Source organism: Adiantum capillus-veneris, chromosome 22 (assembly GCF_014529385.1).
Source record: "Adiantum capillus-veneris isolate H3 chromosome 22, ASM1452938v2, whole genome shotgun sequence".
In the NCBI taxonomy this organism is placed as follows: Eukaryota; Viridiplantae; Streptophyta; class Polypodiopsida; order Polypodiales; family Pteridaceae; genus Adiantum; species Adiantum capillus-veneris.
This window is the reverse complement of record NC_140952.1, coordinates 112538520-112610608: the sequence shown is the minus strand read 5'-3', so window position 1 is coordinate 112610608 and position 72089 is coordinate 112538520. Positions and strand designations below refer to the sequence as shown.

At 42.2% G+C, this 72089-nt stretch overlaps 1 long non-coding RNA gene across 1 annotated transcript; it reads right to left on the bottom strand.

Moving 5' to 3' along the window:
• Positions 1-12445: 12445 nt before the first annotated feature.
• LOC147430033 (uncharacterized) lies at positions 12446-35175 on the bottom strand. Its single transcript, XR_015185919.1, has 2 exons — positions 34914-35175; positions 12446-12639 (listed from the first exon to the last, which is right to left on the bottom strand). It is a non-coding gene; the product is annotated as an uncharacterized LOC147430033 (long non-coding RNA).
• Between the last annotated feature and the right edge of the window lie 36914 nt (positions 35176-72089).

Here is a 72089-nt window from a genome sequence, read left to right as displayed (position 1 = left end):
GAATCAAGTGAAAAGAGGAAATCTTGATCTTTTTCCATAAAATAAGATATTTGAAGGATAAAAGACATAAGCATGTGAATGTGACACCTCAAAGATGCCTTGAAAGACAAGACACACAAGTTGGGACCCCCTGCTGGAGCCACATTGAAGATGCCTAGGTGGGGCCCATATACATCATGCACCCACATGGAACCTCAACGACCAAAAATGCTGAATTTCATGATATTTTGAGTCCTAATATAGCTCATTTTAAGAAATACCCAAAGAACATTTGATTTGGGCTAACTCTTTAGCCTAATCAAGTGGTTATGTAAAACATGGCTCCCTCACCTATAAAAAGGGCAACCTTCTCTTCATTGGGGCAAGTTATGAGTGAGTGATAATAGCTCAATTTCATAGTGACACACTCATCTTAGTGGCACACTTTCTCTTGAAGAAAGGCTGAAGTCTTGCCTCATCTTCTCTCTCCATTAAGGTGGTGGCAATTGCTCTCATGTAAGATATATGTTGCTAGTTTTACTTTCATTTGCATATCTAGTCCAATACTTGTCTCTAACTCTATCTCTATCTCTCATTATCTATCTTTAATACCACCACCACACTTAGATCTATCTCTAATTCTATCTTACTTCCCCTTTGATCTCTCTTGTTGTGTCCTAATTGTTTCATTGGAAGGTATGCAAGCAGCAACCTTGTCAATGTAATGAGTACAACCTTCTTGCGGGAAACAATTATGAGCACAAGGTTAGTAACCATATCTTCATCTTCCACAAGCATCTCTCTCTCTTAAGGTTCTCATTCTCTTCCACAAACTCTAGAATCTCCTTGCTACAGGTACTTCTCTCCCCGCAGTATCCTTATTGCCTAAGGGCAACAATAGGGCTTGGGAGAGAAACTCTCTTCTTCTTCTCCTTTCACTTCTTTCACACCTTTATCTTTGAACATACTAGGTATATCATTGATGAATAACCATAATCCACATAGAGGTAATTTCTTTCAATCCCATTCAGTGCAATCTATTAGGGTCAACATTTGGATTAGTCGAAAGATTCACTTTCAGCAACGCATAGTGTTTCTATTTGGTCCTGAAAGGATCAACGAAATACTTCTCTCACCAGATCCCATCATACTACCTATTATTGACTATGACTTCTCTTTTGATGTGAATGTGGTTATTTTATTATGAATCAAGAGGATTTGTACTCACAACTAATCCAAATCACTAGACAAAACATATACATTATAGTAAGCACAAAGCTACAGTTCCAAAGAGAAATCCGCAGCTTATTTGGACAACAAAGATTAAATATCATTAACTCATCCATTAACCCTTTTATCCTACCCATGATACGATATGATCGTAATCTCGATGTTTTCATTTTTGTTTTGTTCTGACTATCTTTCATGAGTTCTCTCCATCACGTGTGTGTTTGTAAGGAAAAGTGAGCGGCTTCTTTGGCTACATTTCTTCTTTAGCTCTAGAAGCTATGTTATCTACATCTTAGCTCTTTCTCATAACCCTTGAGCTTCCTCACAAACTCTCACAGCAAGAGGCCCGGTGCCTTCCTGGCAAGACCGCCTACTTTTTGACAACGGGTGAACATAATTGAAGATAACAACATAGACATAGCAATTAGTTAACTTGGCATGAACAATACTTTTTCAAGAGAGAGAATTTAGAGAACATGACAACAGCTGAGAACCAGATTTATGTGGAGCCAGTCCCCCTCCAATAGACATTTGTATTATAATTTCTCCCATTGAAGAAAGCTTTAACTATCCCAAGCCTCAGTCCCAAGACCTCAAACACCTTAGAAGGTGGAGAGAGCTAGCAGGGAATGAGGGTAGGGAAGAGGAAGAAGAAACATTTCATAGGAGAAAGAATTAGTTCCTCACTTATCATAACTCTTCTTTCTAGCATACATAATAGCATAGTAATGAAGATGGAGAAGATGGCAAGCTTAAGCATTGAAGCATGGCTCTTGGTTGGATTTGCACTCCATAGCCAAGAGAGTAGGTGTAGGCTCTCAACTTCTCAAGGAGCTTGGAGAAGGAGATGGAGCTCTCGCACTTTGCATAGCACACAATGAGAGTGTATGTGAGTGTGTGTGGGTGAGTATACCCTCCATGCAAGGCCCCTTCTTGCTTTGTTCAACCCCCTCTTCTAGCTCATGCCAAGCCTAGCCAATCACAAGCTTGGGCCATTTCTAGCAATAGGGGTAGTCTTGGGACAAGTGTCCCCCTTTCCCCTTTGAGAGAGGGGACTTGATAAATGCAAAAACAATTAGATAATTCAAGTAATTCATCATTCGACCCCTTTTAAGCATGGCCAATAGGATTCAAACACCTCATGAAGGTAGCATGGGTAGGAGCTTGACATGTGTCCTTGCTGCCTCTTAAGGCTTGGGGTTACCTTGAGTGTGTGTGTGTGTGTGTGTGTGTGTGTGTGTGTGTGTGTGTGTGTGTGTGTTCTCTCACTATCCCCTACAATATGGGCTCGCCCCTATTATGTAGAGATCACTTTGATTTTTGGTGCTCAAGCATCTTACTCATCAAGCTTGACAAAGTACTTCTTGCTTGGGGGTGTTCCCACAAGCATCTCAAGCAAGCACAACAAAGCACCTTAAGCACCTTATTCATCTAGCAAGACAAGCACCTCAAGCACCTTAATCATCCAGCAGGACAAGCACCTCAAGCACCTTAATCAAGCACGACATGTACCTCAAGCACCTCAAGCAGGACAAGCACCTCAAGCTTGGGTTGGGTTCCCACCTCAAGCTCAGCCCTAGCTTACCTAAGGTCAAAGGACTTTTACATTCATTATTGGAGGTCTTAAATGAATCTTACCCTAAGATCTTATGCTCCATTGGTTAGCCTTTCTCTTTGATAGACCATCTCTCATTTGGGCCCCTTTTCCATTGGCCCTGTGTAGCACATGTCTATATCTTAACCCTTGTTCTCGTTTATTCTCCCACATTAAATGATCAGTTTAATATGAGAAAATCATTTGGGTTGGTTAGGTATTAGATTTTATGAAATTAACTCTATCTTGAAATCATAGTCATCCTTGACTATGAGCTAGAGGAGATAAAGCCTTAGTCATCAGTCAATGTTACTTAGTGGGTAGAGGATCCCTTTTTACCCTACGACATCTTTCCAAGATGGATGACTATCCATTTGGTGCTTGGGAGACATAGCTGCCGCAAGCATGTCTGCTCTTTTTAGTCCATTTCATTCTCACAAAGTAGAGTGACAAATTCTACTTGGTGTTTGAGAGACGTCGTCATCACAAACATGACTTGAAGCATGCATACTATTTAAATTTGTGCACAATTAAAAGAGAGCTAGTCTTATAAGACAAAAACATGGGTCATTTAAAACAAATTTGTACATTTTCTTACTCTAATGTAGCATTGTAAGCATTGACATGGTTCATACTATCCTTAAGTTGTATTCCTTGCATCCATCTAGCATCTTCAAAAGGATAATCATTGAACTTACTAAGATAATGTCGGATAATCTTACCATGTCGTAGTACCTTGTCTTCATGCCAAAGGATAGCTTCGGGTTGTAGCACCTCTTCTTGGTCTTCAACTTTGGGAGGGTCTTTAATAATTGGTTCACTTGGTGGCTCTCCTTTGTAGGGCTTAAGTAGGGTCACATGAAATGCATTGTGTATGAGCCAATGGTTGGGCAACTTGAGTTGGTATGCCATCTCATTGATGGGCTTCAAGATTTGGAAAGGGCCATAGTATCTTTTTGCTAGCTTAGCATAATACTTTTGATAGCCCGTAGGATTTTTACCCATTGTTTACCTTAATCGATCCTTAGGAAATTTAAGTAAGACCCAATCATTTTCTTTGGACGTTAAGGCCCTTCTATGCTTGACAACATTAGCTTTTTTCCTTTGTTGAGAGATAGATATAGCCTCCTTAATCTTTTGAAAAGATTCTTGTAGGTCACGGCTATACTCATCACAGCGAAGATCTTCCGATGTACTTTGAGTAGCAAGGGACTTTTAGGTCTTTCCTCAATAATTTGAAAAGGTGCTTTTCCCGTAGAAGTATGTACATTATTATTGTAGGCATACTCTACAAATGGTAAGTACGTTTCCCATTGTGAGCGTTGATCTACTTTGAGTAGCAAGGGACTTTTAGGTCTTTCCTCAATAATTTGAAAAGGTGTTTTTCCCGTAGAAGTATATACAGTATTATTGTAGGCATACTCTACAAGTGGTAAGTACTTTTCCCATTGTGAGCGTTGATCTACTTTGGTAACATAAGTCTTGAGTAGATCGAGTATCGTAAGATTGGCTATCTCACTTTGGCCATTTGTTCGTGGGTGATAGGCCGAAGAGAAATTCAATCTTGTTCTTAGATTTTCAAAGAGACCTTTCCAAAAATTACTAGTCATTCTAGGATCTCTATCTGAGAAGATGGATGTTGGTAATCCATGGTGTTTGAAAATCTGCGATATGAAGAAGTTTCCATTTGGTGTGCCTTAATAGTCGTTTTGAAAGGAATAAAGTGTGCTAGCTTGCTAAACTTGTGGACTATTATCCATATTCCCGTATTCCCATGGATAGACTTGGGTAATCCAAAGATGAAATCCATGGATATACTCTCCCATGGTGAATTTGGGATAGGCAATGGCTGGAGTAATCCAGGTTGCTTCCCTCTATCATATTTGGTCTTTTGGCAAACTACACATTTTGAAACATACTCTTGTATGTCCACTTTCATGGTAGGCCAATAGAAATACGTCTCTACTCCTCAAAGAGTAGGTTGAATACGTCTATGCACCACATAGGGAGGAGCATGGGATTCACACATAACTTTCTAACAAACAAAATGGGTAACACATAGCCTAATGTCGGGGAGAAGATAACCATCCTGCAAGGTGAATGGTTCCTCTTTCTTCCCCAACGCAAGGGCTGACATTATGTCTCTAAAGTCAGGGTCAGTAGCATACTCATCTATCATAGAGGATACATCATTCTCACTAGCTATAGACACCACATTAACTTTTGGTCGTCATGAAAGTGCACCAGCCACTTGCTTGTGCTTACCAGCAATGTGAGCAATATGAAAATTAAATTGGCAAAAGAAAAGTTGCCCACCTCATTTGTTTCTCGAAAATCTTGGTTTGCGTCATGAAATACTTGAGACTTTGGTGGTCAGTGCATAGAATGAATGGAGTCCCCAATAGGTAGAGCTTCCATGTGTCTAGGGCATGTAGAATAGCTAAAAGCTCTTTCTCATAAATGCCCAAGACTTATTCATCCGTATTGAGCCTTCGGCTCTCATATGCTATGGCATGCCCTTCTTGAAGCAAAACTGTTCCAAGGCAATCACCACAAGCATCACATTAGATCTCAAATGGCTTTGAGAGATCCGAAAGCATGAGGACTGATTGGGAGATAAGATTCTCTTTGAGCTTATCAAAAGCATTTTGCTCCTAAGCAGTCCATACATACTTAACGTTCTTCTTAGTTAAGTCATGTAGTGGTCTTGCTACTTGAGAGAATTTTGCTATGAAGCGTCTATAGTATGTGCACATACTAATAAAGCTTCTTATCTCATGTAGAATCCTTGGGTTAGGCCATGCTTTTGTTATCTCTAACTTTGATGGATCCATACGGATACCATCTTGAGAGATAATATGACCTAGGTATTGAATCTCTCGAAGAAAAAATTCTCTTTTGTTTTGGTTAAGAAAAAGCTTGTTCTCCCTCAATGCTTGAAAAATCACTTGGAGATGTTGTTTATGTTCCTCCAAAGACTTGGAGTAGATGACGATATCTTCAAAGAACACTCTAGTGAATTTACGGTAAGGTCTAAAAAATTTCTCCATTAGATTATTGAACGTAGCTGGTACATTACTCAAGCCAAAAGGCATGACTAAATATTCATAAAGACCAAACCTTGTGCGAAACACGGTCTTTATGATATCTTCATCCACTATCCTTATTTGATGATAGCCACTTTTAAGGTCAATCCTATTGAAGTAGGTAGAGCCTTGTAGCTTATCAAACATGTCTTCTACCCGAGGCACGGGAAATTTGTTTTTGATAGTGATATGGTTTAGTGCTCAATAGTCCACACACATACAGTATGTACCATCTTTCTTTTGCACTAAAAGGATTAGAGAACAAAAGAGAGAGGAACTAGGCCTCACCATTCCTTTGTCTACCAATTCCTATACTTGGCCCATGATCTCCTGTTGTTGAGCTTGAGAGACTTGATAAGGAGGCTTGTTAGGCGGTGTTTCTTGGAAGGAGCTCAATATTGGTCATCATCCCTTGTTTTGGAGGTAAGTCCATAGGGATATCATCGATGAACACATCTTGGAATCCTTTTAGAAAATTAGACAAGTCTAACTCTTCTTGATTCCTACCATTTACATTTGATGAAACATTAGGATCTTTTAGAGACTCTTTGACAAAAATCATGTACGCAAAAAATGAGCTCTTCATTGACTTCTTAAAAGCAGGAGGATTTACAAGTGAAATAGTGCGACCACACTCACTAGCATCTATATACATGTTCTTTCCCCTGTACGTGAAGTAGATTCTCCTTTCAGGGAACTTCATATTGACAACCATGTTAGCAAAATTTGTGTACGTACTTAGTGTATGCTTTGGCAATTTAAAACCTGAGTTGCCACTCCTGTTAGCCTTTGAAAATTGGCTCTTAAGTATCTACACCCACGGATCAAAGTGGTTAATTATAGAGAATAGTGGAGTAGGTCTAACATAGCAGAGTTGCCAAGGGCTAGCTCCTTTCGGACTTCTTATGGCTCAATAATGGTAAAGCCGTAGGCAAGTCTAAAAAGACTCCACTATTAAGTCCAAAGCTCCCGAGGTGTGCACCATATCCCATATAGTGGGCTCAACAAAACCAATAATAGATCCCAGTTCCACTTACCCTAATATAATCAACAACATCAACCATTTATAGGTTACTTAACGACCTCTCCTCTTAAGCAAGAAAATACAAATCAAATGCTCTGATACCAATGCAATGGAATTGGCCTATTTAACTTGAGAGTAGCGGAAATTATTGTGAGCATAGCGGGTGAACATAATTGAAGATAACAACATAGACATAGCAATTAGTTAACTTAACATGAGCAATACTTTTTCAAGAGAGATAATTTAGAGAACATGACAACAATTGAGGACCGGATTTATGTGGAGCCGGTTCCCCCTCCAATAGACATTTGTATTATGATTTCTCCCATTGAGAAAGACTTGTTACAATACAATCTTTGTGTTCCTTGTGACCTCGGTGATGCAATGAAGATGGAAAGCTTCATGCATCACAAGCATAACATAAAATTTGAAGAAAGCTTTAACTATCCCAAGCCTCAGTCCCAAGACCTCAAACACCGTAGAAGGTGGAGAGAGCTAGAAGGGAATGAGGGTAGGGAAGAGGAAGAAGAAACATTTCATAGGAGAAAGAATTAGTTCCTCACTTATCATAACTCTTCTTGCTAGCATACATAATAGCATAGTAATGAAGATGGAGAAGATGGCAAGCTTAAGTATTGAAGCGTGGCTCTTGGTTGGATTTGTACTCCATAGCCAAGAGTGTAGGTGTAGGCTCTCAACTTCTCAAGGAGCTTGAGAAGGAGATGGAGCTCTTGCACTTTGCATATCACACAATGAGAGTGTATGTGAGTGTGTGTGGGTGAGTATACTCTGCAAGCAAGGCCCCTTATTTCTTTGGTCTACCCCCTCTTCTAGCTCATGATTGAAGCTCATTGACTCATGCCAATGAGCTTGGGCCATTTCTAGCAATAGGGGTAGTCTTGGGACAAGTGGATCCCTTTCCCCTTTGAGAGAGGGGACTTGATAAATGCAAAAACAATTAGATAATTCAAGTAATTTATCATTGGACCCCTTTTAAGAGTGGCCAATAGGATTCAAGCACCTCATGAAGGTAGCATGGGTAGGAGCTTGACATGTGTCCTTGCTCCCTCTTAAGGCTTGGGGTTACCTTGAGTGTGTCTGTATGTGTGTGTTTGTTCTCTCACTAGCCCCTACAATATGGGCTCGCCCCCTATTATATAGGGATCCCTATTATGTAGGGATCACTTTGACTTTTGGTGCTCAATCACCTTACTCATCAAGCATGACAAAGCACTTCTTGCTTGGGGGTGTTCCTACAAGCATCTCAAGCAAGCACAACAAAGCACCTAAAGCACCTTAGTCATCCAGCAAGACAAGCACCTCAAGCACCTTAATCATCCAGCAGGACAAGCACCTCAAGCACCTTAATCAAGCACGACAAGTACGTCAAGCACCTCAAGCTCCTCAAGCACCTCAAGCTTGGGGACAAGCTCCTCAAGCACCTCAAGCACCTTAATCAAGCACGACAAGTACGACAAGCACCTCAAGCTTGGGTCGGGTTTCCACCTCAAGCTCATCCCTAGCTTACCTAAGGTCAAAGGACTTTTACACTCATTATTGGAGGTCTTCAATGAAGCTAACCCTAAGGTCTTATGCTCCATTGGTTAACCTTTCTCTTTGATAGAACATCTCTCATTTGGGCCCCTTTACCATTGGCCCCATGTTGAGATAGATCTATAAGCACATGTTTAACCCTTGTTCCTCTTTATTCTCCCACATTAAATGATCAGTTTAATATGAGAAAATCGTTTGGGTTGGTTAGGTATTAGATTTTATGACATGTACTTCATAAAGTGGGTCAGTACTCATGTTAAGTATATTATAAATGTGACTTGTATTTTATGGAGAGCTTCAATATGGTACAAGCCCACACGTTTTAGCTGCAAAGTGTCTTTGCATTTTTCCAATTGTTTATATCATACTACCTTAGGAGATCTCTACTTATAAATGATGAGACTAATATTTTTTAGAGCATCCATGACATTTAAAGAAGAGGAATTTACGATATAAGCATTTATGTGGATTAGTTACTCATAATTATTGCTTTTTCATTGTGCTTTTTGACATGGTGTCATTGTTATGTATGTTTGTGAAAAAGATGATTCAATGCTATCGTATGATCAATATGGCCTAAAGATGTTTTGACAGTTGTTTACTTTTTGTACTTGCCAATGGATATTGCTCTCTAGTTGGCATTTGAATGTTGTCTCTTTGAGCATGTTGATAGCAGCATTTCTCCAACATGGATCTCGCATTGGACTTGGTGTCTTTAAGCGAGTTGAAAATGATATGACCATTGGATTGTGGCTTTTGTGCATCAACATTTTGCTTTAAGCTTGTGGCTTTGTGCATTGGCATTTTATTTTATTTTGGAGCATGTTGCTAGCAAAATGTGGTGAGCTTGTATATGGCAAGGAAGGGTTTGGGTTTCTTGTACCACATGTGATCATGTAACTTGAAGCTTGCATCGTGCAAGACACTACTATGGGTGTGAAAATTATTGATGAGATTGTTTGTCACGCCGATTGCTAGAAAAACATGATGTGATGTTTATGCCAAACTTGTCACCCTCAACAAAGCACAAAAGGCCCTTAATTAACTCCCATTGGCACTTTCGAGCAAACCATTGCACTATGGATGGTATGGAGATGAAAATCGGTTTGGAATCCCCAATTTGTCCACTAGGGCACGCACCCACTTACTTCTGAACCCTTGTCCTTGATCCGATATAAGCACCCAAGGCACTCCAAAACGACAACATATGCAATCAAAAACAAACTGAGCAACAGTATGTGCATTTACCTCTTTGACCACTTTAGCCTCGAACCACCTGGTAAGGTAGTCTATGGCCACTACCACATATTTCTTACCGCCTGCTGACTTGGGCAATGGACCAATTGCATCCAAACCCCATTTTTCAAAAGCATCATGTGCTATGATAGCCCCTTGTTGCGCAGCTACCAGTCGTCTTTCACCCATCACTTGGCATTGATGACACGTCTTGCACCAATAATGCACATCTCGCATAACAGAAGACCACCAAAACCCACTTCTTAAGATATGAAACAAGACTTGATCCTTACCCTGATGACCGCTTTCTTCGTTGCATTGCTCCAATTACCATACCGATCTCCTCCTTTGTAAAGGACTCGATGTAACACCCCATCTCTATTGTGCATCATAAGATTCTCTTCTATCAAAGTGAACTTCCGAGCTCTTTGAACAATCCTCCTCTTTTGTAGCTTGGAAAGCCCTTCAGAACATTGACATGTACTCAGGAAATCATCAACATCTTTTAGACTCTCTACCTCCATAAGTAGTCGGTGCCACATACAAACTCGACACATGAGTTTGAACACGACTGCAAGCTAGCCGATCTGCTTCCTGGTTTTGTTCTCTTCTCACATGTTTGAATTGCACCGCTTCAAAGAACTTCAACAGCTTCTTTATGGAGAAAAACCAATTCTTGAGAGAATACCTCTTTACCTACCATTGACCCAAAAGTTGTTTGATAACCAATAGAGCATCACCTTTTACTAATAACCTTGGTATGCCAAACTCAATACATTGTTTTAGGCCCAGATGTAGAGTAAGATACTCTGTCTCATTGTTGGTATGCACTTCCTCCAAGTCGTAAGCTTTGGAAAAAATAATTGTGCTGTGCAGATCTTGAATGACCACACCTCCACCTGCTTTTTGTGTTACCCTTCTGTAAGCGCCATCAAACCACATAGTGAAGGCCCCTTCCAAGTCAGGTTCCTCCTTGTCCTCCTCTTGCACCACTCTTGGATAAATTAGTAATTTGACCTCCTTGTTGACTAGGATATCAGCCAAATGTGACCGTCTCGTGTGATCCACTTTGAACTCAAACTCAAACTCTTGAAGTTCTATCACTCACTTCATGATTCGCTTCCCTGGCTTCAAGTGTAGCACCACTTCAGGTAAAAGATTGTTAGCAATCAACACATAAAACTTTCAAACAATCAAATACACTTTGAACTTTTTGCAAGCAAAGACCAAAGCCATCACCCACTGTTCCGCCTCCGTATAAGTAGCTTCGCTTGGACTAATGACCATGCTTGTGAAGTAAATAGGCTTATAACTTCACCTGCTTGTGAAGTAAATAGGCTTATAACTTCTCCCCACTTTTTGTAGCAGTACTGCTCCAATAGCTACCATACCCACCGTCATAGCAATATAGAAAGAATCCTCCTGGTTAGGAGGGCACACTGTAGTTAGCTGACATAGAATACCTTTCACTTTGTCAAATGCCTCTTGAGCTTCCTCATCCCATTGAAATCCAAAGAGTCAAATGAAAGGGAGATGTTGTTAGCAATTGACCAAGCTAACAATGACAAGGATACGTTTCCTCGGCCCAGCTTTTGACGTAGCACTTCTTGTATGGGACCAAATTTTGTACTTTCATATCGACCCTCACGAGATAGGTGTTTTTCAAAATAGTGGAAGAGAGCTTACGGACCAAATTATCAACTTTGGTCTCTCGATTGTTACATTATTTTTGCAGAGGTATTTATTTGATTTTGGCTTATTAGAGATTCTCATCAATTAATTTTCTCAATTTGCAGCATGCTGGTTTCAAACCTTGCATGGAATCTACAATCCGAGGTAGCCGTTTTGAAACGCACAACTATCGATCGTGCTTACCTCGGAGCACACTTCCCAGATTGAAGTTGTTGATTGGTTTCAATGAGTGAAAATGGACACGGCAAAAGTTTTACTTTTAGCTTACAGCAAAAAGTAAGTATTTTTTATACCGCTAGTTTTCAATATTTTGTATACTACGAATAACAAACTAATTTCTTTTTCTGTGCAATCAGTTCACATTGGAGCCTTGTAGGCTTAACATTGAGTGCAAGCGTTTCTATCTTGAAAACTTTGTTTATGGTTTTCATGGAAATGTTCGAAAGTACGTAGTTACTTGTTTCTTGATTCTGCAATTTCGATGCAACGTGTGCTCACCATATGCTATGTATTGCAGGTCAGTCCAGAAGCTTGTTGCTGCATGGAAAGCATTGACCCAAGATAGTATTTGGGAACATATGTTGATTTTGAGTTGCAAGGTTCCAAAGCAAAACGACGCGCATTCTAGAATATGATCAATCTTGTGGAGACTCGTCTTAAAGGAGTCGTCGATGCATTTGTTGTGCCACCGCCACGACCACAACCTTGGCCTCCACCAATGACAGACCAAGCACCCAGAGCTACCTCCCCTCTTGTTTATGGCCACTCAACCTCTAGTTTTTTTGTAATACCCAATTTTACTGAGGAAGATGAGGCCACTGCACAACTGTTTTCTCAACCCCAAGCCCATGACCAAACCCCCAGACCGTCTCATGAGTCTTTGAATCCTAATCATGATAATCAAGCCAGGGGGAGCTCTCCTCAATTGTAAATGAGAGCTACTAAGATTTAATTGGACATTATTTCAGTGTATATTATTAAACGCAATGTAAAGACAACTTAAGTCGATTTTAAAAAGATAATTGTTCTCAAACTTTATTTGCAAGAAACTCCTTAACAATGCATTTTTTCATAAATGTAGATTGCAAGCTTGTTGTCAACAACTTTCTATAATATTTGTAGTACAAAGCAATGCGATATATTGTGTGAGCCGCCTTCTTCAATCAGGAGTTGCATTGCACTAGAAACAGTTCGTCATCCTTTATCTCTGCACACAATGTCTTCTTTTCCTTTCTCTGCGGCACCTGTACGACAGTTAATCGAACAGTTAATATTTTGTGATGATAACCAACAAGGAAGTAATTAATGCAGCATTAATGTTTACATACAAAACATACTAACTTTTGCATGTTGCACTGAAAAAGAAAGTTTGGATGCAAGTTGAGGTCAATCTCATTCTCCAAATCCTCACGCACTTGTCGTAGTGCCACATTGCTTCAAATGCTAAGAACAGTTAGCAGATCAGATCCACACCGTACCTTAAGCATTCTCGAAGGATTGCTAAGGTCATGAGTTAAATCTTGGTCCATAGCTACCAAATGACCATTCACTTGATGCCACCTTATTTAGTGGAAGGAAGCTATTAAATTTTGAGAAGCTATCATGCACTTACACACAATAGAATTCTTATTTACCTTGCATAAGACGCTATCACAATCATGGACATCCCAAGATTCATCTAGAAAATCGAGACATTTCTCTGTCTTGCAGAGTAGCATAGTTCTTGTCTTCCTAATCTCTTCATCATAGGAAAAGTCAATGCACACATGCACGAGCATGAAGATTGCAACACGTACAAGCCGACTAGCAATATTTGGTCTTGAGCACTTTTGTATTTCTTGATGGAGATTTAGTCTGAAACACTCAAAGGTTTCAGATAAAGGGACTGGCCACTCTGGACTGTCCTTCGAAGGAACCGGGAGATATTCTAGAGTGCCAAAGCCAAGCACAGAACACGGAGCATTATAAAAGTTGTCAAAGAAAAAAACCCCCCTTTCAGCCAACACTCTTCGCGCGCTAGTGTTATAGAGTAGCTCTCCCACAACTGCATGGAATTCATCAAAAATACCAATAATGCAATCCACCCACTGCTAGACTTCTTTGTCGGAAGGATAAATATCTCCAACTAGCAAGTTAAACACACAATACACGAGTGACCATTGTGCATGTAAGAAAACTTACAATTAAGAAAACTTACAATTTGGTCGGTTTGTTAAAAATCTCGTCAGCGTTGTTCGTAGACGCAACTCTGAGTGCATATACGCGTGTTCAATGAGAACCTCTTTGACTATTTTGCACGAGGACGGCTACGGAGCGAGCTTTTCTTTTTTTTTCATCCCACCACCACTACCGCCCATTGCTGCCCCTTACCACCCATGACCACCACCACCCTAACCAACCATTGGTTGTTGGTGGTTCTAGCTTGTTGCCACCATGTGTCACAAATTAAAAGGGTATTTTGAATTTTTTTCCTTTTATATATACCTTCATAAGTTCAGAATAGTCTGAACTCATGAATTATAAGAGGGAATAAAGCACTCATAAAACTATAAAAGCAAGGGACACAAGAAAAGAAAAGAAAAACAAAAACTAACTAACTAACTAACTAAATCACTTTGTTTGCTACGAAACAAAACTGATAAAACAAAACATTATTAACTTAAAAATGTTTTTAGAAAAGGCATGTGTAAAATAAGTTGACGCAACGTATTTGGCTTAAAACAAGTACTCAACTTTAAACAAAAAAAGGATAAGACATCTTAAAAACTTAATCCTAAAAATCAAACTTCACACAACAACTTCTAACGAAACACATTCTTAAGTCCTCAGGTAAGCTAAATACGAAATCGAAAAATGAATACTACTACAAACCTATGAAGAGCAAAGAACCAAACTTGACAATATGTGATCTCAACTTCGCTGCTTGTCCAAACAGAAAGGATAAGATTATCACCTTTATCATGCATAGCTTGGACAACAGCTATGACATCCCTACTCCCGTCGTCAGTGCCCAAGAGTAGGTGCAGGTTTATATAGAGGTCATTCATGCTTTGAACGTACTCTACAAAACCAACGAGCTGAGTTTCTATCACCCTCTGGAGGTGATGGGCATACTCAGCTATGATACAAGCTATATTAAAAATACTAGAAGCGCTAAAGGTCAAAACAACAACATAAGGTGTTATTAAGTCAAACAATAAGTGGGCTTTTTAGCTCTCCACTTCTATTGAATTTACTATTGATTATCTTGAACATTCCAAAGGAAGAAACATTAAAAATAAACTTACTACGATGCAAAAATGAACGAACGTTTTCTTGATTCTTTTGAATGAGTATCCTTTTTCAACTAGTAAAGAAATAAGATGACACCGTACTTAGCTAAAAGAGAAATGTTCGAAAAAATGTGAGGCATACGGATGATTTTAGATTGGCATATTCTGGTTCAAGGCGCTTATCATAGATATCTACTTCTAGTCCCAAGGGAGTCTGAAAAATCTTAAAGTCTAAAAAGGCTCACAACTACTCGGTGTAGTAGCTCTCTCTCTCTCTCTCTCTCTCTCTCTCTCTCCACCCACAACCCAATACAATGCAATATGTCTGCCAAACTTTCCACATCAAATCGTTCACTGAATCTCCCCAAGGAATTCTACTCGACTTGGTGGATAAGTAGCTCACTGGCTGCAGGCGGTCCGCAAGGGCCTCTCGAAACGTTGTCTGCTGGTTCCTAGAAACGCTGTGTGCGTAGTTCTTGCCATCTTCTGCACGTTGCAGCATTGCATTCATTCAAACTTGCGTTTGGCTAATTTTACCTTGTGCATTAGAGCACTGATTTATGGCCAGGCTAGCGTTAAAAATAAACAACTTGCTTTCATTTCAAAAAAAAAAGAACCAGCATTGGCGATATCGCTAGAGCTTGGCTCTTTTCTTTTTTTTTTCTCTCTAAAGAGTCACTCTCTCTCTCTCTCTCTCTCTCTCTCTCTCTCTCTCTCTCTCTCTCGTCACAAGTTGCAATTGGAGTAAATGGAGGAAAGTAGAGTGGCAAGTCACGATTGGAAGAGTAAATGGAGGAAAGTAGCATGGCTAGACGAGGAGATGGAGGGAGAAGAAAGAGAATTTTGACGTCGTAGGAAACTATCCCAAGAGCCCTTAAAGATCTATCCTACGAGGAGAGTTGAACTCAAGACCTGTTATTCAAGAGGGAAATGGCATAACCAATCTACCACACTTGGGTGATAGAAAGGTTATACCATTTTCCTCCTCTTATTAGCACGCACACACACACACACACACACACACACACACACACACACACCCGAGAAGAAGAGAATTTTCCTCCTCTTATTAGCACGAACTATCATAATGCTTCTATGCTTCCGAGATTACGTGTGTGATCTGCTTCTCTTAGCTTTCTTGATATTCTTGTTCTTCTTGCTCTTCTAAGTTTTTCTTCGCTTTCGATGCTTCCCGTCCTCCTTGCTAGAATTAAAGGAAGAGGAGCTCTCCAAGCTGTCAGAAGACGACGATGAACTAGGATCATCCTCAAAGCGAACACGCTTCTTGGGTTTTCTAGCTGCCTCAAAAGTAGATTTTCAATCCAAATAGTCGGGATAGTCAACTACAAGGTTGCATCCGTACTTAACGTACAAATCATTACGATACACATCCATACGATACGGATCCGTATATACGAAATGGTATCGTACGGTTCATATTTTTTAAGGACCTTTTAACTTTGCGCGTGTGGATGTTCTTATAGCTTGAAACCTCTCGAACTTCAAAGCTTGCCCACCCTCCTTGAAATCCTTGGTCTTCTTGCCCCTTTTTCTCGAGATGGTCATACTAGTTGAAACAGGATCAGTGTCTTCTCTTCTTCCCATATATTTACAATTTGACTCGGTTGTATAAGAACAATTGAAGGACAACGGCTCAATGGGTGTCCTTGTACGTAGTAGAGTTCCACTCCCAAATGCGCTAGCTCTAAGACCGTGCGCCCCTTTTGGTATTTCTTTTACATTGATCTTCAAAAGATACAACTGCCAGGAGGAGAGCTCTCTCAAACATGCAACTGCAAGTCTATGAGAAGCCTTCCCCAAGACAATTGTTTTAAGGCCACTCGCCAAAACCATATGATACAACAAGCTTATGATAAAAGAATAGGGCACAAATCAGCCACATTAGTTCTCCTAAAAATCCGCCGCAATTTCCAAGTCCCTAAAAATCCGCAGCGGTTTCCAAGATTCCGTACACCATGTCATCACTTTTTGGTTGCCAAGACCAATTTTGTTGCTTTACAGACTTATTGCCGTGTCATCACATTGTGACAGAGATGTCCTCCCAAACTCTAATACCATGGCAAAGTGGAAGCAAAACACGAGAGAGAGAGAGAGAGAGAGAGAGAGAGAGAGAGAGAGAGAGAGCCATTGAAGAAAATGATGAGATAGAGGTTATGCAACAAAGGCAAGCAGCCATCTCATGACCATGCTTCAATGATTGATTGTTTAAGATTATTGATATCCATGTGCGCTCCCGTTGTAGCACGACATCCAGAGACGGTGTAGGGAATGGGGAGGGGATGCCCATAGCTCCTGGGGGAGCTTACGGTCTTAGGTCCCCCCTACAACCCAACAACGCTAGGATTGCATGGGACTGCTAGGGTTTTCAAAGAACGCTCCCAACTAAGCTAAAAACACAACTACTAGATCTGATCTAGAAAGGATAGCAAGGGAGATGTCCTCCCAGACTCTAATACCATGCCAAGGAAACATAGCGCAAGCAAAACACAAGGGAGAGATGAGCAAACAAAGAAAATGATGTAGCAAGGGCTATGCAACAGAGGCATAAAACCATCTCATTACTACGGAATATCCCCCTAAGGGGCACATAGCAAAATCTACCTTCCTTCTCAATCTAGTTCAATAACTTAAGTCTATTGATATCCATGTGGGAGAACTTAGAAGGCATCCAAAGACGACGTAGCGAATGGAGAGGGGATGCCCATGGCTCTTGGGGGAGCTTAGGGCCTTAGGTCCACCTGGCACCCCCTACAACAAAAAACGTTAGGGTTGCATGGAGCTCGTTTTCAAAAGATGCAACCAACTAAGGTACAAACACAGCCACCAAATCCAATCATCCCGGAAGAGTATCAGTAGCAAGAGACATGTCCTAAACCCCGACACCATGTCAGAGCAGCATAGCAGAAGCAAAAACACAAGGGAGAGAGAGAGAGAGAGAACACCATCGCACAAAATGAAGCATCAAAGGCTACGCAACAAACACATGCAACCATCTCATGACCATGGAGTCTCCCCCTTGAGGTGGCACAGCCAAAACAATAGTGTGGACAACGTACCCCTAGCTGTCACAAATTGGTGGCGTGGCAGCAGGCCCCCGGACACACACTGCTGACGTGGCAACAAATCCCGGATATTTGCACTGACTGGCTGATGTGGCAGCCCAAAATCGTGATGCAAATTAAGCTGTTGACGTGGCAAGCCGTACGGAATTGTGCAATCTACACTGGCTGATTTTTATGACAGCTTTTGGGCAAATTTCTTTTGAGATCAAAAGCTGTTAAGTTTAGAGATTTTTGGGGCTCTGCTTTTCAGCATCCCTTGTACTTATAAATAAGTGGGCACGGCCTCGCTCCTCAGATCATCTGGACGTAGACTCTAAGAGTGAGCACCTGCCTACTCTCTTGTACTTTGAACACAGGTTAATACAAAAAGAAATACCAAAAGGGGCGCCACTCTTTGGGGCCAATACCTCTAGGCACGGAACTACGTCAGGCCGTGTCAATTTTGTGAATTGTTTTGAAGTGAACCTCTGTTGTGTCGCGGTAGAATCTTGACTTGGGGTGTTCAAGTTTGTTAAGGTGGTATGAGAGCACGGCCGATTTCTCTTCTATTGGGAAATCCGATCCTTTTCTTGCGCACTTATGGAATCCAAAAGGAAACAGTCGACTTCTTCTGCATCTGTGAATGCGGGAGGAGATCACGAAGAAGATTCTCATGAGCAAACAGAGGAAGAGTACGGCCCATCTCGGCCTACTCAGTTCGAAATTGAAGAGATGGAACGTCGACAATTGGTTGACGAGGCAACAAAGCAGATGATTAAAATTGCGAAGGATCCAAAATTTGCAAAATTTTTGTCTCAGCAATCCCTCGCAGAAGTACATACCGAGTGGCAGAAGGCCACAGAGCCACCCATCAAACCGCCAATCAAGAAACCTCCTTCTTTGAGGACGTTTACAGAGCAAGAATTACAAGAGGTGGTTCAGACACAGATTAGCTGGCTTTTGGATGCAAACAACAAATCCAAAAAGCACGATAAAAAGCACAAGAAAGGGACTGACTTCCCGGGTTATTTGGGGGTTATTTGGGTCGTCAATCTTCTTTTGCATTGCGAGAAAGCAAAAGAAGCGTGTACGATTTGAAGCACTACCCACTTTTTCTTCTTCTTCTTCTTCTTCTTCTTCTTCTTCTTCTTCTTCTGACAGTTCTTCTAGCTCTTTTGACTCAATGAGCAAAGAAGACAGAAAAGGCAAAAAGCGAAGCAAAAAGCAAAGCTTCGGAAAGGGCGAGAAAAAGGCAAAGAAGCCTAGATTTCGCCTAGTTTCTAATAGTTCTACAGAGGACTCATCCTCAAACAGTTCGGACTCCGACGATTACATGTTTTAGCAAAGAAGAAGCATTTTTATAAAGCCAACCAATATGACTTCCTCGAAGATAAAAGCAAGAAAGTAAGAGAATTCAAAGAAGGTGGACAATCAATTAAGTTTGACTCTTTTTCTGGATTTCGAGATGCTTTGAGGGCTTTGGCCTTCATACAACAGTTTGACATAGCTTTCTCTAGCGGCCATTACTCAGAGCACTCCAAGATTAGGAGGGCTACATCTTTCTTCAAGGGAAATGCTCGAACATGGTGGTCCACCCTTCTACTGAGAAAGGAAGCTCCAGTTAAATGGTTGAAATTCAAAAGGCTTTTTATTTCTTCTTGGCTGACTCTGGAGTATGACCGAGATATACGAACTGCTTGGAATCATCTTCGGATGACCAAGGGAGATTCTCAGGACGCTTATTGCAAAAGATTTTGGAGCTCTTTTCTACCAGCCGCTTCATTTAAGGTGGTCTCGTTTAAAGAACAGATTCAACAGTTTTGCTGCGAACTTCCTACAGTTGTCCGAGACTACTGCTTGGAACAAAAGTCAAATTCTATTCAAGAATTGATGGGTCATGCAAAACGGGGTTTTGCGATACATTCGCGCAATTTGACTTACCCCACTGATGAGATCTTGACTCAAAGAAGCCAACAAACTTCTAACAATGAAAGTAGAAAGAGAAAGAGTCCCCAAGAAAAGAAAGACAAGGATTCACGACCCCCGCTCACTCTTCGACAGAGGGCCAATTACATCAAAGAGGGGAAGTGTTTTGGATGCGGGGAACATGGGCACGTCTGCGTGAAGTTCTCTATGAAGGCACAGCAAGAATAGAATGAAGACAGGCCAGAGAGTTTGAGAGCAACTGAGGAACGTAGCAGAAAAGGCAAGAAGAAAGCAGGACTAGTTCCAGATTGCATGGGTACTAACCCAAGCACGATTGATGAAAGTACAGAGCTTTGCCGAGCTTGGGGCAAAGTGAAAGATCAAGAAGCACCGATTTTCTTTGATGAAAGAACCAAGGCAAACTTCATTTCACTTGAATTGGCGGGGCGGCTCGAGATTACACCCGATCCGATGGGACCACCAGCCATAGTTACAGGGAATGGCCATTTTTAGGTCTCCGTTCCCCGTTCCTGTTCCAACATTCCGTTGCGGGTAACTATGCCACCAACAGAGGCAGTTCTAGCGGCACCTAGACGGGACATAGCCATTACGCCTGTCATTGGCAAACTTCAGTTGCATTGTCAGGGGTATTTGGGGCACGAGGACTTTTACATAATGCCCTTGGAAGGTTGTGATGTCCTCCTTGGAGTCCCTTGGTACCATAAGAACAACGCCGTGGTCGATTATCAGGCAGAAAGCAACATTGACAAATGCAAAGGGCCAAAAAATTGTACTTGATGTGATAGTGAAGGGCCAGTCTGTCCCTACTGTATCGGCTTCGACCGTTTCCAAATTAATGAAATCATGTCTGTTTGTTTACTCGATCTATTTGAAAGAGTGAAATGATGAACACGGGACAAATATGTTTGAACTTGATAAAGAATGCCAAGATTTTCTCCACACTCATATCGATTGCTTTTCTGAGTGCCTGCCAGGCGAGTTGCCACCATCTCGTCCTGAGGATCATACTATTGATCTCATACCTGGAAGCACTCCACCGAACCGGTCACCTTCCGTGTGAGCCGAGCCCAGAATTAAGAGATTATGAATCAAGTGAAAGACCTCTTGAAAAAGGGTCTTATCCAGCCGAGTGCTTCACCCTAATGCTCTCTGGTGTCATTGGTTTTAAAGAAAGACGGATCTTGGAGAATGTGCATTGATTATAGAGCTCTCAATAAATTCACCATCAAGAAGAGATTTCCGATTCCGAGGATTGATAATATTCTTGACCGACTACAGAAATCCTCTTCTTTCAGCATGATCAATTTAAAAAGCGAATATCATCAGATCTGAATCGCGCCGAGAGATGTCTACAAGACAACTTTTCGAACGAGCTTTGGTTTATATGAATTTTTGGGGATGGCTTTTGGCCTTACCAATGCTCCAATGACTTTCAACCGAATGATGGATAGGATTTTCAGAGAGTCCAGATCTTTTGCTGGCACTTTCTTTCATGACATTATAGTCTTCTCCAAGGATGAGCCAGAACATAGACACCATCTCCTACAGGTCTTTCAAGCATTGCGAGATCACAAGTTAGTAATCAATGCCAAGAAGAGTGAATTTTTCTCACCAGAGATACACTTTTTGAGACACATCGTCTCAGCAGCAGGAGTACATATGGACCCGGCCGAGATTGATACTATACGTGATTGGCCCGATTTGAAGAATGTTCATGAAGTTAGAAGCTTCTTTGGCTTATGTTCTTACTACCGGCAGTTCATTAGAAAGTTTGCAGAGGTCGCTTCCCCTTTGCATATGCTGACACAAAAAGGAGTCCCTTTCTCGTGAGGACCCACACAGGTGACTGCCTTTCAAACTTCGAAAGAGAAATTGACTACGCGACTAGTTTTGACTTTGCCGGATTTGCAAAAGTCATTCGAAGTATACTGTGATGCTTGTGGTCGTAGTCTGAGAGCGGTCTTAATGCAAGAAGGCCATGTCATTGCCTATGAGAGCCGATTGTTTTCAAGGCCGGAATTGACGCCACATATTTATGCGAAAGAGCTTTAGGCAGTTATCCATGCTCTTACTCAGTGGCGACATTACCTACTCGGAGCCGATTTTACGGTCTTCATTGATCACCAGAGTTTACGTTACTTCTTGTCACAAAAGCAGCTTTCGAAAAAGCAGATGCGGTGGGCTAACATCTTGTCATAGTTTCACTTCCAGATTGTCCATGTACAGGGAAAGAAGAACTTAATGGCAGATGCTTTGTCCCAAAGGCCATTAGTCTTGGCTATTTTCGCGATTCATCATAAAAGCTTCGAGGATATGGTCAATTAGTACGCCACAGTTCCAGATATTTCGGATGTATTCACACGAATACAGAATGGGGAGGTAGTAGCGGGATATTCCATACAAGATGGCTACTTGATGAAGAAAACGATGTGTTGTGCGTTACACAGCCATTGAGGGAACAGGTTCTAACCGAATGCCACTGTCCACCATTTACGGGTCACCACGGCATTTATACCACCTTGAAAGGTGTGGAGCGTTACTTCTTTGGGCCAAGACTCAAGAAGGATGTTGACGATCTTGTACGCAGTTGCTTGGTATGCCAGAAGGTCAAGTTTTACAAGCATAAAGCACAGGGATTGTTACAGCCTTTACCCATTCCCACCCGCCCTTGAGAAAGTATTGCTATGGATTTCATTTTTTATCTCTCGAAGACACAGAGTGGGCACGATGGTATCTGGATTGTTATTAACAGATTTAGCAAGCAAGCTCATTACATTCCAGTGAAAAAAACAATCAAGCCGGATCATTTAGCAAGACTGTTCATTGCCCAGATATTCAGATTACATGGCATGGCTGAGACAATAGTCTCTGACAGAGATACCGATTCACGGGTTTATTTTGGAAGGCTATTTGGGAGAACATTGGCACGCGGTTGCAGTTCTCGTCATCTTTCCACCCACAGACAGATGGGCAATCTGAGATTGCAAATTCAGTCATACTGGATTTATTGAAGTCTTACATTTCTGATCAAAAGACTCAATGGGAAAAAAATTTGCCCTTGATGGAATTTGCCTACAATAACACGATCCACTCTTCTACGGGGGCACCATTTGAGATTATTGAAGGTGCTACGAAGGTTCCATCCTTTCTAAGCACGAAAGCTAAGATTTTTGCAGACTGGTCGACCACTACACGAGGGACTTGGACACTGCTTTTGCCAAGGTACGGGAGGCTTTAGCAAAATCTCAACACAAGAAGGCAGCAAATCGACACCTTCGCGATTGGGTGCTCTTACGTTTTGAAAAGAGCACGCCTACGAAAGAAAGAGGGAAAGGAGCGGCGGCTTTTTCCAAAGCTTAGCATGAGATACTATGGACCTTTTCAGATAAAAGAAAAGATAAATGATGTCTCCTTTAGATTGAAGATGCCCGATACTTGGAGAATTCACAATGCTTTTCATGTGAGTTTCTTGAAGCCTTTTAAAGGCGATGTGCCCGATGATGAGGAGCCAGATGAGCAACCCGAAGAGGAGGAAAGCGAGGAGATACTCGTTCCGAAACAGATATTGGCACATAAAGATAGAAAGATTAAAGGTGAAGTGATTAGGCGGTTCTTGGTTAAATTCAAGAACTATCTTGCATTGGATGCGAAGAGGATTGTCACAAACTGCTGACGTGTCAAAGCCTTGAAGAAGGGAGCCAACTTGCAAATGCCGGCCGAGGGGCCTAAACCCTAAGAAGAACAAGTTACAGAAGAATTATAGGGACCCCGTTCGATGGGGCCCCAAGTGACATAAAGGCTTAAATAAAGCAAGACCCACACACACACACACAAAAGGGCTGGCGGAGCAACTGATGACGTGGCTACTGTACGGAAATCTCGAAAATTGCGCTGACATGATGACGTGGCAGATTGTACGGATTTCCACGTTTTCCGCTGACTGCTGTACGGAATTCTCTGATTTACGTTGGTACCTTTTTGGCATTGCTTTTGGACCAGAAGCTTTTGAGTTTAAAGGCCTTTCATGTAAAATTGCTTTTGAGGCTAGGGCTCATTCTTTAGCATGCTTCCTGGAGAAGGTGCAGAGTCTGGAGTACCGGCTTGCACTGTGTTGATGCAATATAAAGAAATACCGAAAGGGGCGCCAAGGTTTGGGGCCAATACTCTCTAGGGCAGAATTCCGTCACTCCGTGTCACGTGCCATCTCTCTCTTTCAGTTCAGTTGTTATTGAAGTGCTAAAAGTCTGTTCAGTCTCTTCTTTTCTATTGGCACGTGGTGCCCGTCTTGTGACATGGATGGAGGAGGAGGACCTAGCAAATACTCCTCAGATTGTGAAACTTTACCGTGAAGCACTCGGTTTTCTACAGTCTACTCCGATAGAACCCAAAATTTTAGCATGAGTGGATCTAGTGGAGCAGGCTTGCACAAGAGGGGAGTCACTCCGCTCTTTTCTCAACACATTACCCCGATTTTTGATATAGAGTCACTGATGTCCCTTTGGGTTTCAAGGATACTGTTGGGCTGACATTATGACTTTCTGAACTAGAATTCCCGAAAATGAAAATGATTGATTTGTACTTGACTTGCTTGAGTGCAGGAACTGAAAGACGAAATGATTGCAACATTTCGATCTCATAAATCTCTACAGACATGATTGCAATAAAGATTAGTTAATCGGACATCCGTGAGGTCCCGAACGGATCTAGATGCGATTAATAAATACACTGCCGATTAATCATGGTCTAAGATTTGGAATGAATTTGAATGTGATTTGTCATGTGATGTCCTGTGATGTCCGGTGATGTGACTATTGATTCGTACATGTGCTAGATGTGTTGTTTCTAGTGCGTCGGTACTAATAGTCAGTGTCTACTAAGACAATTTATGGCCTCTGTTTGTTTTTGAAGGCATAATCGAGGACGATAACAATCCTCTCAAGAGAGGGTAGGTTACAAACAGGTGATGTGACAGCAAGCCCCTGGACACACACACTGTTGATGTGGCAGCAAATCCTAGATATTGCGCCAACAAGCTGATGTAGCAGCCCGAAAATCGTGACGGAAATTACGTTGCTGATGTGACAGTCTGTACGGAATTGCGCAATCTACGTTGGCTGATTTTTATGACAGCTTTTGGGCAAATTGCTTTTGAGATTAAAAGCTTTTAGGTTTAGAGATTTTTGGGGCTTTGCTTTTGGGCATCCCTTGTCCTTATAAATAAGTGGGTATGGCCTCACGAGTCGCTTCTCAGAGCATCTGGACGCAGAGTCTGAGAGTGAGCACCTGCCTACTCTCTTGTACTTTGAACATAGATTAATACAAAAAGAAATATCGAAAGGGGTACCAGTCTCTGGGGCCAATACTTTTGGGCACGGAACTACACCGGGCCGTGTCAATTTTGTGAACTGTTTTGAATTGACTTGGGGTGTCTAAGTTTGTTACACTAGCCCCTGCCTATATAACACATGAGGGCTAGTTGAGCAATGTCCAACAATAAAACCCAACAACTATAAGTAAGAAAATCCCATAGAAAAGGATATATGGGTGCAAGACTAAAAATTGTTGGATTCGACCAAAAGTGTTTGGCCAAGAACTAGATGTAGCCTAAATGCGATGCATGTGGGTGGCCAACTTGAATGCACGCTAGCCAATACAAGTATGCCAAACCCTATTTTTATTTGTTCTCCCTTATTGTCAACCAGGTTCAAATTCTCTTCTCTTTCTCAATCAAGTTCAATAATTAATTGTCTTAAGTGTATTATTATCCGTGTGCACCCGTGTGTGTGGTAGAGGGCATCCAAAGACGGTGTAGGGATTGTGCACATGGCTCTTGGGAGCTTACGGCCTGAAGTCCCCTGTCACGTGACACATCCCAACCTATGTGTCCGTGGACAAGCCACACCACAGCAAGGTTCAGTCAATCCAGTCCGTTTAGATTAGCAGTGATCTAGCACTTTTGTGAGTCTATTCGTAGACCGTGCATGCCCAGTCACTTAGCATAGATGCATATCCTCCGGTTGCACACAGCATGATCATCAGTATTCCCTTCAGAATCCATCAGATTCAATCAAGGGAATTTTCAGTGCATTTAGCCTATTTTCCTATTTTTGGTTATTTTAACTTATTATTTTTAAGTGACTTTCCAACAAAAGTAGGTAGGACAATTTTGCTAAGTTAATATATAAGCAAACCCAAGTTAGCACTTTTTGGCAGAAGAGGCAGCAGGAGCTTTCCGCTCAACAGGCAACTTCTCAGCAGTACCCCCCCTCAACATTAGACCATCGCCATCCTCTCCCATCCCTTGGCGTTTTCCATCTCCAAAACCCATCGCCATACGCCATCCAATTCCCTTGTGTTTTTGGATCGCCACTGAGCAGCAGAAGCCAGCGTTTTTCATCTGCACTTCAGCCTTGAAAACACAGCCTAAGTTGGCGTTTTTGCAGCAGGTTTGCAGCCCATTGGAAACGCTACCCTATCTTGCAGATCTACAGCAGACTTTGTGTCGCTTTCGGCGCGGCCCAAAGAAGCAAGCGTTGCAGACCTTTATGAAGTTCAAGTACCGCTCGACCCACACAGCAGAGTGGGCCGGCGAAGAGTCCCTTCCACGATTCCGGATGCTGTTGGCGATCTCTCTCGACGCCATACAGTTCGGTACCAGTACCTCACTTTGAAAAGGAGGGGATGTCACGTGACACATCCCAACCCTATGTGTCCGTGGACAAGCTACACCACAGGAAGGTTAAATCAGTCCAGTCAATTTAGATTAGCAGTGATCTGGCACTTTTGTGAGTCTATTCGTAGACCGTGCATGCCCAGTCACTTAGCATAGATGCATATCCTTCGGTTGCACACAGCATGATCATCAGTATTCCCTTCAGAATCCATCAGATTCAGTCAGGGGAATTTTCCAGTGCATTTAGCCTATTTTCCTATTTTTGGTTATTTTCACTTATTATTTTTAAGTGACTTTCCAACAAAAGTAGGTAGGGCAATTTTGCTAAGTTAATATATAAGCAAACCCAAGTTAGCACTTTCTGGCAGAAGAGGCAGCAGGAGCTTCCCGCTCAACAAGCAACTTCTCAGCAGTACCCCCCCTCAGCATTAGACCATCGCCATCCTCTCCCATCCCTTGGCGTTTTCCATCTCCAGAACCCATCGCCATAAGCCTCTGTTTCTGGCGTTTTCTCCCCTTCAGGCAGCCCAATTCCCTTGCGTTTTTGGATCGCCAGTGAGCAGCAGAAGCCAGCGTTTTTCATTTGCACTTCAGCTCTGAAAACTTTGCAGCAAGTTTGCAGCCATTGGAAACGCTGCCCTATCTTGCAGATCTACAGCATTTCCAGCCAGCAACATCAGCGTTTTTACCCTCAGCATGACCCCCGAACAAAACAGTCATTTTCAACCATGAAAACAACAAGAAACAGTCATTTACAAGATAACCCCGAATTCAGCCATAGAAGATCACAGATTTCAGCCTAAGTCGTCGTCACAACCGTCGTCGTCATCGGCATAGTCCCATTGCATCAGTCCATTGCATTCGCATTGTACACCTTTGTGCAATCAAAGTGGACCACTATCGCCAACGAGAGTGGGGCCTTCGGAGGAGGGTTTTACAACCTCTCGGGTGTCCTATCTCCTCTCTCTCCTTCTCTCAGTCTCATTCACTTGCACGCACAGGTTAGCGTTAGTGGAAGCAAGGCTTTTTCAACGAGAGATCTAGGCCAAACACCAAAACGCTGGCTGATCCAGGTTGATAGTTGTGATGAGGAGCAAAACGCCAAGCACTGCAGGATGCAAAAACGCTAGGCTAATCTACACTTGCTGTCACAAAGTGATGACGTGGCATACCCAAACTGGAAAAAACTAGCCGAGGGAACAAGAAGAGCTCTATCCAAAAAATGTGGCCGAGCGGCCTAAACAGAAGGGATTAGGGTTAATAAAAACTTAATCCTACCCAACATATGGAGCACCGCCCGAGGGGCATAGAACCCAAAAAGTCAAAAGCTTGAACTTTGGGCTGATTTCGCAAAACGCATTGGCTGGCTGCGACATGGCATTGTTGTACGGATTTCCACGATTTGCGTTGCTGAGTTGGCAGTTTTTATGCAAGGCTTTTGGGGATAAGTCTTTTGGATCACATGCTTTTGAGGCTCTACTTTTGGGCATCCCTTGTAAATTTATAAGCGCTCGGAAGGCCACACTTCCATAGAGCATATAGATGCAGATCTCAGAGAGAATTGGACCCTCGGGAATTGTACTTTGCCAAGAACAATAATAAAGAAATGTCAAAAGGGGCGTCGCTTGTTGGGGCCAATGTTTCTTGGCTCAAAACTCCGCGGTGCGGTGTCAACACTCCTCTCTCTCTCTCTCTCTCTCTCTCTCTCTCTCTCTCTCTCTCTCTCTTTTTAAGTGCAATGATTTTGCAGCTTCTATTCGTGTGTTGCAATTGATTTTGTGGACGATAGACTCTCGCTTACGAGAGCTTCCAAAAATCTCACAGAAGAGGGGAAGAATCCTCTTAGCAAATAGAGAGTAGTTCCCTCACTCTCTCAGTCAGAAGCAGAAAAAGGACAAGACAGAAGAGGACGGGCGTTTGCCCCATTCTTGTGCTTGTAAAGATTCTCTCTTAGTAATAAAGATATTCTCTTTATGGGGGGACGAGCCCATCTTCTAGTCCCCAATGATGTGTCAAGCTTTCTCTCTCTCTCTCTCTCTCTCTCTCTCTCTCTCTCTCTCCTTAATTCTCTTGAGTATATGAATTGCATCTAAAAGTTAGTTTACGCTTCCGCCCTTTGTGACAGTGGTATCAGAGCAAGGTCATCTCTCTCTCTCTTGAGTATATGAATTGCATTTAAAAGTTAGTTTACGCTTCCATCCTTTATGACAATGGTAATGGATTGACGACTCTTGGCAGACTTCAAAAATTGAAGGACGTGAGATATGAGTTCACTCTGCTCCAGCAACAGGTGACAGAGTTGCAGAAAGCTCTCTCCCATCCAGAAGTGCAAAAGATTCTTCATACCCTTGAAAAAGGGAAGGAGAAAGTGCCATTGGAGTCGGGAGAAATCCCGCAAATCCCAAAGAGGCAAAAGCCTCAGAAAGACCCTCTAGTCGGAACCTCCCGCATGCACGAGAGCTTTCTCCCGTAGGAGCCAGAGAGACAAGAACCTCAGAAAGATCCTCTAGTCGGAACCTCCCGCATGCACGAGAGTCAGAATAAGCCTCCACAACGTCATATGCGGTTTAATCTGAAGGTTCAACAATTGAATCATCCTGATCTTCAAGTCAAGTGACAAAGATGTAAAATTTGATTCCTACAACGGACGGCGGGACAACAACAAAGCTCAAGCTTTCATCCGCCAGTTTGAAATCGCATTTGCAAAAGGGAATTTTAAAGAAAGGTCTAAGCTTTTCCACATCAATATGTATCTGAAAGGCACAGGCAGTAGTTGGCAGTTGACTCTAATCCTCGAAAAATGCAAGCCTCAAGATTGGACTTCCTTCAAGAAGGAATTCTATGCTCAATTCCTTCCTCCCGACTATGAGGAAGAAGTAAAGAAAGAATGAAATCTGCTTTCTCAATTGAGTTTGCATATAATAATATCATACATTCCTCAACCGTAAAGCTCCATTCGAAATTATAGATGGGACGCCACTTTCACTTCCTATTTTGGTTACCAAAGAAAACATCTTTGCAACAGACGAATGTACGCGATATTGATACTGCCTATCAACAAGTAAAACAAGCAATTCTTCACATTCAAGAGCAACAGAAGAGAAAAGCGGAGAAGCACAGAAGAAACCTCAAACTTGAAAACGGACAATATGTCTTGCTTTCGAGAAAGCTAGATTGAAAAAGCGGGTCAAAAAAGGAAAAGTTGTTAAACTTTCCCATAGAATTTACGGCCCTTTCAAAGTTATAGATAAAGTCAATGAAGTGACTTTTAGATTAAATTTGCCTTCTCATTAACGCATCCATAATGCTTTTCATAGAGGTCTCCTCCGACCATATGTTGGTTATCCTCCCATGGTTCCAGTACAGGAAGATCCTCCAGAAGTTGAAGAGACTGAAGAGATCCTTCAACCAAAACAGATAATACACCACTCCGAGTAACAACTAAAGTCCAAGAGACTACATCGAAAGTATTTAGTCAAGTTTAAAAATTACACCCCTTTACATGCAAAGTGGATGACTGAGGCTGATCTCAAGGATTTACCCAGACATCTTGCACAATTATGTTGACACTCCATAGTTGAGGTTAACTGTATAGAACAAAGAGGGATGTGACTATGTCAGTTTCTGTAATAATTAATTTATTTACTAGAAAATAAGTACTTAAATAGTTGTGTGCACACCAGAATAGACACAGTAGTTCTAGGGCCTTACATACTCTTAAACGTAGGACAGAGCACCTCAGGGAGACCCTAACAGAAAAATACCATGAAACCCTAGTGATTGGAAAATCGAGCCTTCATAAGGAGTAGACAGTACCTGTAGCAGACTTAGACACTCCAAGTCAAGAATCAATCGCGACATCACTAATAACCACTTCAAAACAATTCACAGATCACAATAGATTTGCACTAGCACGGCGGAGTTCCGTGCCTAGAGATATTGGCCCCAAAGATTAGCACCCCTTTCGGTATTTCTTCATGTATTAATCAATCTTCAAAGTACAAGAGAGCGGTTAGGGTTTCACTCTCAGACTCTGCATCCAGATGCTCTCAGAAGTGAGCCCAAACCACTTATTTAAAGGTTACAAGGGATGCCCAAAAGCAGAGCCCCAAAAGCTTAAAAATTAAAAGCAAAGAGTTTCTCTCACAAACTCTCTCTCTCTCTCTGTGGCTTTAATAAAATAAAGCAAGTTTCATTCTCTCTCTCTCTCATCACATCATTGTGGAGCAAAAAGCTGCAAAAGCGTCACCCATGCTGATCTTTTCTTCTCCGCAAATCCTGGAACTGCTGCCACGTGGCACTGGCGTCAGATTTAGGGTTTTTCAGCCACTTAGGGTTTCAGCCAGCAGTTAGGGTTAGGGTTTTCAAAAATTAGGCTTTTTTAAAATTAGGATTTCTGAAAATTAAGGTTTCTGACAGAAATTGCGGTTTGCAGCATTTTTAGGGTTTCTGCTATCGGTAGCCACGTCATCACTTTGTGACATACCCCCCTCTTGAAAGCATTGTAATCGACCGCGATTACGCCTGCAAAACCGACAGAAGCCATAAACCATCTTAGCAGACACTGACTGTTAGTACCTACGTACTAGGAACACACATCTAGCACATGTACCAAATTGACAGTCACATCACACGACATCACAAGACATCACATGACATTCAACATTCATTCGGATCTTAGACCATGATTTATTGGCAATGTAGCTAGCAATCGCATCTAGGTCCAATCGAGACCTCATCGATGTCCGATTGACTAACCCCTATTGCAACCATGTCTATTGAGAGCAGAATACTGTCAGCTCTCAATATCCCTGAAGCTCAAAGAGACATTAGTGACTTTAGTATCAAAATCAAGGCATCTCTTGACAAAGGAGTGGAGTGACTCCCCTCTTGTGCATCCCACTGCACCACATCTCTGGCCAAGCTGAATACTAGGTTTCATTTGGAGTAGACGATGCTAAACCAAAAACATCGAGGTAAAGTTTCACAATCCGAGAAGTATGTGCTAGGTCCTCCTCCTCCATCCACTTCGCATCAAATGCAGGATAGGTCTTGAACTTAACCAAGAACCGCCTTCGGACTTTTACCTTTCTTCGTATCCTTATGTGCCAAAATCTGTTCAGGAACAAGGATCTCCTCGTTTTCTTCCACTTCGGGTTGCTCATCAGGCTCCCCATCATCATGCACATCACCTTTAAAAGGTTTCAAGAGACTCACATGCAATGCATTGTGAATCCTCCAAGTATCTGGCAGTTTCAATCGAAAGGAGACATCATTTATTTTTTTCAGTGATCTGGAAAGGTCCGTAGTATCACATACTAAGCTTTGGAAAAAAAGCCTCTCCTTTCTCTTTTTTCTTTCTTAGGCGTGCCTTCTCAAAACGTAAGAGCACCCAATCATCCTCAATTTCAAGTCGCGACAATGGCGATCCGCTGCCTTTTTCTATCGTTCTTGAGACTTCTGCAAAGTCTCGCGAACCTTGGCAATGGTCGTATCCAAGCCTAACGTATATTCATCCGCTTCAAAAATCTAGTCCCAAGAAGCTTCTAATTTCATGGACATTCTTCAAATCGAGCCAATCACGGATAGTCTCTATCTTGGCCGGTTCCATTTCAACTCCTGTCCTGCTGAGACAATGTGTCCCGAAAAGTGTTATCTCTAGTAGGAAAAATTCACTTTTCTTTGCATTAATCACTAACTTGTTATCTTGTAATACCTGAATCACCTCAAGCAAATGATCTCTGTGTTCTGCCTCATTCTTGGAGAAAACAATGATGTCGTCACAGAAAGTGCCAACAAATAGCCTGTGCTCTCGAAAAATCCTGTCCAACATCCGGTTAAATGTCGCAAGAGCATTGGTTAAGCCAAAAGACATCACCAAAAACTCAAATAACCCAAAAGTAGTCCTAAAGGCTGTCTTGTAGACACCTCCCGGCGTGATTCGGAGCTGGTGCTCTTCAGATCAATCCTGTTGCAGCCTAGCGTCAGTCATAGTCTAGCTTCCGCTACAGTCTAGCCTAGTCTTAGCTTGGAACCTAGCCTGGCACCCTTGTGAGCCTCTAGCAGGACTTGCATGTCCAGGCAGGTCATAGGTACATACTCTCTCTTCACAATACAACATTTAGCACCAAGCTTAAGCATTGCACAAGATGCGAACTTCGCCTTACCACGTATGAACCACCTCTTATAAGTGCAAATGTTAAGTGACTGTGTCACTGTTGGGCTTCTCATGAAATCGTGGGCTGATTTTCTCATACTGCTCGACCCAGCTTGTAGGGTATACCTAAGCAGTTCCTTGGCGCTAGAGAAGAGGCAGATGAAGCCGGAGAAGAAGTCAATCACTCGCAGAACCCGCGGGACCGCATCATCTCCAACGTCTTCTCTCGAGCATCCCCAACGTTTTTGCGATATGGATTTGCATTGCTTAGTTGAAGTGTATCCGTCTTTGACACATATTGCTTTTGGTTGCTTTTTTTCCCATTGCCTATACTTTGCTCAGAGAAAGCAGATGACATACTTGATAGACATTAAATAAATCAAATTCTAGAAAATGCTCATTGATCGACTAATGAAGAATGTGGTGGTTACAAGTGTGCTAGACATGAGAGAAGTAAGTGATAGACAAAGCCTAAGCTTGCTCCTTGAAGAGTACACACCTTCATTGGAATAAGATAGTGTTATCTGAAAGATGTTTTGCTAATGATGCCTAATAATGCTTTTTAGCATAATGACACATTCCTTTTTGGCCATTCTTACAGATTGGCTACTTGGCTAAATTGAGAGATTTTTTGTATCGCTCTTTGCGCAAGACTTACCTTTCGTAAATCTTATTTGGCATGACTATTCAGTCACAAATTAGACTTCCTTAATAGGGTAGCCATATTGGAGACGTCAAGATGTGTTCACATAGTTCTCGCTCAGTTGAGAAAATTTTGTAGTGTTGATAGCTCATCAAGCTGCCTTGTCTAGGGTTTTCAAAGTATATGGACAATGCAGTGTGGAGAGAATTGGAGGGTTATTTGCAATCATGTGTAGAAAAAATGGTTTCGTTGTAAGGGACACACCATGGGACAAAATGGAGACCTTAGTTACCATAACGATTTAGAAAAGCGTGTAAGTGCTAGTCAAATTCCTGACATGCTTCCTACGTTCAAATTGTATGTAAATTGGAGTTATGTTTGTCTCTTCCTGGCGGAGGTCTTTAGTTGGCTTCTAGATGGATACAGCATCATCGAGCTCAACAACATTCTTCAACCAATCAACATCGAGCCGGACACTGTCTCTTGGATCAACGACACACATAGGCGTGTGCCTCCCGACCAATGCATCCTCACTTTCAAGAACAAAGAAGAACGGAAGAGGTTGCTACGTCAATCCTATAGGGGACAAATCTTTGGATCGTCGAGGAATTGACTGCAAATCAACTCAAGCGTAAAGCAAGTGAGCTCAAAAAGATGCATGAAGCTCATAAACAAGGTAAATGGGCAGTCTATCGTGGCAGCAAAGCCATCATTCAGGAGTTTTGAACTCCCAAGCCAACTCCCCCTCCACCTGACCCCCCTTAGGTTTTGTTTTTGTTCTTAACCTTTCATTTTTCCTTTACCCCCGATGGACCCTCAATCCCTAACTGATATGTATATAACGCTTCCACCCCGAAAGAACAGATGTAATGTTTTTGCTTTGCTCCCATGGGTCATATCTGACCTCCGTGGACGATAATTAAATCTATCTATCTATCTCCCTCCTGCTAGCGCACGGCCCTGGCTGCTCCTGCTGCTCGCTCACGCATGATGTTGCTGCTGCGACCACCTGGCTGCGCCCGCTGTCGACCCACCCCCTCAGCTTGCCATGCCAACGGCTGCTTCTCTCTACAATTTTGATATCTATGTTCACCATGTGTTGCCTCTATAAAGAGCACCTTTGAGACCACCAAAGACATACCTTGGTGAAATGCTGATTACCCCACCCACTCTCTTGAGCAAAACATTACATTAAACTAAATTTGCTCTTCTTAGAATGTTCCTTTTTCTTTAATTTCTCGCATGCATGCATAAGCGTCAATTTTGAAACAAAGGTCTCTTTTCTCTATCCTTGCTCACTTGCAACCACATAGCGCTATGTGGATAATAAACAAAAGATTCTTTTGTTCTCTATGCTTGAGTTAACAACAATAATGAAGAATAACACCTGTTGGCAATGCCGCTGCAATCTTTTTGTTCAATGATACATCCAACAAAGTCTGTTGCAGTATTTTTGTGCAATGGCACATCTGCCACACAATCTTTCCCAACGTACAAATCCTTAACAGAGGAATTGAAAAATCCTCTGATAACTAGGAAAATGGCATGTCAACGACCTAGTGTAGAACTAGGCATAGCAATCCATGTTAGGCTGCTCCTTCAAAAATTTTACAGGTTCTGATTAGGACTTTTGTTTCGGTGTCCTTAAGTTGGGGCATTACCCCACCCTTTGCTGGGGACCAAGGGGTAAGGGGTGGGCGCACACACACACACACGCACGCACGCACGCACACAAGATCTGAAAAAGTAGAGAGAAAGAGGGACCTCTTGAGTCGTCCTGCACAAGCAGAATGGAGTAATGTCTCGACTCTCGACTGAGCCGACCATTGCTCTTGCTCCTTGGAGATCGCCTCTACTATGCACTGCTCACTAACAGTATGCAGTGAGCACTGAGCTCTACGCAAATCAGTGCAAACCTGCGGAAAGCCTGCCCTCAGTCTGGTGACCATTTCACACTTCATAATTCTATCCTTTTGATAAATCTTCAAGAATAGGGCGTGACCATCTGAATTCAAATCTTCAAATAGCGCTGAATTTAAATCACAAAATCGAGCATTAAGAAAGTATATCGCTCTTATTTTGTCCGGGAGGAGAGAGGCTGTGAGAGCGACATCGTGCAAGTAGGAGGCGGAGGGAGGGAGCAGCGTTCGCGCAAGCAGGAGGCGAAAGATGTGGGTGGACGTCGCACAAGCAAGAGGTGGAGGAGGGGACGGAGGCGCACGTGACATGCACGACCAAGGGGGCTAAAGGGATTATTTTTCAAACTTTGATGAGCAGGACCGTCATCAAATCAATGCAGCTGCTTGTGTGGTGTAGGGCAGCGCACGTAAGGTGGATCTTTGTTGCACACGTGTCCGAATCTAGCAAGCAATTTTGATGAAAGCAGGAGATCTCTAGATTGGAGACGTTGTTGAGGAGTAATATTCAAATGATTCTTCCCATTATGTAGGGGGGTATCAACTGAAATTAATTCAAAAAATAATCAAATAAATAGGAGATGCTCTCAAATATTATCAACTACAAGGTTCATAGGGAGACAAGGTGCGGATGCATTGGAAGGAAGGTGATGCTTTACGAGTCTCTTTTGTTATTCCTCCTTGTGCAACATGTGTTCCGATTCCAAAATGAGGGAGTTGATTCGAGAGGGCACAAACAACTTTCATGGCTGATGGATGCTCCTTAAAGGAGGTGCGACAAGGGGACATGGGGAGGAGGCATTGTGGCGAGGGAGAGGAAGAGCCACAGCGGTAGGAGGCAACGCACGGATTTCTACGTAGACAGAGGGAAATGCATCAAAATTTACCCTTCAAAGGAGTCACAAAGGTCACCCTTCAAAAATGAGCCTTGACTGTCGAATGTTCTAAACAGAGGCAAAACAAGAACTCAATGTTGAGAGTCTAGAGGACTATTTAGGAGCACAAAACGAGCACACCTTTTTGTCATCAAATCAGGCATGCAAGGACTCGAAAGATGAATGTCACTTTTTAAGTGCATGAAAATTCTCCTATAAGATCTCTCGAGAACGTTACAATACTCAAATTGGTAAAATATGGGTTATGATGAGCGGCAATTGGAGGCAATATGGATTATGATGAGCGGCAGTTGGAGGCAAAACTAGGAGAAGGGCATGTGGATGGGCATGAGAGCTTAAAAAATTCATATGACTCCTCAAATTTTCCCAAAAGAGTCTAAACCTCGGTGTGTCATACTCACATGCTTTGGAGTCTTCCACCTCCTTCTAAAAACTCAAGCAGAGAAAGCGAATGTAATTATGGCTCTAAATCTGGAACAAGCTAAGGTGGAATGATTATGAGACTCAATTTTCAAGAGATCGGGGTGGGAGTCTTTAGATTATATAGTTCGTCTCATATAACCTTTATTTGAACATTTATTTTAATGTCAGGATAATTCAAAGTTGATTCTTGAAACTAATTTGAGAAATTCCCGTTTTCTTTAGTTTTATAGTCCTCAGGAGTATTGAATTCTAGTAACTTGACAGTGACTCACATACATATTACCAATTACATAGGCAATATGTATACACACTAGGTTATGTACTAGAAGGGCCAATTTTGGACTCATGTAGCACATGGATTTTCTTCCAAATAAAGTGACCTAAGCGTGCATCCTCTAAGCTCGTGCCATGATCGGACCTATTGACACTGGAAAGGAAGTCATGATCAAATTTCAAGGGAGGGTTTTGTTGCTTCAAATTGAATTAAGTAGTGCTCTATGGACTTGTATGCCAATTATGGTTCTCTTCGCCACACTTGCCAACGAGCTCTTAACACTAGGTTTGTGTTTGAGCCACTTAAGTGGCGTGAGCCACAATAATGGCTTAGCAACTCATTCTATAAAATTGGCCCTAGGATTGTCTATTTTTCAAGAAACCATGATTATAGGATACCATTGAGATCCTATGACATAAGAGGAAAATTCTAGTATACCATTTATCCCAAAAAAGTATAAAATTAAAAATTATAATTTTCTAAAAATAGTAAGAAGCCACAAAACTGGCTTTTCAATTTAACAGCATACACATGTTTGAGGCCTAACACAAGTCGGCCGTTTTTTTCTAAAAATACTCTATGCATAGATTCTCATTGTATACACATACATGTATTTTTCAAAAAAGTTTCAATGTGCTTTGAAGGTTTTTAAGGGGTCTACATGGGGTATCAAAGTTTTTGAGTGATTTTTGTTCGATTGTACCTAAAAGATGGCTCTTAAAAAATAATAATTTTACATGAAAATATTCATTTTCATTTTTTTTCAACTCCCCACATGCCTTGAGAACAAATCCATGAAAGGGTTTGATGAGGTTTTTTGTGTCCCATGAGAACGTGAATTTACAAAAAAGTTGCTTATAGCCACAAAAGTGGCTCATTCTCACACAGCCCTAGTGTTACAGATGCATCAATAGAAAAGGGAAAGTGCCTTCAAGAAGAAGTTCAAAGACATGGGTTAATTACAAATTTTACTCTTCTTGGAACTGCTTTGTTGTGTATGTATGTGAGTGTGGGGTGATCCTCATGAGATGTGCATGTATTCTCAAACTCTCTTCCATGATTTGAACCACTCACAAGTGGAAGAAAGAATATGATGATGTTTCAAGGTAGGGACTATTGGACCGTGACATAATGTTAGAGATGGTCATCTTGTGTCCATATATATGAAGTATGGTGCTCTTCCCTAGGCAAGATGCATCCTAGAGAAGCTTCCTTATTGCAACCTTGTGTCTTGGAATGCTTTTTATGAGGGCAACATGTTCTAGAAAATTGTCATTCTTGTGACCTTGTGACTTGAAATTCTTTGATTGCAAGATATGCTCAAGACATGCAACGATACACACTTAGGGCTGCTTTAAACGAATGGGCATCTTCCCAAATAATGGTCTTTAAAGCTTATGCTGAAATTGCCATCTTTGACTTGGGAAGGAACCTTATATTCCAAGGTAAAACTCTTGGAGCATAATATTATGGTAGGTGGTGGTTTTGTGGCTGTCCATGCCAATTTTGGTCCTCTTTACCAGGAAAAACATGTCCTAGAGAAACTCCTTTCTTGTGACTTAATCTTTTAATGCTCCAATTTCTACATATGTTCAAATGACAAAGCCATTATCTCTAGGAAAATAGGAGCTTCTAATGCTTCTCATGGATGCAAGGTTCCATCTAGCATAATAGAATGTTGAAGCATGACAAAGAGTATTCTACATGTTGAGTGCAATGCTTTGTCGATATGTATGTAGCATGTGGTGCCCTTCAAAGCATGAAAAGATGTTGATGGGATTTTTGTTCGATATTGAGTCTCTTTGAAAAGCACTCATTGCACCTTAGTGCCTAAATACCTTTATACTTCAAGTACAAAGTTGAAATGAAACAAGGCACACAATGAGCCAAAATGACCACCCCCTCCCTCAAAACTTCTATTTATTTATAGGATAACTATACATAGTATCATGGGTAACACAAAGTCAATCTTCCATATCGATGCACGTAAAAAATGTAGCATTGCAAACAAGTGAATGTTGATGTCGATTCTTCAAGCCGCTTGTTCCTTGTATACCTACTCTCTCAAGTGCCCACATTTTCCTCAATCTGCCTGCATTTGTCTTTCAAAAAGGAAACCACAATATTTGTGGGTCAGAATGGATCAATTTTTCCCTTATTTTGACTTGGTCTGGATGTCCTCACTGCAAGCAAGTCACAAATCAAGTCTCATGAATTTTGGTTTATTTTTCAAGTTTCTAGGACAATTTTTGTGTCTGCAGATGGATCTTAGTGAAATCTACAGTTTGATCTAGGCCTATTTGACAATTTACAAGTCCAAATAGTCCCAAACTTGAATCAGAATCTTATCATACTATGTTGAAACTTGTGGAGGTTTCAAATGGTCCAAAACTTTGCATTTACAAGCTTCAAGTTAATAAGTGTGCTTATTATCTAAGAGCCCAATTCTGCAAGTTTCCCAATTTGTAACAAGGTATAAGACTTGTCAAAAGGTCTCCCCAAGTTCTGCACTTTTTTGAGTGTTCTTAGCCTCATTGTCTATCAGTCCAAAGTGGAAGTCGTTTCGCTCCGGTTTTTGTACTCAAATGACTTCACAAATTTTTTAACCTTCACAAAAGTGTTAACATATCACCCATACAAGTTGTACGTGTGAAAAAAATTCAATTTCAGGCCTCAAACAAAAAAGCATTTACTATCCATACGCAAAAATCTGCATTTTTAAAGAATTTATATGGCATTCAATTCCTATATGGTCTATTGCGAGAACTTTTGGCCAAAAAAATTTACATTTGCATGCATCTAACATAAGGGAAATAATAATCTCTTTTTGGTTGAATCTATAAAAAAATATTGAAAGCTGATTTTTGACTTACCAAATGGGTGCTACAACTTTTCCATGATCAATGATGACTAGAAATGTTCTTTTTAGCGTTTTGAACTCACCTCATGAGTCTCGTACTTGAAATCTTTGAATTTTGCACAACACTTCACTGATGAAAATTTAGAGGATAAGATAGGTCAAAAGTCCACTTCGTTGTCTACTTACCCTACTCCTAGTCAACTCAAAAAATGATAGTAAAAAATGTCCACCAACGCTGAATTTTTCTTGTTTTTCTTTTTTAAAAGAGTATCAATTCTCAAACCCTAACATAGTCCAAGCTATCAACCACTCAAAAACAATCTAATATAAGCCTAAAGGTCCTTGGCGAGTATGTATACTCCCAAAACATCTCTACACATTTGAGGTAGGCACACCTCAACCGTGCGATTTTTAAAAGTTGATTTCCGTACTCTAGCCAAACCTAGACGAAGTTTTGAACATTTCTATTGAGCACTGAGGTTTTTCCCTAGTTTAAGTCACCTCGTTCTTGACAACGGCGCCAAAATGTGAGTATGAGCTTGAGAGAAAAGCAAGAGAGTATCTAGTGCTCACCAGAAGACGTCATATGCTTATTGTCCAAAAAACTTACAAAAATTGGCGTTTGTCAATCGTTTTTATGTACAAAATATGGGTATCCTACTAGCTCTTATATAGCCTAGGAAGTTTTGTCACAATCTGGAAGCTTCTTGCCCCACTTCATCTAACTCAGACTCAAATAATCTTTTACATGTTTGATCTGAAAATCAATAAATTACAAAAGCATGTGGCTAGATTCGTCTAAATTGTTAAAAAAAAAAGGAAATTTCAATTTAAACTGATACAAAGACTCATTTGTTAACAACGTGGCTAACAACCTCAACACATAGTTAAAGAAGAATTATCAAAATGAGGTATACCATATTGATCACAGGAATGAGTTTTTCGATTATATCCATGGAACTAGAGACTTAGAGTCATATTATCAACATTTCTTGACACTCGTCAATTGTGTACCAACAAGAATGATTCAAGAAGTCAAAGTAACAGATTTTGTGTTATGTTTCCACAATTGTATGAAGACTAGATTTCAGAGCTAGCGACTTTCAAATATTACAAATGTCCTGGATATGAACCAATAGACATTGAACTATACACTAGTGAAAAGCAAAAACAAAAAGGTTGCTCTTGTTTGAGATATCAAGAGACCTTGACTCAAAGAGAAATCAAGAGACTCAAGCTCTTATAGAATAGAGAATTTGTTACGCATAAAGGCTAGACAAGATCCCCTTTGCTTCACTTCTCTTTACCCTAACTATCGATCTAGAGATGCAGACTATACATGATTAGTAGTGATTTTTGAAGCCAAGAATCAAAACCCAAATTAAAATTTCAATAATTTTAAGTTTAGACCTTCGAGAACTTAGCAAAACTCCAATCAAAATTAGAGCACCATAGAACCAAGGAAACCTTATAGTAGGGAATTTTCCTTCTTTGAGGGATAGACCACTCAACAACAACAATGGTAATTTCTTTAATCGACCAAATCACCTAAGAGAAGGAGGAAACCAATGACCCCAAGGAAGATCTCAAGCCAGCAGAACTCAATTAACCAAATGCAATCAAACATCAGGGGGCCAATTAACGGTCTTTAGTAGTCCACCCATCACAGTACAAAGGTAAACATTCTATCTATTGATTGATTTTGAGAGTACACATTCTTTCATCTCTTCTAGATGCATTAGAAACCTTACTCTAGCTAAGCACCCGACGGATACTCACCTTACAGTGGAATGAGCTATGGGCAAGAAAGTTGCCTCTTCTACTTGAGTGGGTGAATTCAATTTTGCTTTGTATGGTCAAAAGACTTAAGTTTATTTTAGGGTCTTGCCCACATAATTCTATGATGGAAGGTTTAGGGATGGATTGGCTTAAGGGTGATGATGCTCACTTACTTTGTAAACATGCTTCATTAACATTTGTAGGCGAGCATAACTCGAGGGTCACTGTTATCGGGAATCCAGGACAACCTTAATTTCAGCTTGTAAATTTCACACTAAGTTACTAAGATATAGGATGAATGAGATGATTTACATCGTGAAGCTTAACTTTGTGTGGAAGAAGTCAGAAACACCAAAACTTGAGTGGCTCACTAAATTCGATGATGTTGTTTTCTAGGAACTTTTAGAGTAACCACCTAAGAGTGAAGTTGATCATGCAATTGAGCTGATTCCGAGGGCTTCATCGTTTCCTTGTAGACCTTACAAGATGTCTATACTAGAATCGGCTGAATTTAAAGCACAACTTATTCAACTTCTTGACATAAGGCTTCATTCAGCCTAATGTTTCTCCATGTAGTACTCCTGCTCTTTTCAACCATTAGAAGGATGGTATTGAACATCTTTGTGTTCACTATCATGGATTAAATCAAGTAACAAACAAAAATAAGTATGCATTACCCAAAATTGATGAGTTGCACGATTGCTTACATGGAGCCTCTATTTTCACAAAGATTGTCTTAAGTCGAGCTATTATTATAAAATCCGAATCAAGGAGGAAGACATACAAGATATAGGATTCAATACTTACTTTTAACATTGTAAGTTTAGAGTTATGCTCTTTGGACTTACAAAGATTCCATGAACTTCAACGCGACATATTTAGAGAACATCTTATAACTTTTATTTGTCTTAAAAGAGCCTTCAAAAGAATAGTCGTTTATTTGTCCGGAGAGAAGCAGTTAGTCGATTTACAACTTCTATCTCCGTCAAATGACTCTGTCCCTAGTTTTTTATACTTTATACTTTAGAACATTGATTTAGAACTAATTTGTTTCAAGTTGTTGCTGGCATTTCTTCTTTGCTACTATGAAACATAACCCCTGTTGTGCCCTGCCTGCTAGGAAAGAAGAAGGAAGTAACAAGTAGCTTGAGAAGGAAGTAATAAGTAGCTTGATATTTTTAAAACATCACTTACATAATCATTATCGTTATTTATATCATTTGCCTGTTAGAAATGATTTTTCTAACAGGGCTTTCCGTAAGCGAGAGCTGTTTTTTTGTTTCTTTTGTGCGGGGAATTATTATGGTTTGCATTTCCTCTCGTGAACATATTTTTTAAGCTAGATAGCCAATAGTCTTTTTTTATGATATGTTGATCTACTCAAAGACTACTTGGAAGGACACGAGCATCATGTGTGCAAAGTACTTGAACTTCTACGAAAAAACCAACTTTATGTTAAGCAAAATAAATGTCATTTTTCACTAACAAGGTAGAATATTTGGGATTCCTTGTTTCTAAAGATGGTGTTTCCATTGACCCAAGTAATATTTGAAGCTATTGTAGCTTCGCATACTCTCAAATATGTCAAAGCAGTACCTAGATTTCTTGGATTGACAAGATGGTATTGTGTTTTTTTTAAAAGGTTATGTTGTAATATCATCACCATTGACTTATACTTTCAAGAAGACTAAAGTGTGTGATTAAAATGATCATGTTCAACCTAGCTTTGAGAAACTCAAAGAGCTTTGTTAAATGCTCATATTTTTATGACTTTCAATTCTTGCGTGATTTTCCATCAAGATAATGCTTATAGCTAAAGACATAGCCCAAGTTTTCACGATAGGTGTTTTTATGATTGATGAACATTTGATCAATTGTGCACCTAGTGTTTCTTTGGGCTTTCTAGAGCTAAAAGAGGTATTTGCAGGTTCTCCATACGTTTTTGAGGCATTCAAAGGTGCATGCTAGGCCACCATAGTGCAACGTGCCTTGTATGGACTATGTCATGCTTATTGATTATGGAAAGCAACCATGTTATGATGAGGCCATGTCTACGGTTGAAAGCTTGAGTGGGAGCGAGCTATGCAATTGGAGATAAATTCATTAATTAAAAACTTGGGAGCTTACTCCTTTGCCTAAGGGTAAGAAGGCAATACCATGCAAGTGAATTTACAAGGCAAAGTTGTTCCCAAGTACAAGGCAAGACTTGTTGCAAAGGGATTCAAGTAGTAGAAAGGATTGATTTTGATGAGATCTTGTCCCCAATGGTGAAGATGATTACACTTCACAATGTGCTCACTTTGGTGGCTACATAGGATATGGAGTTAGTACAATTGGATGTAAACTTTCTTACATGGAGACTTGCATGAGAGTTTGTAGATGGAGCAACAGACACGGTCATGAGGACCCATGCCTCTACACATATAGGGCAATAGATGGTTGCCTTATTGTTTTGATTTTGTACGTGGATGACATGCTAATATGTAGGGACTTGGATATGCACATCATTTGTGATTATTCTCGCATGCTAATTTTTTCGAGCCAAAAAGAGTACATTGACAAAGTTCTTGAGCATTCCCATGTGCAAGGAGGAAGCCCATTAATACCCCATTGCTTACATATGTGAAAGTTAGTCATGAAGACTCCCCCTCTGAAGACAAATACAAATACTATTGAGATGTCTTGGATTCCTTATGCTTCAAATGGTTTTTTTGATATCATGATGGCTAGGCATCTAGATATTGCCCATGCAATTGGTGTGGTTAGCTGGTACATGTCTAATTTGGGCAAGCATAATTGGAGCAAGAGGTATTCTTTGTTTGGAGTTTTTGGCTTGGTTTGCACGTGACATCATAGATGCTTGAGAATACACGATTTTGTTTTGAGTTTGGCCTATCTTAGTTTGGCTTACTGTATATAGATATTATCCCAATGAACGATGGGAGAGGAAATTTCCTCAAGAATAGTTGGATTATTTTATATGCCTCTCTGACCTACTGATTTTTCAATACTATATACATTGAAGGTTTTCTCAAAACAAAAAATCACATAAAAGCTTTTGACTTGTTTGATCTTTTTTCTAGATTCTCTCATGTGATGCTCAACTCCAGACCCATATATGGGTGTTAGACTCTGACATTGCTTTATGAAAGGTCTTGTGGTTGCTAACCCAATGGTTGACGATGACTCTGATCTTTACTCGTCTCTGATCATCGTGAAGAATATAGAGAAGGATTTTTTGTACACACCTTATCTTAATTGAATGATTATTGGCTTGTTTTGATGGGCTCTAGGAATAGTAAGTTTATGATGTGAAGCTGAATTCAAAAATTCACCTTCCATTTAACTCACCATGGCCAAATAATTTACAATCCCTCAAGGCAACATTATCATAGTACTCTCAGAATTCTTATTGGGGTGTCCACGCCTTCTACACTAGTATCAGAGGCATGTTAGAAAGATTCTTCTTCTACGGAGGATCAGTCCCTTTTTTCAGCACAAGCAGGTTTTTGTGAAAGAGTCTTGTGCCCCGACCTCTGAATTATAAGCCACTCCCACCCTTCGTCCATTGCGCATCTGGAACGCTCCCGTCTTCATCCCTCCCTCTTAGAGGGCATAAGCCATAAAGAATCCTAGATTACACATGGGTTCTCACGGAGAATCTGACAAAGATACACCTGTCAGGGGGAAGCAAAGAAAAGTTGAAATCTGGCGTGGAAACTGAAGAAATTAATGAAGATTTGGGTAAATTTTATGTGGGGAAGTTTGCCAGAGCGGAGTACAAGTGTACACTATAGGTTGACACGTGTGTGAAAGGACTGATCGAGTACTCCAAACACCCGAGATTTGCGGAACACCTGAAGAGTTACCCGATTGATAAGATTCACTCGAGATGGCGTGAGGGCTTTCATCCTTTTTGCTCTCTAGACACCTCTCAGGCTGGGAGGAAAGCTGAAAGGACAAATGAGTAGAAAAGCGGAAGATGTACTTGCAGAATGAGTGTCACGTGCGCACTTCACTTGCACTACCTGGACATGCTTTTGCTACAATCTTCTAGCATTAGTCATTAGCTTAGGACCTAGCTTGGCACTTTGCGAGCCTCTAGCAAGACTTGCATGTCTAGGCCGGTTATAGTTGCATACCCTCTCTTGCATAGCACAACATTTTCTCATGTGAAGCACCTCTTAGCCTGGCATTTATTAATAAGTGATCTGCAACATTTATTAAGCATGGTCGTGGGATCTAATTTGGGATTGCTCGACCCAGCCTTATGCACTCATAAAAGCAACCTTTGGGCGCTTGCAGAAGGGAGAAGACCCAGGGGATGTAGTAGCACCAGGTAGTACTCGCAGGACCCAGCAGATCTCCAACGTTTTCTCAATAGGAACTAGTGTTTTTTATCAGTGTTTTCAGCCCTTGATCATCAGTGTTTTCATCTAAAACAGCCATCAGATTTCAGCCCTCATGGTTGCAAATTCTATCCATTGACATCGATAGCCCCTTTCAGCATTCAGTCATAGCCTTGTCGTCGTCGTCGTCGTCGTCATCGTGGTCGACGCTCACAAACTGGAGCGCATAACAATATAAAATATACTCGGATAAATAGAATTTATCACTTAATACTGAAGCCGAATGATCTAGACATAAATAGAGAGAGAGAGAGAGAGAGAGAGAGAGAGAGAGAGAGAGAGAGAGAGAGAGAGAGAGAGAGAGAGAGAGAGAGAGAGAGAGAGAGAGAGAGAGAGAGAGAGAGAAGATTGCCACAGTACTGGGACCAGAGAGCAAGAGAGAGAGAGAGTGAGAAGATTGACACAGTACTGGGACCAGAAGATGGGTTGGTCCCCCCGTAATAGTATCTTTATAATTCGTGAGTTCAGACTATTCTGAACTTATGAAGGTATATATATATATATATCTATATCTTTATTACTAAGGAAAAGTCTATAGAAGCACTTGAACCGAACATATTACCACGTTCGTTCTAGAATAAGACTTATGGTTCCTGGAAGCCTCAACTTCCTATTCCTAGGGCAAAACTCTATTCCAAGGAACTTCTGTTTCTTATTCCGAATCCTCGAGAACCAAGGTTCTCGCCTCTGGATCTCTCCTTCTAGACTTTGGGCATGGCAACCCTGCAACTCTTTTCCGACTCTACTCGAATAACTCAACTTTCCTTGGATGCAAAGTCGGTCCTTGGGGATCTCAAGTTCTTGACCCCAACTCGAGAGTCCATCACTCTCAGATTCGTGAATCCACCTCCCTATCTTGGGTACGAAACCCTTCGGCTGATCTAGCTCTAGTTTCTGAAAGCGCTTTTTTCCTACAAAGGCTCATGCCTTCCTTTGCTCCTACTCCCTCACAAAGAGGAAGTACAGTTGCAAACAAACACTCAGAGATCATAACATGAAAAGCGTTACCTCCAAAGTCTTGATGCTCGAAATGCAACTCAGTTCTTGAAAAGCAATTGCCTGGAAAAGTTCTCGTTGGAGAGAATTCTCTCTTCCAATCTTGTACGAAGAAGAGGTGTGTTCACGGGTTCCTCTCGTAAATCAGCCCCTCCTCGCCGTTTATGGGCTGAAAACAGAGAAAAATAGCAACTTGTTGCGATGGAAACTCTCTCTGTATGCACTTCTTTGTGGTGGAACTCGCGTTCTGGATCCTGGCGACGTCTGGTTTACTCGGGGCAGCCATGGACATCTCCAACGACGGCGTCTTCGCTGCTGAAATCTGCAGCAGCTTCCCGTTTGCTTCAGCGTTGGCTTTTTTTCCCATCTTCCTTGTAGCAAGAGTTTTGCTCCCTAGCGTTGGCACATCTGCAAGGAGTGGGGGTGCAAGTACTTGCTTTTATAGCCTTCTGAGGCCCGCAGGAATAGGGGGTTCATCTTGCATTTCCCATGAGGAATAGGGGAGGTGGGGGCGCCTTAGTAAGAGGGAGGGAGAGATCGCTTTTGCTTTGCCTAAGAGAGAGAAAGAAAGGGGCGTTGGCCTTTTTGTTGCTTTTTTTAACAGATGGATGCCCACTTATTAAGTGGGCGACGGGTCACTTTTATTACTGGTCGGATCTTGTTAAAAAAACTTAGTAAAACCTTATTAGCTGAAAACAATGCTTGCAACACACTTTTCAGCCATCCGTGGATGCAATCCCATACATAGATGTAATGCAGACATAGACCTCCTTGCGGGAAAGCATCTGATTTCCCAAAAAGCAACCCGCTTTCTCAAAAAGCAACTGTTTTCTCAAAGTTTTCTTTGAACCCATCTTCATTCAAGTGCTTGCTTATCCTTGTGCACAATTCGGTCGACTATGGAATATTCCCTTTTTGATGCCCCTATCACCCTCCTTGTGACGCATCAAGAATACCCATCGCCTAGTTCTTTCCTACCGAACTTACGGTACAATCTCCTTTGTGATGCTCTATGTCACCCATCCATGTGACACATCATAAGTACCTGCTCCTGGTGGCCTTACAGATATTCCCTTTCACAGTGCTCCCGTCATTTCTCTGAGTAAAGCAACGTATCCTTTGAGGAGAGGTAACAAAAAGTCGTTGATTTTGTGTCTAATGGTTCTAGTCCCACTGTGGGAATTAGATTTCTATGTACACCGAGGTGTACACTTTCACCTTGAATTGCTGACTTCGCCATCCGTTGCAAAGTATCTTGCGGCTGTGACTACAAAATTTAGGCAAAAGTCTTGAATATCTTCATCTTTTCTTCCTCAAAGAGCCTCAAAGAGGGTTCAAGAGTGGAGCCACCTTTGAAAGAGAATCAATACTTGTTCACGTAATCCATGACTCCCTTGGGCTCCTATTGGGCAAACCGATCTCAATCTTCTTTGATGCCTTCCTCGAAAGTGTAGAGGAAAAAAGAAAATTGGTCGAAAAATTTAGGTTTGAATTGCATCCAAGTCTTGTTTTGAATTCCTTGCAGGGCTTTGCTATACCACCAAGTACTCACAATGCACATGCCTCAACTTTAACATTTTTGAAAAATTGCCGTTTGCAAAGGCAACCATCAATTTGCCAAATGAAAGCGGTAGCTTTTGGAACATTTTCCCTTCAAATACTCCTGCCACGTTCAACAGAATGATGGACCGGATTTTCCGCTCGCATCAACAGTTTGTTGGGACGTTCTTCGATGACATGATAGTCTATTTGAAGAATGAAGATGAGCATAGGTGTCACTTGACCATTGTGTTCGAAGAGCTGCGCAGTCATCACAAGCTACTTGTCAATCCTTAGAAAAGTGAATTTTTCTTGGAAGAGATCCACTTTCTCGGCCACATAGTCTCAAAGGATGGTGTCAGAATGGATCCTGCGAAGGTTGAAGCTATTAAGACTTGGCTAGACTTGAAGACTGTGCACAATGTCAGAAGCTTCTTGGGATTGTGTTCCTACTATAGAAGGTTTATCAGAAATTTTGCAGAGATAGCATCACCTCTTCACGCTTTTGCAAAAGAAAAAGGTCACTTTCAGATGGACGCAAAAAGAGATTTCAGCTTTTAATCTCTTAAAGGAAAAGTTGACTTCGGATCCAACAATTGTTTTGCCAGATCTCAGGAAGTCATTTGTGGTCTAGTGTGATGCGTGTGGCAGTAGCATCGGAGCACTGTCTGATGCAAGATGGACGGTTAGTAGCTTATGAAAGTCAAATTTTGCAAGGGCCAGAGAAGACTATGTAAGTTTATGAGAAAGAGCACTTGGCCGTGATTCATGCGCTTTCTAGCTGGAAGCGCTACCTCTTAGGTGCTGATTTTGTTGTCCAAACAGACCATCAGACCTTGCGATACTTCTTGACACAGTCAAAGCTATCCGAAAAGCATATGCGATGGGCAAACATTCTTTCTATGTTCCGCTTTCAGATTATGCATGTGGAAAGCAAGAAGAATGTTGTGGCTGATGCGTTATCAAGGAAGTCACAAATTTCAGTTGTATCAATGTAAGGTGCAGCGGAGTGAATGTTTGAACTTTGCTCAAGATGAGTGCTCTGAACTGTGCTCAAGGTTCCTTTTGTTCTTATGGTAGGGAGAGCCTTCCGCTCTTAATGAGAGAATGCTATGATCACAAACAAAGTGAATGGACATTGTGCATGCAAGTGTATGAGACTGAGAGATAGAGAGAGAAGAGAATACGACACCAGAGATGTTGTAAAACCCTCCTCCGAAGGCCCCACTCTCGTTGGCGAGAGTGGTCTACTTATGATTGCACAACTTGGTACAATGGGGATGCATGTGACTGATGCAAGTCTAGGCTATGTCGCTGACGACGACGGGGATGGCGAGACCGACCTAAGGGTTGAAACTGCAATCTTTTATCTGCTGTCCAAAAACGCTATGGGCTGAAATCTGGCCTGCTTGAAAATGCTAGGAAATCGCTGATTCTCTGCTGTCTTTAAAGCTGAAAATCTGCACTTCCTTAGGGCTGAAACTGCATGGTCTTAAAGGCTGAAACTGATGGTCCTTTCCGGCTGAATCTGCTTCTCTTTAGGGCTGAATTTGCAGGTTCTTTATGGCTGAAAAACGCTGCATGCTGAGGTTCCATCTGTTGAAAACGCTAGCCGTATGAAAAACGCCAGGGCGGCAATCTGGAAAACGCTAGGTCTGGGGGTTCTGTGGCGATGGCAAGGGCTGAAAACACTGATGTGTTGCAGCTTTGCCAACGATGAAGCTAATGCTGAAAATGATGTGCATGAGGATCTGCTTGCGGTGACTACCTGTTGCAAAAGCGTGAAGGGCTGGGACTTGCTTGGCGATGATGCCTTGTGAGAAAACGCTAGGGGAGAGATGGTCCTTGCTTGGAGGAAAATCCACCAAGTGTCTTGCTTGGCTCCTTTTGCCTCTTCTGCCAAATAGTGCTAGTCTAGGTTTGCTTATATACAAACTTACTCAATTTGCCCTACCTACTTCCCAACAAAAGTGACTTAAAAATAATAAGTGAAAAATATAAAAAATAGGTAAAATAGGCCAAATGCACTGGAAAATTGCCCTGAAGGATTCTGATGGATTCTGATGGGAATGCTTATGATCATGCCGTGTGCAACCAAAGGATATGCATCTACACTAAGTGTCTGGACATGCATGGTCTACGAATAGACTCACAAAAGTGCCAGATCACTTCTAAATCTAGACTGACTGAACCCTTGCTATGCTGTAGCACGGACACATATGGTTGGATGTGTCATGTGACAGAATGGTCAAGTGACGCCTATGCTCCTCTCCTATAAGCTTTACATCCAAGATGTGAGTTTTGCATCTATGCTGTACAGTGATGTTTTTGTTGTAGGCATCCAAGACTCCATGCACTCAGAACATCCACGGGATCCCCAACAAGGCATCACATCCTTCCAGCGGCATGATGTAGAACTCTTTTGTGTCCACATATGACTGGATATGCAGACGCAGCTTTCCAATAATGGGAGTAACACACTCTGAGTGGCCAGGACGTACCATCCCTGCCTCTGCTGTGTATCCCATCTCTTCAGCTCTGATGCCCAGCTTCATAGCTAAATCTGGTGAGATAAAGTTGGCTTTGGCACCTGGATCAAAGAAGATGAGTGTCGTCTGATCTCTAACTTTACCCCATGCCCTGCATAACTCACTAGCATCTTTACTGGGCCTGTCACCCACCATGTCTGGCACCAAACCTGTTGTGGGTTTAGGCTTCTTGCCTTTGTGGTCCTCTTTATCATCAGAGTTAGCTGTTCTTTTTCTTTGTGGACAATTGGTAGTAAAGTGACCAGGTTGCTCACATATAAATCATTTGTTCTCAGCCATTAGGACCTTCTTTTCCTCGAGCGACTTGTGCACAAAAGGCTTCCTTTTTCATTTCTTTGCCTGCGCTCCAGAAGTCCTGGCTGAATCCTTGTCTTTGGTGGCCTTTTCTGACCCCTGTGACATGATGCCTTGCATACCCCCAAACACTGTTCCTGGCATGTACGGCTGACTTCAAGGCACATAACCAGCCATACTTTGGAACACTGATCCATCCCCAAAATACCCAGGATGTATTGTGGGTGGTGGAAAAACTGGTGCATAGCCTGGTATCCAATTCCATGTCCATTCAAGACAGCATGCGGACCCTGAAAGGTGGTGGGCTGAACTGGCATAACCTATGGAATAGGCGTTCTAGCCACCTGTTCAAGCACATGAGCAACCTGTTTTGTAGCCCCTGACTCCGCAACATGCGAGTGTATCCTATCCTCCTGAGCTCATGAAGTACATGGGCTTGAGCCTCCACAAGCTCCGTACGCGACGTAGGTTGTCTGTTTTGTTGTTGCACTAGTGGCGCTTGCAAGAACTCCGTAAACCTTGGATTCTGCACCAGCTGCGAAAAGACATTCACCGCGGCAACTAGCTGAGTCTTGAACTCATCATCCTCAAGTTGCCCAGTCATAAAGCCTTGTACTACTGGAGGGACATTCACATTGACAGGAGGTACAGACTGACGTGGCCGTGAGCTCTTGCCAATCTCGAAAACCTTAGGGATTTCTTGTCTATCCTTTGAAGAGGAACCCTCTTCCATAATTCCCTTCCCTTTGTCGCCCATAGTGTAATCCCGCGTTCCTGTACTCTGTGTCTTTACCCAAAACAACCAAGGCTCACTTCTTGAGGAAAAAGTGATTGATGTCCCAGCAATGGAACCATGAAACCGGCCCGTGGGGCGGTAGGCTTTGGCTTTCACCCAAAATTCTTTACTTTAGACGCACACACAAAGCACTTTGCAAAGGAAACCTGCGACGGGAATTAACACTTGAACACACACACGATTCGAAAGCTAGAATGCTCCGAGGAGACATTGACAACCTATAGGCCCCAAAATTGGCGCCCCTTTCGGTATTTCTTTATTCTTTGAGAGGGTAAATTACAAAGTAGAGTCCTGGGAAGCCTTTACCGGTATCCCGCTGGATACTACTTGATTTGGCCAAATTTTGGCAGCATAACAGCCCCAAAACTTGTGCGAAATCAATTCTTCTACTGGATCTCACTTGCACTGGCGTATACCCTCTGATCCCTGCCCAAGAATAGTAAATTCAGCACGCTGTATTTACTGGTTTTTGCTCTGTTTTCAGCCCCAAACAGTCTCCTAGCTGTCCTCTGCTAGTGGGGCACGATTCCCAAGGGTTCTGGCGTCCGTATGGCTGAAAAACATTCAATTTTTTGCGCATACACAATGCTAAATTTGCACCTGTACGGTGAGGTTATGACCCTCCCCTGTTCCTGCTTAGGAGTAGTAGCTAGCTACCCCTGTTCCTGGTGAAGGAGGCTCTTGCCTCAGCACAAAAGCATGAACCCACACAACTGTATATCAATCAAATGAAGAGCCCTCTTGTGGGGCATCACATAACTGTACATAGGGGGGAGAGAGAGCAGCGTGTAGCGTGCAGGGCATCACTCCTAGCACCACACTGTACATGAGAGGGAAAGAAAGCACTCCATAGCTCTTAACCTTTGACAAAATCCAAAATGAGGCTCCTCTTAGCTTAAAATTCAATGCCACTTCTTCTACATGAGGCAAGTTTATGAAATTCTGCCACTTGGTGCATTTACAAGCATTTGCCCATTTCGGGGTTGCCACCTAAAAATCTCCCGACTGGTCGCCCAGTTGACTTCGCGACAGAGTTGTAAAGTGTTCCCCTAGTCATATCGGAGGTACTGACGCGAACACACTTCGCGGCACAAAATAGCAGCTCCCTAAATTTTAGGAAATGATTCCGTTGGGCTCCCAGTGGTCATCTGGCCATCTATCCTCATTGGGATCGCATCCTTAAGTGCAATGTGGCCCAACTATCGGATATTTTCTATTAGTAGTCCCACCTTGACTTTATGCCTTTATTGAGTTCACTTCCTAGTATCCACCAAGTTGCTAAGTGCGGCGAGGAGACCTATATGATCTTGCTCTGAGCCTAGACATCCTTTTACCATACGAATTCCAATGCCGACCACTACCCATCTACGTGTGAAACTACCGGTCACATTGGCCATACAATGTCCGACCATTTGCTACTTCAAAAACACAGTCTCAAAAATAAAACAAAACCCATTGGAAAGAAACCAACAACTAAAGTTGGCAGTTGCCACGTCCTCGTGACATAGTTAATAGCTGCCACGTCCTCGTGACAGTCACTAGGCCATTAGGTCATGGAAGAGAGTCATGTCCCACCATATGCAGGGCATCGTGGTATTGATGCGAGAGTTAAAGCGGTAGAGACATTTTTCTATTAGCCTACCTTGAGGAGAGATGTGGATGACTTTGTGCGAGCATGCATGATTCGCCAAAAGGTCAAGTTTGATAGGTATAAGCCATGGGGAAGCATTGCTATGTACTTTATCTTTGATCTTCCAAGAACCCCAATAGGGAATGATGGTATATGGACCATTATCTATAGGTTCAGCAAGCAGGCCCATTTTATCCCTATCAGGAAGAAGATAAAATCTAATCAGATGGCAAGCTTATTCATGTACAATGTGTTAAACATGGGCACTATGCTCAAGTTCTCATCTTCGCTTCATCCACAAACTGATGGACAGTCAGAAGAGGGTAATTCTACTATCTTAGATCTACTGAAATGTTGTGTGTTAGATAAAAAGGGCAAGTGGGAGCAGTATTTGCCTATGCTTGAGTATGCATACAATAATACAGTGCATTCGTCGATTGGCAAGGCATCTTTTGAGATTGTTGAAGGCGGAAAAAAAGTTCCTCCAATTTTGCATACAAAGGACAAGATCTTTGAGGTAGATCGATATGTTGAGAACATGGATGGAATGTATAAGAAAATTAAAGTTGCTTTGGAGAAGACTCGGGCAGAGTAGAAAAAGGTTGTTGATCGTCACCGTCGTGAATTGCTGTTATCACCTGGTGATTGGGTTCTGTTAAGGTTCGAAAAGGCAAGGTTAAAGAAGAGGAAGGGCAAGGAACGGTTATTTCCTAAGCTCAGCATGCGTTACTATGGGCCTTTTCAAGTGCTTGACAAGATCCACGATGTGGCTTACATGCTGAAATTTCTTGATGCGCGTAAGATTCTAATGCGTTTCACGTGAGTCTTTTAAGACCCTTCATGGGTGATGTGCCAGAAGATATGCCAGATGAAGACCAACCAAAAGTTGAGGAACTTGATGAGATCCTGATACCTGAGCATGTTTTGGCACATAAGGACAGAAAATTAAAGGACAGGTTGCAAGACGCTACTTGGAGAAGTTCAAGACCTATCCCCCTATGGATGCAAAGTGGATTGTAGAGCATGAACTGTCAGAGTCACCAAATGTATTGCAGCTTTACCTTGAAGCCTTTGCATTGCAACCTACCTATGCCCCAACCCAACGTGTGCAAAGGAGGGCTAAAGATAGAGCTAGCACGTCAAATGTACATATGAATTCAGTGTGATAGATGGAAATGACAAAAGTATGAAGGTCTCATTAAGTCATTTGTATCTATGTGTTACGACCTTTAATGCGGATACATGCGATGATGAAAGAGTGCTGACAACACAAGACTATCAGTGGCATGTATTTATGGTATGCAATCCAGGACGTTTGCGATTTCAAGAGGGGGTATGTGACGAGGAAGTTGTAGGCCCCAAAAGTTGGCACCCCTTTCGGTATTTCTTTATTCAATTAACAGTTGACAATCCGTACACTTAGACCAAACTCTCACAAAGCTGTCTAAACCTGGCGAGGGCTGAAAATGCAGGTTTTTGATGTGATTTTGGTAGCACAACGACACAAAAACCCCTGCAGGTCAAAAACACCTGTCTAGGACGGATTCCGTCGCAATTTGGGATCTTTTTGGTGAGCTGTAATAGAATTTCAGCTTGCTGTAAATCGGCGTTTTTCTGTTGTCAGGTGCCTAAAACCCTGCACGCATCCCAAGGCTCTCATGGAGCTCCCCTGGTGTTCCCTTGCAGTTTAGGTGCGAAACCCTAAACCTGCAGAAAAACACAGCGGGCTGTAAATCTCTGATTCAGATCGTTTTTAGCGGAGCGAACACGCCTACGCGCGTCCCAAGGGCTCCCGTAGGCAATGGGACATTTCCCCTATGAGTTGGACGAGTTTTCACGCGAGAAAACTCTCCAAACTCGCAATCTTCCATGATGGAATTGTGCCTACCTGTGGGGGATTAGCACTTAGCGAATATGGTGCCTGCTCAGAAGATAAACCCCCATAATTGTACATATTTATCTAAGTAGCTCAACTAGTCGGACATTACCATAGGTGCCAGAGGGGAGAGAGGGATGCACATGAGCAAATCATCGCGCTACATGAGGTAGAGGAGAAGGCAAGCTTTCCAGTAAAGCTGTCAACCCGCACCCACTACTCTCTCTCTCACACACACACACACTGTAGGTCACTTAATGAACCAAAAATCAGTCCCAGCCTCAAAATGGGCGCCCCCTCTTACTAAGGTGTCCTACAGATGGCTCTCCTTCTACCAAGTGTCTAGTTTGCCCCTTTGAGTTAATTCCCTAGTTCCCACTCACTTATAAAGTTGTAAGTGACTTTTAGAGTGGCCCAGACTTCATTTGGTGCACACAGACTTCCATACTCATTAGAATTCAATGCTATCTGGTCCGACCAATCCCAGACCGACCGACCTAGACTCCCGATGTGAGAAACCTGTTCGGCCGCAGTCATTTCACACTGAACATGCAATATCCACTTGCACCTTTTCAAGGGTTCTAGGAAAAACAAGTAAAAATAAAAATAGTAAGTACATATTTAGAGAAGGAAACAGGAAAAATACACCTCCTGGTGACAGGTCTCTCAAGGGCACTTCCCTAAGAGTGTAGATAATTTTGGCCTCTTGGGGAAGCAAAGCCTCAGGTATTCCAAGGAAACTAGTGAGAAAAGCGTCTGCCCTCGGAGCGTGGGTGCATAGTCCTGGTCCTTCTTCTTGTACACTTTTTTGGTGTAAGAGGGGAACGGTCGGGAGTGCCCAACCCGACTCCTAAAATAAAACAAAAACAGGAGTACAATCTGAGGTTTTGTAAAGTGTTGTTCTCAATAACCTTCTACAGGTTTGTGCCACTGACAGAGCAGCTTGAGAAGTATTGATGTGGGCTGGCTATAGGGCTTCGAGATTACTATACAAAGAACAATGTGGCTACCTTCACTTAGCGTGTGGAAGTTGCCAACACTGGTCTTGCCTTGTTGAAGGGAGAGGACAGTGGGTTTCCACGCAACGTGAAAGGGGGGCAACAAAAGAAAAATTCTGCAAGAAGCCAGTTGTGAAAGTGACCCCTAAAGCATCAAAGGGTCAGAAAAGACAAAGGCAAGGATTTAGCCGAGGCTTCTGGGGCGTCGACAAAGAAACACAAAAAGAAGCCTTTTGTGCGTAATTCGCTCGAGGAAAAGGAGGTCTTGATGGGTGAGAATAAATGCTTTATATGCAGGCAACGTGGTCACTTTGCTACAGATTTGTCCACAAAGGAAAAGACTGGCTGACTCTGATGATAAAGAGGACAAGAAAGGGAAGAAGCGGAAGCCCACGACACGAGTGCCATACATGGTGACAAGCCTAGTACAAATGCCATTAAGTTATGCAGAGCATGGGGTAAAGTCAGAGAATTGACGACACTTATCTTTTGGATCAGGTGCCAAAGCCAACTTTATCTCACCAAAGTTAGCTGTGAAGCAGGGCATCATAGCTGAAGAGATGGGGTACACGATAGAGGCAGGGTTGGAATGTCCTGGCCAGTCAGAGTGTGTTACTCCCATCATTGGAAAGCTAATTTGCATATTCATTCATATGTGGACACATAAGAGTTTTAGATCATGCCATTGGAAGGGTGCAATGCGCTGTTGGGAATCGCCTGGATGCTCGAAATACATGGCGTGCTGGATGTCTTCAAGAAATTAGGGTTTTAATTGTCCGCCACGTCATCACTTTGTGACATACCCCCCTCTTGAAAGCATTGTAATCGACCGCAATTACGCCTGCAAAACCGATAGAAGCCATAAAGCGTCTTAGCAGACACTGACTGTTAGTACCTACGTACTAGGGACACACATCTAGCACATGTACCAAATCGACAGTCACATCACACGACATCACAGGACATCACTAGACATCACATGACATTCAACATTCATTCGGATCTTAGACCATGATTTATCGGCAATGTAGCAATCACATCTAGGTCCAATCGGGACCTCATCAATGTCCGATTGACTAACCCCTATTGCAACCATGTCTATTCGAGATCAAGTAGACCAAAATGTTGCAGTCATTTCGTCTATGAGTTCCTGCACTCACAAGAAGTCAAGAACAAATTAGTATCATAATCATGAATTCCATTTCATAAAGTCATCTAGCAGAATATTGTCAGCTCTCAGTATCGCTGAAGCTCAAAGAGACATCAGTGACTTTAGTATCAAAATCAAGGCATCTGTTGACAAAGGAGTGGAGTGACTCCCCTCTTGTGCATCCCAATGCACCAGATCTCCGGCCAAGCTGAATTCTGGGTTCCATTTGGAGTAGACTATGCTAAACCAAAAGCATCGAGGTAAAGTTTCACAATCTGAGGAGTATCTGCTAGGTCCTCCTCCTCCATCCACTTCGCACTAAATGCAGGATAATTCTTGAACTTAACCAAGAACCGCCTTCGGACTTTACCTTTAGTCTTCGTATCTTTATGTGCCAAATCTGTTCAGGAAGAAGGATCTCCTCGTTTTCTTCCACTCTGGGTTGCTCATTGGGCTCCCCATCATGAGAGACATCACCCCTAAAAGGTTTCAAGAGACTCACATGCAATGCATTGTGAATCCTCCAAGTATGTGGCAGTTTCAATCGGAAGGAGACATCATTTTTATCTTTTCGATGATCTGGAAAGGGCCATAGTATCGCATACTATGCTTTGGAAAAAGCCGCCTCTCCTTTCCCTTTTCTTTCTTAGGCGTGCCTTCTCAAAACGTAAGAGCACACAATCATCCTCCTTCAGTTTCATGTCGCGACGATGGCGATCCGCTGCCTTTTTCTGTCATTCTTGAGACTTCTGCAAAGTCTCGCGAACCTTGGCAAAAGCCGCATTCGGATCTCGCGTATATTCATCCGCTTAAAAGATCTTATCTTTCGTTCTCAGGAAGGATGGAACCTTTGCAACACTTTCCACAATCCCAAATGGCATCTTCCCCGTCGAAGAGTGTATCGTGTTATTGTAGGCAAATTCCACCAAAGGTAAGTTCTTTTCGCATTGAGTCTTTTGATCCAAGATACAAGACTTCAATAAATCTAAAACCACTCAATTGGCAATCTCAAATTGCCCATCAGTCTGCAAGTGGAACGATGACGAGAATTGCAACTGCGTGCCAATGTTCTCCCAAATTGCCTTCCAAAAAAAACTCATAAATCTGGGGTCTCTGTCGGAGACAATTGTCAGACATGCCATGTTATCGAAAAATCATCATGACCATTCTGTGTTCTCGGGAGATCAAAAATGAAATCCATTGCAATACTTTCCCAGGGGTGGGTGGGTATGGGTAAAGGCTGCAACAATCCCTGTGCCTTATGCCTGTCAAACTTGACCTTCTGGCATACTAAGCAACTGCGCACAAACTCTTCCACATCCTTTTTGAGTCTCGGCCAAAATAAGTATCTCTCTACCCCTTTCATGGTGGTAGCAATGCCGCGGTGACTCGTAAAAGGTGGACAGTGGCATTCAATCATAACCTTTGCCTTCAACGGTTGTGTAACACACAACATAGTCTTTTTCATCTAGTAGCCTTCCCGAAAGGAAGTATCCAGCTACTATCTCTCCATCCCGTATCCGTGTGAAAAATATCTGCAAAGTCTGTATCTGTGGCATACTGATCGACCATATCCTCGAAGCTCCTATGATGTATCGCCGAAATAGCCAGAACCAACGGCTTCCGAGACAAAGCATCTGTCACCACATTCTTCTGTCCCTGCACGTGGACAATCTGGAAGTGAAACTGTGACAAGATGTTTGCCCACCGTGTCTGCTTTTCCGAAAGCTACTTCTGTGACAAGAAGTAGCGCAAACTCTGATGGTCTGGAAAGACAGTCAAATCCGCTCCGAGTAGGTAGTGCCGCCACTGAGCAAGAGCACGGATAACCGCCAAAAGCTCTTTCTCATAAATCTGTGCTGTCATCTATTGGGTTAAAGGCCTAAATAACCCCTTTTTGTACATTTTTATACTTTGTTCAGGTTCATATTGAACCTGGACACATTTTTTAAAGGTCACCTATAATAAAAGTGGGAAAACCCAAAACTCACTTATTGAGTTTTTCCAAAAAATGTGAGCTCTCTCTCCCTCCCTCCTCGTTTTGCTAGCGCTTCCCTTCTACAGCAAAGTGCCTTCGCTTCAAGCCTCAAGGCCTACACATCTTCGTGTGCTCTATCACTTGCACACATCGTCGCGCGCTCATCAACTGGTATCAGAGCAAAATTAGGGTTTGCTTTCAAACCTGCAAACGCTGATTTTCAGCCAAGGAAGTCAATTTTCACGCGAGATTTTGCAATTTCATCGCCAAAGGACTCGTCCCCGGACACTAGAGAGTTCGCGGCAAGTGAAATTGACCTAAAATAGGCTAAAATTGGTCAAAATCAGCAAATTACAAGTTATGACAGCAAAAATATAGGTTTTGCAAATGATGTATTAAGGTGTGGGAACACTTTTGCTAAGTCCCCACCACTACCCGAAAACACTGAAATTGCCGAAAAACAAGTCCTAAAACATGTGTTTTCAGCAAATTACAGATTTACGCAAGTGTTTTTATGATGCGACTACATTGGGGAAAGTGAAAATTGATGCAATCTATGCACGTTTGACAAATTTTGGCTATGTATGACCATTTGTGGCTCAATTTCATGCAATTTGATGCTACAAATTAGGGCTTTTGCTCTTACATGCTTCTAAAGGCTGTGCATTAGCCTTATGTATGTTCTGTGAGGCTAAAAACAACTAAATTTATTGTTTTTAAGCACAAATTCCCTCGCTAAAATTTCTTGCGCATAAATTTCAGAAATTGTTTTTGGTGCCCAAATCGACCTATTTTGCCCCAAATTGCTCCTTTGACCATTTGGAGTGAGGCTATACTCCTATTTTTGCGCATTTTACCCAAAAATTCAGCGTGTCAGCCCTCTTATTAGTGCAACTATAGGCTCATCTTCTTCAGATGTGAAGAATCTCTTCGAGATTAGGAGGTTCGATGGAACAAGTTTCGACCTTTGGAAAGACAGGATCTAGGGAATCCTATTTTTTAAGGATTGTGAAGGGGCACTTGAACAAGTAAAGCCACAGACTATGACGGATGAAGCATGGGTTAGCCTAAACAGGAAGGCTGTTACACACATTAAAATGGCCATGACCGATGAGACAGTCATTGATGTGAAAGGTCTCACAAGTGCTTTTGATGTGTGGGAGAAGTTAAAGGGAATGTATGAGAATACAACGTATGTCAATGTTTGCGAGTCGCCACGACGGACGTCCATAGCATAGCTCTCAAGCATCAACATAAAATTATTGATACAATGGAAGCGACTCGGATGAGGCATGGAAACTCACTAGGATGTCAACCCTAATGAAGTGAACTCGAAGAGATGCAACTACTTACTCTACAAGCAAATCAATCGCACTAAAGCCAAGTAATCTGCCTATGTCCTTCTACACAGCTCTACAATCATCATGCCCGTTCACCATGCAAATCATATCGGAATTGCACAAAACTTGAAGGGAAGCTACATGGGACTATCCGAAACATATCCTATCATTGTCACAGCATTCTGAGGAGGTACATGGATCGCGATCGTTCATCCCAAAGTACGCAAAAATAGTAAACGGATGATCCTAAAGGGTCGTTTTTGGGTCCCTAAAGCCTCTCTTAAGGTCAAAACAACATAAAATACGCATATAAACACTCAAAATAGCGATTTAAGGCCTAAACGGATACGTTTGAAACCTTCACCAAATCTTGAATTCTTACACTTGAATGAAAGAGCAGAGTAAGAGGAACACAATGCAAGAAACAAAACTGAATTTGGATTACCGTAGCCACAGAAGCGATGATTACAAGTTGGAGCAAAGAGGTAGCTCTCTGTGCGTAACGCAATAGTCACTTATCTTCAAAAAATATTCTCCCTTTTCACACTAACCTTAGTGTATTATATACCTAGGGCTTTCTAAAGTGGATGGCGGCCAACTTCTCATGGACCTTTACATACATCATTGGAAAAATTACATCTTTGACTTAGATTTGACATAGACGATTGACATTAGGCTTTTACAGGGTTTGATGTATTAAACATCAGAAAAATAATGTGACCACATCAAAACTTTGGCCGGCTGACCCAACGGGCGCCTTGGCTAGGTGGACACTTGTATGTTGTTATCACCTCCAAACAGTCAACCAAGTGCATTTGATGCGAAAACTTGTTGGCATGCAACTAGATGAGTCCAAAAGTGCTGTAGAGCACTTGTCGTTGTTTGCAGGTACTTTGTCACAGTTACAAGATTTAGGATTGCCTCCTTTTGATGATAAGATGAAAGCTATCTTCTTGCTTATGACCTTACCTGAGTCATGGGAAACATTGGTGGTTTCATTGTCCAATAACCCCAATTTGACCTTTGATGGTGTTAGGGGTTCTATCTTGAATGAAGAAATCAGGAGGAAAGCAAGTAGAGAGGGAGGCAGCTCTGCCAACATGGTTAGAGGCAGGACAGAAAAGAAGAATGCTTATGCACAAAGGAGTAAGAGTAAGAGTAAGGAAAGGGGAATGCCAACAAAGGCAAGGGTGATGTGACTTGCTATCAGTGTGGTAGGAAAGGTCACAAGAAACCCAATTGCAAGTACTATAAAGCCGAGTTAGAACGGAAAAAGAATGGCGGAGACAAAAGAAAGAGAAGAAGGAAGTCAAGACAGATGCACATGATAGCTCAAAGGACAAAGAGAAGGCCAATGTGGCCTCTAGTGTTGTGATTGAGGAGCTGTTAGATGTAGAGGACATCTTGTGTGCCACTTTGTCAGATGATGATGCTTATGACTTTGATGCCTCTCTTAATGTTCATTCACAGGACATGCAGATCACCAAGAGTGATCTTATTGATGCTTTGTTGATTGTCAATGATGTATTATCCCAGACTTGGATTGTTGATTCTGGTGCTTCATTTCATGTGACTCCTACCAAGGAGTCTTTCTCTACTTTTGATGCAGGCAAGCATGGCCATGTATACCTTGGAAACAATCATGCATGTTCTATTGAGGGTATTGGCACTGTGCATCTCTCCATAGATGGCACAAATGAGCTTCTCTTGCATGATGTTAGATATGTGCCAAGAATCAAGAAGAGTCTGCTTTCTGTTGGTCAGATGGATATGAATGGTTACAGCATCTTGTTTGAGAGAGGATCATGGAAAATGACTAAAGGCTCAAGGCTGATTGTAAAGGGCACAAAGAAAGGGACACTTTACTGCATGCATGGAAAGGCCGTGTTGGGTAAGTTTATTGCATTGGCTGAAATTAACTCTCACATGGAGTTGTGGCACAAGAGGCTTGGCCATATGAGCCAAGAGGGTCTTTCTAAACTTTGTACTTTGAACAAGCTTGATGCTAAAGGCACAAAGCTTGACTTTTGTAATGAATTTCAATATGGCAAGCAAGTAAAGCGTTCTTATTACTCTGGTGTCTCTCGTAAATCTTGTGTGCTTGATCTTGTACATTCTGATGTATGTAGCATGCCTACTAAGTCTATAGGAGGTGCATGCTATTTTGTCTCCTTTGTTGACGATCATTCTAGAAAAACTTGGGTTTATTTGCTTAAATCCAAGGATGAAGCCTTTGCTGCGTTTAAGAAATTTCATGCATTTGTGACCACCCAAATAGGTAGGAAGCTAAAATGCTTGCGTACGGACAATCGGGGGGAGTTCACAAGTGCTGAATTTAACAAATTTTGTGAAAATTTGGGCATTAAGAGGGAGCTTACTGTGCCATACAGCCCCTCTTCTAATGGTGTGGTTGAAAGATTCAATAGGACACTTTGTGAGAGGGTGAGATGCATGCTATCCACAACTAATCTCTCTCATGGATTTTGGGGAGAAGCTTTGAAAACTGTAGCTCATATATGCAATCGATCCCCTCACATGTCTTTGAAAGGTGACATCCCTGAAGAGGTTTGGTCTAGCAAACCTGCTTCATATGATCACTTACGCATCTTTGGTTGCGAGGCTTTTGTGCATGTTAGACCTGAGTTGAGGAGTAAACTAGATGCCAAATCCATTAAAGGCCTTTTCATGGGATATGGTGAAGAAGGCGCAATGGGTTACAGGATTTGGTTACCTCAGCTCAAAAGGGTTGTACGCAGCCGGGATGTTGTTTTTAATGAGGCAAGGCTGCTTCAAAACAATTGTGCCTCAAAGCATGACCATAAAATGGTCAAATTTCAGCATGACCAGCCACCTGTTAGGCCTATTTCTGATCCTTAGGATGCACCACATATGGCTGAAAATGTAGATGATCCAGTGGTGTTTGAGTCAGATGATGTTGGACAGCAAATTGAGGCTCCTGAAGGGCATTTGCAGCCACCAAACAATGCTAAAAATGGTGCTGAAAATGATGTACAACAGCCCATTGTTGATGATTTTATTATGCCACATGATGTAGACCCATTACCGGATAATGTGGATCATTGGGTGAGGCGGTCTACTCGTCCAAGACTGACTGTGAGTAGATATGATCCCTCTTTGCATTACATTATGTTGATAGATGAGGGAGAGCCTCTTACGTATAAAGAGGCAAAGACATGTGAGTCAAGCAGTAAGTGGGAGCTTACAATGCAAGAGGAAATGAAATCCTTGTATGCAAATGATACTTGGGATCTTGTGCCATTGCCTAAAGGGACAAAGGCTCTTCCTAACAAATGGGTATACAAGATTAAGATTGTGGATGAAAAACCCAAGTACAAGGCAAGATTGGTTGCAAAAGGATATGCACAGAAAGAAGGAATTGATTTTCAAGAAATCTTTTCTCCCGTTGTAAAGCTTACAACTTTACGTATCCTTTTTGCTCTCGTTGCGGTGCTTGATTTGGAATTGAATCAAATGGATGTAAAGACAACGTTTTTGCATGGTGACATTGAAGAGGACATATACATGAAACAACCTGAAGGTTTTGTAGTTCCTACACGTGAGGAACTTGTATGCAAACTGAAAAGGGCTTTGTATGGTTTGAGACAATCATCACAGCAGTGGTATAAGAAGTTTGACACTTTTATGCTGTCTCAAGGCTTTAAACGCAGCCATGCAGGTCGTTGTTTGTATACGAAAAGGGATGAAGATGGTAGTCCCATCATACTTGTTCTCTATGTTGATGACATGTTGCTTGCCGGGAAACATAAGACTAGTCTTGATGCTCTGAAATGTAAGCTAAATTCAACATTTTCTATGAAGGATTTGGGTGATGCATAGCATATGTTGGGCATGCGTGTTAAAAGAGATAGAAAGTTGAAATTGTTGTTTTTATCTCAAGAAAGGTACATTGCAAAAGTACTTGACAGGTTTAATATGGCTGATGCTAAGCCTCTTGGAGTACCTTTACCTCCATACACTAAGCTTAACAAAGCAGATTGCTCAAAGGATGAGGTGGCATTGAAAGCAACGAAGGGAATCCCTTATGAATCAGCTTGTGGTTCTCTTATGTATGCTATGGTTGCCACTCGTCCCGACATTGCTTATGTAGTGGGAGTTGTTAGTCGATACATGTTGAATCCTGGCAAAGTGCATTGGGAAGCTGCCAAATGCATTCTGAGATATTTGAAAGGTACACAATCAAAGTGTATCTGTTATGGAAAAAGTGACTTAAAGTTGCATAATATTGTGATGCAAACATGGCAGGTGACATGGATTCCAGGAAATCTACCAGTGGATATGCATTAGCCATTGCTGGTGGTGCAGTCTCTTGGTGTTCTAGGTTACAGAAAATGGTGGCATCGAGTACTATATATTCAACCACAGAGGCTTCAAAAGAGGCCATTTGGTTGGGCAGACTTGCAAAAGAACTTGGCATGCCTGCTCATACACCTGTGTTGGGTTGTGATAGCTAGAGTGCTGTCTATTTAGCCAAAAATGCCATGTTTCATGTGCGTACCAAACACATAGATGTGCGGTACCACTTCATATGACAGGTATTGGAGGATGGTCTAGTCAGCTTGATTAAGATCCATACACAGGATAACCCTACAGATGTTCTCACCAAGAGTATTGCTAAGGCTCAACATGAGCATTGCATACAGCTGGTGGGAGTTGGTTAACTTAAAGGCGTCATTTATGACTATAAGTGGGAGGTTGTTGGGTTAAAGGCCTAAATAACCCCTTTTTGTACATTTTTTATACTTTTTCCAGGTTCATATTCAACCTAGACACATTTTTTAAAGGTCACAAACTCACTTATTGAGTTTTCCCCAAAAACGTGAGCTCTCTCTCTCTCTCTCTCTCTCTCTCTCTCTCTCTCTCTCTCTCTCTCCCTCTTCGTTCTGCTAGTGCTTCCCTTCTGCAGCACAGTGCCTCCGCTTCAAGCCTCAAGGCCTGCACATCTTCGCGTGCTCTATCACTTGCACACACCACCGTGCCCTCATCATCATCTCTGGCCTAGAGAACAATCGGCTCTTGTAAGCAATGACAAGGCCTTCTTGCATTAAGACCGCACCCAGACTACGATCACAAGCATCAATAAATATTTCAAATGACTTTTGCAAGTCCTACAAAGTCAAAATAGGTCCTGTAGTCAATTTCTCTTTCAAGGTCCGAAAGGCAGTCACCTCTGTGGATCCCCACGAGAAAGGGACTCTTTTCTGTGTCAAGATATGCAAAGGGGAAGCAACCTCTGCAAACCTTCGTATGAACCGCCTGTAGTACGAACACAGTCCCAAGAAGCTTCTAACTTCATGGACATTCCTCAAGTCGGGCCAATCTCGGATAGTCTCTATCTTGGCCGGATCCATTTGCACTCCTGCTGCTGAGACAATGTGTCCCAAAAAGTGTATCTCTGGTAGGAAAAATTCACTTTTCTTTGCATTAATCACTAACTTGTGATCTCGTAATGCCTGAAAGCCCTGAAGCAAATGATCTCTGTGTTCTGCCTCATTGTTGGAGAAAACAATGACGTCGTCAAAGAAAGTGCCCACAAATAGCCTGTACTCTCGAAAAATCCTGTCCATCATCTGGTTAAATGTCGCAGAAGCAATGGTTAAGCCAAAAGGCATCACCAAAAATGCAAATAACCCAAAAGTCGTTCGGAAAGCTGTCTTATAGATGTCTCCCGGTGCTATCCTGATATGATGATATCCACTCTTCAAGTCAATCCTGCTAAAGCACGAGGATCCCCTGTAACTTGTCGAGTATATCATCTATCCTAGGAATCGGAAATCTGTTCTTGATGGTGATTTTGTTGAGAGCTTGATAATTGATGCACATTCTCCAAGATCCGTCTTTCTTCAAATCCAACAACAGTGGAGAGCAATACGGTGAAGTACTACGCTAGACAAGACCCTTTTCCAAGAGGTCTTTCATTGGGTTCATAATATCTTCATTCTGTGCTCGGCTCACACGGTAAGATGGCCAGTTCGGTGGCGTTCTTCCAGGTATCAGATCAATGGTTTGATCTTTAGGCCCTCTAAAAAGCAATCGGCATGAGTGTGGAGAAAAATCTTGGCGTTCTTTTGTTCAGGTCAAAACATATTCAACCTTTATCCATCGTTCACTTCTCTCCCAAAAGAATGAGTAAAGAAACTAAAGTTCATGAAGTACAATTCTCTGAGCCCTTCATTTATCAAAGTTGCTTTCTCGGCCCGGTAGTCAACCACGATGTAGTTCATGTGGTACTAAGGGATTCCGAGTAGAATATCACTAGCATGCCCTGAACACCCCTGTCATTGGAAACAAAGTTTTCCAATGCTCGGTGTAATGGCAACATCCCGTCCGGGTGCCAGTTGAACTACCTCCGCCTATGGCGTCAGTCTGTCGGGCATAATCCCAAATCAAGCCTCTAATTCCAAGTGAAAAGAAGTTGGCCTTGGCTCCTTCAAAAGAGATTCGTACTTTCATTCATTTTATTCGGTTCAGGTCCCATGTCATGTGGTAGTTCTGCTTTTTATCTGCCTTTTCTGCCACGTTCCTCAGCTGCTCTCGAACTCTCAGGACTTTTGTCGTCCTTGTCGTTTCGTTCTTTCTGTGCCTTTTTGGGGTACTTCGAGGAGATATGTCCAAGTTCTCCGCATTCAAAGCACTTCCCCTCCCTGATGAAGCGAGCTCTCTCCTGAGGAGTAAGCTTGGGTCGTGCATCCTTTCTCTCTGGGTTGCTCTTTCTCTTTCTACTTTCATTCCCAAAAGTTTGTTCGGATCGTCGTGTCATGACCTCATTTGTGGGGTAGGTCAGACTGCCAGAGTGAATGGCAAAGCCCCGCTTCGCATGACTCATCAACTCGTGAATAGAAGCTGACTTCTGTTCCAAGCAATGATCTCGGATCTCTGTAGGTAGACCCAAGGTAAACCACTCAATCTGTTCTCTGAACGAGTTCTTCTTGAATGAAGAGGCGGGTAGAAAATAGCTCCAGAATCTTTCACAGTAAGAATTTACTGTATCGCTCTTGGTCATCCAAAGATGGTTCGAAGCAGCTCGTATATCTCGTTCAAACTCTTGCATCAACCAAGAAGAAATAAAAAGCCTCTTGAATTTCAGCCATGTAACTGGCACAGTCTTGCTTAATAGAAGCGTGGACCACCACGTGTGAGCATTCCCCTTTAAAGTAAGAGGCAGCTCTCCGAATCTTGGAGTGCTGTGAATAGCGTCCTCCCGCAAAAGAGATGTCAAACTGTTGTATAAAAGACAAAGCCTTTGAAGCATCGGAGTATCCCAAAAAAGTATCAAACTTGAGTGCTTGGCCATCTTCCTTAAACTCTCGGACTTTCTTGCTTTTATCTTCGAGAAAGTCATACTGGTCGGCTTGTAAAAATTCTTCTTGTTTGAATAAAAGTTGTCATTATCGGAGTCTGAACTTTCTGTAAATGAGTCCTCTGTCGAACTGTCTCTCACTGGGCGAGGTTTAGACTTCTTTGCCTTTTTCTTGCCCTTTTCGAAGCGTTGTTTCTTGCTTCGCTTTTTGCTTTTTCTGTCTTCTTCGCTCGAATCTGAAGAGCTAGAAGAACTGTCAGAAGAAGAAGAAGAAGAAGAAGAAGAAGAAGAAGAAGAAGAAGAAGAAGAAGAGGAAGAACTGGGTACTCCTTCAAACTTGACACGCTTCTTCTGTTTCTTTGCCTTGTCTAATGTCGACCGACGACCCAAATATCATGGGAAGTCAGTGCCTTTCTTCTGCTTTTTGCCGTGCTTTTTGTCCTTCTTTTCCACGTTAAAAAGCTAAGCAATCCGTGCATCAACCACGTTCTCCAATTCCTTCTCCGTATATTTCTTGTGAGGAGAAGGTTTCTTGAGAGTGGGTTTCGGGAGTGGTGTTGTGGTTCTCTACCACTCCGTCTGCACCTCCTCCAAAGAGGTCTGGCTCATATATTTTGCCATCTTCGGGTCCTTGGCAAAATTGAGCATCATCTTTGTTGCATCGCCAATCAATTGACGACACTCCATCTCTCGCCGCTCCGCCTGAGTAGGCCGAGGCGGGCTATACTCTCTGCCGGAATCTTCGTTGTGATCCATGCGTGCATCTCCAGATGCAAAGGGAGTCGACTGATCCTTGCCTAAAGCCATAGGTGCCGCGGGAAAAAAATTGGGGATCGGATTTCCCGTAGAAGAGAAATCGGCCGTGCTCTGATACCACTGTAACAGACTTGGACACTCCAAGTCAAGAATCAATCGCGACAACACCAAATAACCACTTCAAAACAATTCACAGATCACAATAGATTTGCACTGGCCCGGCGGAGTTCCGTGCCTAGAGATGTTGGCCCCAAAGACTGGCGCCCCTTTGGGTATTTCTTTTTGTATTAATCAGTTCAAAGTACAAGAGAGTGTCTCGGGATTCACTCTCAGACTCTGCGTCCAGATGCTCTGAGAAGTGAATGCCCAAAGCACTTATTTAAAGTCACAAGGGATGCCCAAAAGCAGAGTCCCAAAAGCTTGAAAGCAAAAGCATGAAAGCAAAAGCTCTTTTCCCTCTCTCACAGAGAGCTTCTGAAAGCAAAAGCAAATTCTCTCTCTCTCTCTCTCTCTCTCTCTCTCTCTCTCTCTCTCTCTCTCTCTCTCTCTCGCGCGCTCTCTCTCTTAATGAGAGCAAAAGCTGAGATTTGCGTCGCTCAAAAATATCCCCTTTTTTTTTCAGCTCCGCATTTTAAAAAATTAGGGTTTGCAGGAATTTTAGGGTTTTTAGCAGAAATTAAGGTTTTTGCTGTCCGCCACATCATGACTTTGTGACATCTACCCACCCTAGGTACCCTCATTTTTTAATTTTTATGTTTCCTTGACACTGTACTATAGTCCATGTAACACGGAACGGCCAGTACATAGCCCAAACGTTTCGAAACGGCCTTCTGGATGTGTCCTATTTTCGAAACAGAGTCCGTTTTGAAACAGGAGAAAGTAGGCATTTCGGGGCAGATTTAGGGTTGTTTGGGGGACATATTTGGGACAGTTTGAGGGTAGGTTTGGGGGCAGTTTTTGGGGCTGTTTAGGAGTTGATTTGAGACTAAGTTGAATGGAGGTAATTCAAACCTTACCCTAGTCGACCGTTTTGGCCTCGTTCCCGTGCTGGCCCCCCCCATCCTCCTCCTCCCTATTCCCGTCTCGTTCCAGACCCTCCCATTCCCGTTCCCCCTTCCCGTTCTGAGTAACTATTCTAGAGTCACACACGGATGTAACCTTTTGGTCTCATAGGTTATTTTTTCCTTTTGAAGATGTTAATATAACATTTCATTTCATCTCTCTCTCTCTCTCTCTCTCTCTCTCTCTCTCTCTCTCTCTGTGGTATGTTGATCCATCAGGCGATTGAGCTAGGGAGATGTAGATGACCACGATCACGGGGGGCTTTACATTATCGGAGGAGGTTGCAACAGAGGATTCGGATCACCCTAGCTCGACATGCGAGGCGCCTAGTTAGAGTACTGACTATGGAAAATATATTGACAAGATTTGCCACCGGTCGATGTGGAGATGGACCCAAAAAGAGATTTCAGCTTTCCGTCTCGTAAAGAAAATGTTGACTTTAGATCGCGTGATTATTTTACCAGATTTGAGGAAGTTATTTGTGGTCCAATGTGATGCGTGTGGCAATAGTAATGGGGTAGTGCTAATGCAAGATGGTCGGGGAGTAGCTTACGCGAGTAGAATCTTCCTGTCACGTGACACATCCAACCCTATGTGTCCGTGGACAAGCTACACCATAATAGGGTTCCCGTCAGTCCAGTCAGTCTAGATTAGAAGTGATCTGGCACTTTTGTGAGTCTATTCGTAGACCGTACATGCCCAGTCACTTGTTATAGATGCATATCCTCTGGTTGCACACTGCATGTTCATAAGCATTCCCATCATAATCCATTAGAATGAGATAGGGGAATTTTCTAGTGCATTTAGCCTATTTTACCTATTTTTGACATTTTTCACTTACTATTTTTAAGTGACTTTTGTTGGAAAGTAGGTAGGGAAAATTGGGTAAGTTAATATATAAGCAACCCTAGGCTAGCACTCTTGGGCAGATGAGCAAGGAGCACAACAGGCCACAGGCAGCAGGTACTCCCCTCTCTCAGCAGACACCTTCAAGCCCTTGGCGATTCCCACCTATCCATCAGCCTAGCGTTTTTGGTCATCGCCATCATCTCCCCCAAGCTGGCGTTTTCAGCTTTGCCCTCATCGCCAACATCCCCGGGTACCCAACGTTTTCACTAACGCTACAAAGACTGCCAGCGTTTTACATTTTCAGCCTTCAGTGAAGCAAATGTACCAGCGTTTTCAACATTAAAGACGGCAGCCAATTCAGCCCTAGATACTTGCAGAAGATCATCATTTTCAGCCTTTTAAAAGGCAGCCAAACCAACGTTTTCAATAGCCCCGAATCAGCCCCATATTTTCAGCCTTACCGTTTTTGTGGACAGCAATTAGAAGGTAGCAGATTTCAGCCCTTAAGTTGTCATCATCGTCCCCGTTGTCGTCACCGACATAGTCCCAAGTTGCATCAGTTTCCATGCATTGTCATTGTACCACTTTGTGCAATCAATAGTATACCACTCTCGCCGACAAGAGTGGGGCCTTCGGAGGAGGGTTTGACAACGTCTCTGGTGTCGTATCTCTCTTCTCTCTTTCTCTCAGTCTCATAGCCTTGCACGCACAATATGCATCCACTTTGTTCGTGATCACAATACTCTCCATAAAGAACAGAAGGCTCTCCCTTCCATAAGAACTAAAAGGAACCTTGAGCAAATATAGATCACTCATCTTGAGAGAATACAACATTTATTCCGCTGCACCTTACATTGGTATCAGAGCTTTGGAAGTGTTCTGTATTACTCAAGGAAAGAACCACAAGAATTTTTTTTGCTTGTTGCGGTTGCACGAACCCAAGTTTGCTTGGGCGTGTCGATTCCTAATCGTGTTTTTGAAGAGTGACAAGAATTCCAAGAAAGAAGGGCTTGTCTAGCCTCCCCTTGTGTCTCTTTTCACTCATTGAGAGCGGACCGTGCACTTAGCGCCCGGCCAATCGACGTGAGATGGGAAAAAGCAACCTTGGTGTGAGCGCAAGATCGCCAAGGGGTGCGCCCGCGGAAAAGAGTAGAACTCGGGTGAAGAGAAGATCCTTCTCAAACGCGATTTGCAAGCAAAAGAAAACCTCAAGATCCTCAAGAACCTCAAG